This window comes from Panicum virgatum, chromosome 9N, assembly GCF_016808335.1.
Source record: "Panicum virgatum strain AP13 chromosome 9N, P.virgatum_v5, whole genome shotgun sequence".
Taxonomy (NCBI): Eukaryota; Viridiplantae; Streptophyta; class Magnoliopsida; order Poales; family Poaceae; genus Panicum; species Panicum virgatum.
In genome coordinates this window covers 10,881,680-10,950,972 of record NC_053153.1, presented here as the reverse complement: position 1 = coordinate 10,950,972, position 69,293 = coordinate 10,881,680, and the positions used below count along the sequence as shown (strand labels likewise).

Below are 69,293 nucleotides of genomic sequence, written 5' to 3'. Positions count from 1 at the left end.
AGAATCGGTGGTTGTATCGGGACGTTACCCGACAGACCAAAAATTGTTCCGTTTGAAGTGCGTTAAAGCTAATGTTGCCTTTATGGTGATGGTTTACGCACTTGAGCCGGGATAATTTAGGCGGTTCTGCCACAGCTGGTATCAGAGCTACAAGCGTATACCAGAGGTGTTGGAACCTTAAAAATCGCTTTCCGTATAAAAATTGGAACAATAGGGTATTTCGAAAAGCTATGTTGGATTCGTTAAGGGTTGTGCTTAGAACGTAAAGTCCTAGGGAAATTATGGGAATTACTAGGTGGTTATTTTTGTATGGTTTATGTTATCTGACTTCCAGCACTTTACATATTGTCAAACCATACTCACAAGCAACTCTTAATTCCTGTAACGACGCACCTACGTTGAGGTAAGATGGTAAGGATCCTCAGTCAGCTGAGGGAGTCTGACCTTCCCGTCGGTGATGCAAGCCGAACGCTGCCCTCAAGCAGTGGCTTACTTGAGGTGCTTCCAATATACCGACTATTAGTTGACTATATTGGAAGTAAAGTGTGCTCAGTCAGCTGAGGGAGTCTGACCTTCCCGTCGGCGATGCGAACCGAACGCTGCGCTCAAGCAGTGGCCTACTTGAGCTGCTGCCAATATATCGATTTCGGTCGACTATATTGGGAGTAAAGGAACTCGTGAATACGCTGCTGAGTAGCGTATGTTAACGTTGGCCATACGGCGGAAATTGTATGGCTGCCGCTTCTATAGTGAGCGGTAATGTTTGGGAACGCTTTCATGAGTGCTGGCATGAAAGGTTCATTGGATATATATATATATATGTTCTGTCAATCTTATGCAGGTACACTAACCACGATTCGATAAGCTAAGAACGGTTAGAATGTATCGACTAGCTATACAGGGAGAGCCGTATTTATGTATACCACCGTGCTAACCACGTAAGCCCAACTTTAGTTGGCAATTGTTTATTTTGGGAGGACGGTCAGGACGTGCATGCATATTTGGTTGATGTTTGATTAGTTTATAATAGTTGAAGTTGCTACGTGAGCTTGTTAAGGAATTTCTAGTATGAATCATTATAAGATAAGTGTTAGTGTGCTTAAACCATGAGTGAGTGAAACTCTGATTTTAGAAGCATACTTGTAAAATGCATAGGTTTCCTTGGATGAAAAATATGGTTTCGAGTCATGCCTTCCTCCTAAGCCCCATCTTGTTGTTATAAGGATCTTTTCATTCCTTAGAATCTCAAATGATGAACCAGTACCAATTGTGGTTTATTATTCTTTGAGTTGGAATCATATCATTTTGTGAATTAGAGTCACCTTTGTTTTACCGCAGTCTTCTTAAAGCTTTATTTGAGAAGTCTTGAGATAATTATATTACTCACATTTGAATCCTTTTTGATTCAGATGGCGACTTGTTCCCAGATCTTTTGGGATGAGGAGGGAAATGCTCATACCGACTGTCTGTACTGGGAGGGTTTTCCGAGGATTCTTTGGGATTCACTTCGTATCTTCCACTACCCAGATCCACCCCAGTACACGGGACGCCAGTTTTCGGAGCACGGAATTAAGAAGAACAGAGTTAAAATGACCATTCCTCAGCACCCCACCTTGGAGTGGCCACCGATTGAGATTGAGGTGATTGGTTATCGTCTTGTGGATGCGTTTGAGAAAGCAGCTCTCAACGCTATCACCACTTTTTGTGAGCACCACCCTGAGGAGGTAGCAGCATATCCTATTGGTTTGTTTCCAGCAGTCAGTGCTGGAAATGCAGAGTGGCTGTTCAGGGTCACACACTTTGGACACCTGATTGGAGATGTAGCGGATGAGACTATTGAGGCAGTAGTCAGATATATGAATGCTCAGTCTCACTACCAGATACTTCAGCAGCGACACATGGACCAGGTGATAGATCTGGCCCAGAGTTTTCAGCGAGGCCTTCGTCTGAAGGATATTCAGATTGAGGGACTTCAGGATGCCGTTGCTGGGAGGGACACTGCTATTGCACAGTTTGAGCATCAGGCTATGGAGTATGGTGCTGAGATAGAGCAGCGCAACACAGTTATCGGTTTTCTTCAGGCGCAGGTGAATGAGCTGCAAGCAGATTGGGCTGATGCTTTAGCACATGTTGGTATGCTTCAGGAGCAACTAGATGCCCCAGCTGAGCCTGCAGCAGCGGAGGAGGACCCAGAGGAGATTGAGGGAGTATCTGACTTAGATTCCGAGCACGCACTTGCTGAGCTTAACCCTCAGCCGGATGACTTTTCTTCCGGCAGTGTCTCTTCTGTGGGCAACCTCGACGACTTCTAGGCGTCTTAGACTTGTCCTAGATAGTTGTGTTCTCTTGTTGTAGCATATGTATATAGGAAAGATGTTATTGTAAAATAGCCTTAGGAAGGAGTACCACTTGTTGTATTATATGTGGTAAGGATAAGCGATGTTAGGTTGTAAGAACAAGGCTGCTTTGGATGTAATATAAGTAGCGACTACCAAGTTGGAAATCATAATCTTTCTACTTAGCAAATCTCTTTATTTGTGCATCTTCACGCCGTTTGATGAATACAAGAGGTTACAAATTTTTGTGGCATATGTGCTCATCAAATGTTAACATGTTGAATCTGTGAGACTAAATTTTAGTCCAACCCTTTCTATGATCTTTGTTTAGCAACATAGTACATAGCGATGAAGAGCGAATTGATAGATTATTTTCTTTACTCTTTGCTCTCAGCATTGAGTCTCTATACGATGAAGCATGAAGCTATCTAGCCGCTGACCAGTTTTGAATTTTTGTGGGTTGCACATTTATGTGTTGTGCACATTGTGCTACACTGCATCTAGTTACATTTTTGCTGATTTTGTTTTATCCAAATGTATGATCATTGCATGTACCATTGATATTGGGAGCGAGAAATATGTATCTAATGGATGTCTTCCATAATTACAGATGGTTGGTCATACACGCGGAACGCCTGATGGTTTTGGTTGTGAAACTGGCAGTGGATCTCAGCAACCACCGCCACCCCCGTCGAATCTGGCCGAGTTAATGGCCATGCAAACAGAGTTGCTCCGCCAGCTAGTCCAAGGGCAACAAAATCAGCCACGCCAACAGTATGGAGGAAGGGAGGCACAACCAGCGGGTTACCAGGAATTCTTTGGTACCCAACCTCCGTTGTTCAGCAAAGCTGATGACCCATTGGATGCCGATGCTTGGCTTCGGACAATCAATTCCAAGTTTGCTTTGTTAGCAGTACCATGCATTGATGCAAACAAGGCCCCCTTTGCCGCCCAACAGCTGCGTGGTCCTGCACGTATATGGTGGGATAATTATTGTGAAATGCAGCCTGCTGAACATATCATATCTTGGGAAGAATTCAGAACTGCATTCAGATCACATCATATTCCGGATGGACTAATGGAAAGAAAGTTGAATGAATTCTTGGCTCTAGATCAGGGAACCCGCACTGTTCTTCAATATGCACAGACCTTCAATCATCTGTGCCAATATGCGGGCCATCATGCTGATACGGATGCCAAGAAACGTGATCGTTTCCGTCGTGGCCTCAATACTAAGCTCAAGGAACGTTTAAACTTGGTTCAACCCAATACCTATAATGAGCTAGTTAATATGGCCATTACCCAGGAAGATTGTATTGCTGCACATCGTGCTGAGAAAAAGCGGAAGGCACCAACGGGACCCTCGAGTGCCCAGCCACCGAGGTATCGCCTGGTGCAAAATACTCCACCTAGGCCTCCACAAAGAAATGCCCCAGTGGGTAGGTTTGTCTTTAGGCCACCTCAGCAACAAGGAGGATTCAGACCTCCAGTGCCTCAGCAACAGCAACCGCAGCAATTTAGCCCAAGGCCGAATGCCCCACAATTCAATAGTGGGAATAGTAATAATCGATGTTTCAACTGCGGCAGTGCTTCTCATTTTGCCAAGAATTGTCCACAACCCAGAAGGAATAATCCAGGGCAAAACTCTAATCAGAACAACAACAACAACAAGGGCAAGGGCAAGAGGCAAATGGTGCAAGTCCGGCAAGGGCGAGTTAATTTCACTACTCTTGCAGACCTTCCAGCAGGAGCACCAGTTATGACGGGTACTTTCTCTATCCACAATAAACCCGCAGTCATATTATTTGATTCTGGTGCAACACATAGTTTTATAAGTGCCAAATTTGGAGCAAGATTAGGATTGGACTTTTGTCATACTAAGGGATCTTTTATGATAACAACTCCTGGTGGGAAGATAGCTTCCAATCAAATCACTAGATGTGTGCCAATTAAGCTGGGTAGCAAATTGATAAAGACAGACTTGATCTTACTCAATTTAGAAGGCATGGATGTTATTCTAGGTATGAATTGGATGACTACACATAAAGTACTACTAGATATCTCTTCCCGAGCTATCGAGATAGATTCACCACATCAAGGAGCCACCATACTCTATCTACCACAACGAGAATACATTAACTCTTGTGCTTATGCCGCAAAAGAAATTAAACTTGAAGATATCCCTATTGTGTGGGAGTATGCGGATGTATTTCCAGATGATCTACCTGGAATGCCTCCTGACAGAGACATCGAGTTTGTTATCGAACTTCAACCCGGTACCGCCCCTATTTCTAAGAGGTCGTACCGAATGCCTCCAAATGAATTAGCAGAATTGAAAGTCCAACTCCAAGACCTTCTTGACAAAGGTTTTATACGTCCAAGTTCTTCACCCTGGGGATGTCCAGCCCTGTTTGTGAAGAAGAAAGACAATAGTTTGAGGCTATGTGTTGATTATCGACCACTCAATGCGGTCACTATTAAAAACAAGTATCCTCTTCCCCGCATTGATATTCTGTTTGATCAGTTAGCTGGAGCTAAGGTTTTCTCTAAGATTGATCTTCGTTCTGGCTACCATCAAATAAAGATCAAGCCGTGTGATATTCCAAAGACTGCTTTCTCTACCAGATATGGACTATATGAATATCTGGTTATGTCTTTTGGTCTTACCAACGCCCCAGCATATTTTATGTACTTGATGAATTCAGTCTTCATGCCGGAGCTGGATAAATTCGTCGTGGTTTTCATTGACGATATTTTGATCTACTCCAAGAATGAAGAAGATCATGCTGAACATTTGCGTATCGTTCTTCAACGATTACGAGATCATCATCTTTATGCCAAATTCTCCAAGTGTGAATTTTGGTTGGACAGTGTGAAATTCTTAGGTCACACTATCTCCAGTGATGGTATATCTGTTGATCCAACTAAAGTACAAGAAGTGATGGATTGGGAATCTCCTATTTCAGTTCATCAAATTCGCAGTTTTCTTGGTTTAGCTGGATATTATCGTCGATTCATTATTGATTTCTCCAGAATAGCCAAGCCTATGACGGAGTTATTGAAGAAGGGAGTGAAGTTTGTTGGGAATGATAAGTGTGAAGAAGCGTTCCAAACTCTCAAAGCAAAATTAACTACCGCTCCAGTATTGTCTACACCGGACAGTACTAAACCTTTTGATGTCTATTGTGATGCGTCGGGTACGGGACTTGGTTGTGTGCTTATGCAGGACAACCGGGTTATCTCTTATGCATCAAGAGCTCTCCGGGATCATGAGAAGAATTATCCAACCCATGATCTGGAATTAGCAGCTGTCATTCACGCTCTTAAGATTTGGAGACATCATCTTATGGGAACTCACTGTAATATTTACACTGACCATAAGAGCCTCAAATATATCTTCACTCAAGCTGATCTCAACATGAGGCAGAGACGCTGGCTGGAGTTGATAAAGGATTATGATCTAGAAGTGCATTATCATCCAGGAAAGGCTAATGTGGTTGCGGATGCACTCAGTCGCAAGTCGCAATGCCATTGTCTATATGTAGAACCATTCAATGAAACTCTATGCCAGGAAATGATGAAGTTAAACCTAGAAATAGTACCTCAAGGAAGTTTGAACCATATATCCCTTGAGCCTACACTTCATGATAGCATCATCATGGGGCAATTACATGATGAGTGTATCAAGGTCATCAAGGAAAAGTTATCACAAGGTGAAGCAAAGTATAAATGTTTCAGAGTGGATCATAGAGGAGTTTTATGGTTTGAATCTCGACTAGTTGTACCCAAGAATCTTGAGCTTAGAAAACAAATCCTTGATGAAGCACATCTATCGAAGTTTTCGATTCATCCCGGTGGTACCAAGATGTACCATGATCTCAAACAAAATTTCTGGTGGACTCGAATGAAAAGAGAGATCGCCAGATATGTTTCTGAGTGTGATGTCTGTCAAAGAGTTAAAGCTAGTCACTTGAAAGTAGCTGGTACTCTCCAACCTTTATCTATTCCATCCTGGAAATGGGAGGACATCAGTATGGATTTTATCGTTGGTTTACCCACTACTTCTCATAAGCATGATTCTGTTTGGGTAATCGTTGATAGACTCACCAAGACCGCTCATTTTATTCCAGTACACACCACTTATTCTGCCAAGAAGTACGCAGAGATTTATCTCGATCAGATTGTTCGTTTACATGGCATTCCAAAAACGATTATTTCTGATCGTGGGCCTCAGTTTATAGCACGTTTCTGGGAGCAAATGCAGGAATCTCTGGGAACAAAATTGATTCGTAGTTCAGCTTATCATCCACAAACAGATGGGCAAACTGAACGAATCAATCAAATCCTTGAAGACATGTTGAGGGCATGTGTTATTCAATATGGCAAGAATTGGGTTAAGTGCCTAGCACTAGCGGAGTTTTCATACAATAACAGCTATCAATCCAGCTTGCAAATGGCACCATTTGAAGCATTATACGGTCGAAGGTGTCGAACTCCTTTGAATTGGTCCCAAGCAGGGGAACGCAAAATTTTTGGGCCAGATTTAGTCGCTGAGGCAGAGGAGCAAGTCAGAATTATTCAGGTTAATCTTAAAGCAGCTCAATCAAGACAGAAAAGTTATGCAGACAAAAGAAGAGATCCTTTGCAATTCGAGGTAGGAAACTTTGTATATTTGCGAGTATCTCCTACTAAAGGTGTTCAACGCTTTGGCTTAAAAGGGAAATTAGCACCCCGATACATCGGACCATTTGAAATTATCGAAACTTGTGGACCCGTTGCCTACCGACTTCGTCTTTCATCTCAGTTGGCCGCCGTTCATGATGTCTTCCATGTATCACAACTTCGGAAGTGCACCAGAGTACCTACTGAAATCCTTGAACCACAGGATATCGAGATTGAATCCGATCTATCTTATACGGAGTATCCGATCAAGATTCTTGACACCAAAGAAAGAAGTACTAGAAGGGAGAAAGTTAAAATGTACAAGATCCAGTGGAATCAGCATACTGTAGAAGAAGCTACTTGGGAAACTGAAAATTTTCTCCAAAGAAACTTTCCCGACTTTCTTAGAACCAATCCAGGTACCAAATCTTTGCACCCTTTTCTTTCTGTAATCTCGGGACGAGATTCCTTTTAGGGGGAAAGGCTGTAACACCCCGGGTGTTTGCACAGTAATTAAATAAATGTCTGCACAGTAATGGTGTAGGTTTGTTTTGCATCATGTGCTTGAATTACTTAAAATGGATCTTTTTGTAATTATGAAAGGGTATATGTGTAATTATGATTTTATGCAAGGTCCTTTATATAGTTAATTGTGTTTATAGCTTTTATGGAGGGTGTTTGTGCAAAATTTCAGTGCATTTATTGCATGACAACCAATTTTGCTTGTAAGTCTATGTTTGAAGTGAATTTACGTTGAAAAAGACAAATTTCCTAGAATTCAAAGTCCCTTCAACGATTTTAATTTTAACTCTTGAATCTTTGGTCAAATAAATTTTTTTCACAACATCAAAGTTGTAGATCTTGAAAAGTTGAACAACTTTCATGTTGGGCACTTTTCCATTTGAGCTTTGGTTTAAAAGTTATCACTGGTTTACAGAAAGGTCCCTGGAACTTTTGGAAATTGCAAAGCTGCCCTTATGACCATCTCCCCCTCCCTGCTCTGCTTCTCGCCGCCGGCCACCGACAGCGCCGCCCGCCGACGCCTTCCCGGCTTTCCCGGCCATCAATTCGCCGTGCGCTGGCTCCCACGCGTCGCCGGCGAGCTCCTCCCCCTCCTGTTGCCTCGCGCTGGAGCCCCCACCCCTCGCCACGCGCCCCCGCCGAGCCCAGAACCTCCCCGGCGGCCGCCACCGCGACGTCGCCGTGGAGAGCCCAAACCAGAGGCCGAGCTCTCGCTCTTTCGCGCGCCTGAGCACTACAAGAGTCCCAGGATTCGATTTCGCTCGCCCCTTAGCTCTCTCCCCGCGTCCAGACCCCAGAACACGCCGCCGCTCCACCGTGAACGCCGACGAGCTTCGCCCCGCCGCGGAGCCGCCAACCCAGACCCGCTCTACCCCTACATCCCCCACCATTAGCACCGCCTCGACCTCGCGCAGCTCCCAGGCTTTTTCCCCTCGCCCAAACCTCACCAGAGCCGTCCCGCCGCCGAGCTCCGAGCCCGCAAGCCGCCGCTCGCCGTCGACACCCCCTCTCCGACCGCCCTAGCTTCGATTCCAAGCACCCAGAGGTGCGCCTTGAACCCGTGAGGCTCACGCACCCCTCCACCCTCGCCGCCGGTGAGCCCCTCGCCGGGAAACCGCCGGTCAAACCTCGCCTCCCCCTCTGACCCGACCCGAGGACCTCGGTTTTGAATTTGAGAAAGCTCAGGGGGTTGTCTGCGATGTCAGTGACTCAGAGGAATAGTGCTCTGAGGACTTGTTTGAAATAGTTTGCTGTGATCTTTGAAATTCAATATCAATTTGTAGAAAATTCGTAAAATAGCAAATCTTGATGTTTTGGAATCCTCTTGAAGAGCTCTATGCAGTAGAACCATAATATGTTAGGCTTTAGTTGCAAACTTTTGCTGTATAAATGGTTTTGTGTTAATAGGTATATAAATACTTGTTCTTTAATCTTTTTCTTATCTGATGCTTAAAAGCTTGTATTGCTCTGAAATTTTTGTGGTAGTTGAATCATGTTACACTAGCTTTGCTATAAAAATTTCATGATCAGTTCTCTTGTGTAGCTATTTATTTGATTTAATCTTTGTTTAGTAGACTTTAATCATGATAAATAGTTTCTGTTCTTGTTAAATCCTGAAAATATTCCTGAGTGTTCTTCTGGAGTATATTAGCTTGTCCAGGAAGTTTGAGCATTAGTTCTTGTCTAGAACAGGAGCAAAAATTAAATATTGCTAAACTGATGTCTGTTTAGTTTAATTTATCTGAATTAATTCCGTGCAGATAAAATCATGAAAAATTCACAGTGGCTAGATCATCCCTGTGTAGATCTCATGTTAAATTTTGAGCTTCTAATCTGCTCTAGTTTGACCTGTATAATTCTTGCTTGTTCTAGATGTTATCTGAATAAATGATTTATTGTGTTTAAATGGTTAAATGTCTTGGCATGATTTTTACAGGGTAGATTACTTTGTTCATGTTCTGTTTAGTGTAATTTTGGTAGATTTTATTACTATTTGTACTCTGATTTGTTGATTTATTTACAAACCATGACTTAGTTGTATAGGAAATCGCCACCACTAATTTTATGAAGTTAGTTAACTTCTTTTGTGCTGTTGATCATGATGCTTTGTGTAGTTAAATTTGTTATTTAACTACTCTATAAACGATTGCCCATGTTTGTTTATAATGTTGTTCTTGCATTACATATAGATACGACTACTTTGTCAGACGGGACTTACGAGCTGATTCCGGAGTCTGACGGAGGTGATCTCGAAGCTCAAGTAAACACTGCGGAACTAACTGAAGCCCCGAACCAAAGTTCGGAAGAGCCTAGCGCTGAAATAGTTAGCAACTACCGAGAAGGCAAGCCCCGGACATAACCTATACTTCAAATTAATATCATTTACTGTAATATTTTACTTGTGCATTTACAGTTCATAGGAGTTGAATTGAAACCCTAGATGCATGATCCTAGGAACCTATGTACTGAACACTAGAATTGAGTTCGACTACTTGCTAAGCTTATAGGACCGGTAAAAGTCGAGTGATTGCCTGTCACTCGCGAGCTTTATAGGAATTGCCTGTTTACTTTCTGTTATCAATATAAGGACGACGGACGGGGTTGTGTTCAATATCATGACCTCATGTGAGACCCCGTCTGTGTTAAAGAACTTGCTAAGGTCGCGGTGTGTGGTAGTGCTGGTTAAGTTTTTGAAAGTACTAGTCACATGCCGTAAATATGGTACGCGGCAAGCCTAGTAGCCGATTGGACCGGGGAGTGGATATACCTCCCACTCTCTCAGTAGGGATAGGTTTTATTATATGTTGCACAACACTACGACTTCTAGGGACAAGGTTCGGCCTTGGAGCCCTGTAGTCGGGGAGAGTGGCACTATCCACAAGCCGGAAAGAAAGGTTAACGGTTGTTTGGGAATGACCCGACGGTATTCCAGACGTGTGTGCTAGGTTACCCTTGCAAGGTTGAATTTCGATTCAGAATCGTCCGCCTCTCACGATGAAATGAGACTGCTTAATCTCTTTGCCACACAGAGTAATAAGAGCAACAATATTCTTATTAATCTTGATGTTTGCTTAGAAGTTCCACCATGTTTGGTTAGTAGATGCTTACATAGAATGGTTAATCAACTAGAACCTTGAAAGCTAAAACTTGAAAGTAAGGACATACTCTTTATTGCTTTTCAGCAAAAGAAAACCAGAGCCTCACAAAGCCTTGCATAGTCTAGCTAAGGTGGGCCACTTATACCCGTTGTCGGTTAAGTCTTGCTGAGTATTAGAATACTCAGCCTTGTTGTTGAAACCCTTTTTCAGGTTTGACTTTTGAGGATCAGGTCGCTAGCTTGACCTATCCTTGCTCGTTGCCTCCTGGCTGGTCCGTAGAATGGGATACGTCTTCGGCCGGCAATAACTATGACGATTGATACCAGGCTTGGGCTAGCTTGGTATACTTTTGGCGACGTGTTGTAGTGATCGTGTTTTATCTTCCGCTGTTTAAACTCTGATTCTACACTTATGTTTGTATAACTGTTTTACTTAAGTTGGTTTTGTAATAATCCTTTGAACTGGTTTGTAATCTTTAATATGCCTGTGTTGTAAAATGGTGGTTGTAATATCTCTGAACTCGCCTTCGTGCGGGATATGCTTGTTCGATCCGAGAATCGGTGGTTGTATCGGGACGTTACCCGACAGACCAAAAATTGTTCCGTTTGAAGTGCGTTAAAGCTAATGTTGCCTTTATGGTGATGGTTTACGCACTTGAGCCGGGATAATTTAGGCGGTTCTGCCACAGTATGTGAACTAGCGAATCATCCTAATATCATTGGATTCTTACAAAGTTCTTGTAAGATATGGATGCAGTCATAGGTGTATGAGATGTACTTAAATGGTTCTACTATAACACTAATTAAATTAAATTACTCACCCCTACTTAAATTACTCATACTTAAATGCGTAGTACTTAAATAGAAAATATATAAACTAAATGTACTAATCTGCAGATCACAAGTGCTGAATCCGGCAGGGCTTCGCCGCTTCCCTTCTCCTCACCTCTCTCTTTTTTTTCTGGATTTTTGGTGGAATTACCCCGGTCGCCCGAGGGGGGGGGGGGCGACAGGCCCCCCTGCCGCGCCCGTGGGCTGGGCCCAGTGGTCGCCCGAGGGGGGGGGGGCGACAGGCCCCCCTATCGCCCGTGGGAGGGGGGCGACGGACCCCTTTTTTTCCAGGGACCTCGTTGCAAATTTGAAGAAAAAAATTACATTTAGGACCTGCCCCCCTATGGGGGGCGACCGGGGGTATTTTTGAAATATTTCAAAACGGACATATATTTTTGAAATTTTTATTTTTTAAAAATATTAAAAATAAAAAATCCCGGCTGACTCGTCACATCCTGGGCCGTCAGACGAAGATTGTATTTTGGCAAGATCTGACCCGTGCAACACCTCACTCACTCAGCCAGCAGGATCTCCAGTGGAGCATGCAGAGAGTGGGCAGTTACCCTACCTGAAGAAAATTGAGAGGCCAATCCTGGCTACACCTGTGCCAAAGAAGAGAGCTGCGCCTACTAACACCAACACGACTGCGAAAGAAGGATAGAAGGAGCACTCGTCTGGCCAACAAGCCGAAATCTGCACTCAACATGGAGCAGCAGGCAACAACGCTACTTATGAGGAAATGTGGATTAGTGGATGAAACAGAGGTGCCAGACCAGGAAAAGGAGGAGGTGTTCAGAACTCAGTTCACTGAGCCAATCCAAGACAGCACAGTTGCAAGCTACAGGGAGACTTTTGGGCTACAGTCTGTGGAGGGCACCGACTGTCTCGGTGTGTGTTTTGGGTGCGTGCGTGTGTTTGTGCCTGTGCCTTTGCCTTTGCCCTCGTCTCTTGGGGTGTGTGTATTTGTGTTTGTGGAGTCTACTGTACTTTGGGAGAGTCTCCCTTGTGTTCTTTGTGCTTGCTGCTACTGCCGGGGGGATGGCAGCTGTTATGTGTTCTCTGGTTTCTCCAATGAGTGAACAGAAATGCCCGCTTTTGAACTGGAATGTTAGGGGCTTGAACAGTCGAGCTAGAAGGAAAGTGGTGAAGGATTTGGCTCAAGACTACATGTGCACGATCGCAACCTTGCAAGAGACAAAGCTGGAGCAGATCAACGAGGAAGTTATCACAGAAACTCTAGGGGTCAAGTTCAGTAAATAGTTTGCTTATCTGCCAGTCCAGGGAACAAGGGAGGTGCAGTTGTGGCAGTTGATGAGGATTTCTACAGAATCATTCATTCAGAATTTCGTCAGCATTCTGTTACTGTGTGTGTTGCATCAACCCAGTGTTTGTCCGAGTAGTGGCTGACAGTGGTTTATGGGCCGCAAGGGTATAGAGAGAAGATTGAGTTTCTAAGTGAGTTAAGGGATATCAAGACAGTGGTTGGAGACAAGTGGCTTCTAATTGGGGACTTTAATCTTATCCTGGAAGCTGATGACAAGAGCAACAGTAATCTGAACCGACGACTCATGGGGGAATTTAGGAACACGCTCAACTTCTTGGAGCTGAAGGAGTTTACTTTGAAAGGAAGGAAGTTCACTTGGTCCAATGACACAACGCAAACAAGAATCGACCGTGCTTTCTGCTCAGTTGAATGTGATTTAATGTTGCCAACCTCGATGTTACATGCTCTCTATTCCATGGTGTTTGACCACAGACCCCTACTATTGGTTGGGGCTTCTGCAGTACAAACTTATAGGGGGTTCAGGTTTTGAATCCTTTTGGCCAAAACTGGCAGGGTATCATGATGTCGTCCAGCAAACTTGGGAACAACCTGTGAATGTTTTCAATCCCTTTCTCCGGCTACACATCAAGCTGTCCAGAAACAGCAAAAGCACTGAGAAAGTGGGCTAAGCAGAAAATTGGAAATAACAAGCTGCTTCATTGCGCGGCTAGGCAGTTGATCGCTATCTTGGATGTTGTTCAAGAACATAGACAGCTAAGTGCGTCTGAAATGCTGCTGAGATGAGATCTGAAGGCACGTTTTCTTGGTTTGACAGCGATAGAAAAGCTCAGGGCAAGGCAGCAATCTAGATTGATCAGCATTCATGCCAGTGAGGCAAACACCAAGCTTTTTTACCTGCATGCAAATGGCAGACGACGAAAAAATTTCATAAGGCATCTACAGACTGATGACAGGATCATGAACACTCATGATGAAAAAGCCAGTTGTGTGTTTCAACACTTTACAAGCAGAATTGGCATGCAGCAAGGCAGGGGCGTTACAGTGGATTGGGACCTAATTAAGCTTCGCAGATCTGACCTACAACACTTGGAGGAAGAGTTCACTGAGGAAGAGGTCAAGGCTGTAGTGCAAGTAATTGCCCCTGACAAGGCACCTGGCCCGGATGGCTTCATTGGAGTTTTTTACAAAACAAGCTGGGATGTGATCAAAGAGGATATCCTAGCAGCAGTCATTTTCTTCTATAACATGGATGATCAACACTTCAATCTGCTCAACAATGCGCACATCGTCCTCTTGCCAAAAAAGGAAGATGCCACTTCCGTGGGAGATTACAGGCCGATTAGTTTGGCGCACAGCATCACCAAATTAATTTCTACGTTAATGGCAGCAAGGCTTTCGTCCGAACTGGACAGCATGGTTTCACGTGCACAGAGCACTTTTATAAAAAAAGAGAAGTTTTCATGACAATTTCTTGTACACTCAGAATCTTATCAGAGAGTTACATAGGGCCGGGAAACCAACCTTGTTCCTAAAATTAGACATAGCCCAAGGCTTTTGACACGGTGAGGTGGGATTTTTTGCAAGAGGTCCTTCAATAGTTGGGGTTTGGAGCAAGATGGCGAGCTTGGGTGTCAACTCTGTTAGGCAAGTCATCGTCGTCTGTGTTACTGAATTGGGTGAGAAGGCAGTGGTTCAAGCACAAAACGGGGCTGCGTCAAGGGGGTCCGCTTTCCCCAATGCTTTTCATCCTAGCAATGGAACCTCTGCAACTTATGTTCAACAAAGCAACCGAGCAAGGGCTGCTGTCACCTATCTGCAATAGAAATGCAAAACTCAGAATAAGTTTGTTCGCAGATGATGCTGCCATCTTTCTGAACCCGGTGGGTGAGGAGGTGCAGGTGGTAAAGCACATCTTGGAAGCTTTTGGAAGGGTGTCTGGTCTGATCACTAATACTGAAAAGAGTGAGGTGTACCCAATTCGCTGCGAGGGACTTGACTTACAACACATAATGGATGCTTTCAAATGCCCAGTTAAATCCTTCCCTTGCAAATATTTGGGTTTGCCACTACACGTCAGGGCTATTAGACATATTGACATTCAACCTCTGATTGATAAGATGGGTGGCAAATTGGCAGCGTGGAAAGGAAGATTACTGAATAGGGCTGGAAGGTTGAGGTTAGTCAACTCGGTGCTATCCTCCTTGCCAACTTACTTCTTGACGGTGTTCAAAATGCCAAAGTGGGCGATCAAAAGGATAGATAAGTTAAGGAGGAGTTTTCTTTGGAAATGAGAAGCGGAGGCCAAGGGAGGGCACTGCCTTGTGAAATGGACCAAAACTATGAGGCCAAAGAAGTTTGGTGGACTTGGAATTCTTGACCTTGATCTGTTCAGCAGGGCTCTTCGGTTACGGTGGCTGTGGTATCAATGGACAACTCCTAATCGGCCTTGGGTTGGTACTGAGCCGCCTGTGAATGATGTTGATTGGCAGCTATTCAGAGCAAGTACGTAGTGACACTTGGCAATGGAGAAAAGGCAAGTTTTTGGCAGTCAACCTGGCTGCATGGGCAAGCACCGATGGATCGTTTTCCTGATCTTTTCAAGTGGGCATGGAGGAAAAACAAAACGGTTAAGGAGGAACTGCACAAACAGAATTGGACACGAGGGCTATGTGAGGAACGAGAGTACTCTATCCTGCCTGTGATGAGTGAATTGTCAACCGTGTGGTGTGATCGTGCGCTTGGTCTTTGGATTGCAGGTACACGGGCGTCGAGTGTCGACGGGGAGCTGCCGTGGAGGTGTTGTGGCCGATGGACCGTGCGGTGGACGGCGGTGAAGGGCAGCCGGGATCGGAGCTCGGACCGGGCGGCAGCTGTGGCGTCCACTCCTGGATCGAGGGCGCAAGCGGCGACGGAAGGCGGGTTTCTTGGTTTGCGCCACAAAACCAAGGAGGCGGACGGCGGTTGAAGACGCCAAGTCGTGGAGGCATGGGCGTCGGTCTCGGGACTGAGGGAGGTGATGGGCGTCGACGGCGTCTAGGGCCTCGCTGCGGGCGAGGAGGTGACGGGCGTCGGGCGGCGTCTAGGGCCGTTAGAAGGCCGAGGCGGGAACGGCGTGGAGGCGGGAATCTTCCCGCGCGTGAGGTTTTGGCGGTTTTCTCAAAACCGGCCACCTACCGGGGTTTCGCAGACCCTTCAAAACCGCGGACCTGATCTTCATCAAGATGGCGACATCGCGGAGAATACTTCGTTTCGAAGAAAGAACCTCGGCCGTCGGATGAGATCGTGTACAGGGGGTGCTGCAGGCCAACCGGTCTGACCGGTCTAACCAACCGGTCTGACTGGTCCAGCGTACCGGTCTGACCAGTACCGCGGGTATAAATACCCCTTCACTTGTGTTAGGTTAATTGTGGCTTTTGTAATCTGTTCGCGGACTCTGTTCTCCAGGCCGCCCCCCCTGCGTCTCCCTCCCTCTGTTCTTCTCTTTAGAGTAGATTTGTTATGGAATTGTGAGACTTTGTATTGGATTTGATTGGGAAAGGAGGCCCCATCCTCCTTGTGCCCTCTGGGCTTTTGAATCAATCCAATCCCGTCCTTCTTGTGCTCTTTTGTGATGGATTTTCGTTTTGATTTTGATGCACATGATCGAGACGGTTCTTTGAGCTCTTTGTAGTGATTCCCATGTTTCTAGCCTCATGCTAAACCCTCTGGAATCACCAGTGCTTCAGAATTGAAGTTCTTGAGCTTTCGAGAAAACCCCAACCCTTCTTGATCTCCCCTCGAATTCTCGAGTTTCTTTGATCTTTAGGACGAGATCTCTTGGAGATATGTTCACGGAGTAGGGGCGAAGCTATCCCCCAAGTTTATCGATTTTCGTGGTCATTTGGTTGAGATTTATCGTTTGAATCCAAGTTTTCGGGGGTTTTCTTGGTGCCACCGGTCAGACCGGTCTGCTAGTTTTTTGAACAGCCGCGACCGGTCAGACCGGTCCAGTGAACCGGTCAGACCGGTCCAGACAGATCAGTTCTGCAGCTTTCCCGATTCGCTTCCGATTTGCTTCGTGGTTTCGCTCGCTCGTTCGAGGCCTTTTGTGTTGGTTTAGCTTTTCCATAGCTATTCCAAACTCTGGTCAGAACGCTTGAGGGCTTGGGTGATTTTCGGGATATAGGCCGACGGTTCGAATTTCGAAGAAATTTTGATCGGCTCCCATTCATCCCCCCTCTGGTCGCCGGCTTCGGTCCCTCACTATGGAGAATGCAAATATTCGAGGAGATGGCAAGTTTTGTTCAGCTTTGGGACCTTGTTCAGAGTGTGCAGTTATCTGACCAGCAAGAACAAACCACTTGGAGATGGACGTCAGATGGGATTTACACGGCAAAATCTGCTTACAATGCACAGTTTCTTGGGTCATTTAGCACTTTCAGAGCGGAGAACGTTTGGCGAGCAGATGTTGAAGGCAAGCACAAGTTCTTTGCTTGGCTTCTCATCCAATGTAAGCTTCTGACAGCAGACAAGCTACTGGCTCGGCAATGGCCATGTAACCCAACCTGTCCTTTATGCAATCTGGTACCCGAGACAGCATCGCACCTCATCCTTCATTGCCCATTTTCACAACAAGTTTGGGCACTGTTGGAAACCTGGACACAGTCTACCATCAAGAAATCGGTTCAGGGAATTGAAGTCATGGCCTGGTGGGAGAAGGAACTAGCTTATCTACCAAAGAAGGCAGCGGTGATGATCTATTGTGCCTGGAACATCTGGAAGGCAAGAAACAAGAAGGTTTTCGAGAAAAAAACTCTGACCCAGGGGAGGTGTTGCAGGAAATCAAGTCTGAGATGCAGTGTAGGAGTTTGGCCTGCGGAAGACCTGAGTTATCTTCGTTTAATGTTTAGTTTCGTTTTTTTAGTTTGAGAACTACTTTTTTATGTAATATCACCACTGTAAGCTCTCTGAACTTCTGCTTTCTTCTCCTTAAATGACAAAGCGGAGCTCCCGCAAACTTTTCAAAAAAAAAGATCCAGTAAAAAAAATTGCGTACCGTTTTTCCTTTTTCTTTTTGGAAGAACAAACAAAAGTCAAGTTCCAGAAATGAGTTCGTCGTGCTCGGCTCGACAAGTGAGGACATCGGTAGGCTTTTTTGTTGGGCCAGCCCTAGGGTAATTTTTTCTAGTGCGCTTCACAGCCTAAAATTTCGGCCAGACCGGAGTCAGTTGTTGCCTCTCATCCCCTGGCTGTGTGTGTTATGTAGGCTGCACACATTTCATGGCCCAACATCGTAATCTTCGGCTCATAACACATCTGAAAGTAATTGTTTATGATTGTGAATTTGTGCTACAAATATTACAGTATTATCAAATATTAGAGTATAGTATAAAAGAGAGACTATTAGATTTGATTAAATAGCAACCCATATTACCTTACATACTGTACTTAAATTCTTACTCATGGTGATATTGAGATCCTAATCACTCCATGGTAAACCACACTTATCTTATTCCTATATAAGAATATTTGCCATTTTGTGGTGATCTGGCACAATAAAATATAACTTAGTAAAACATTAAGTTAGATTTGCATCGGTGAAAAAAATCAATCTTCACTTAGAAAAACAAAATAAACAAGCGAAAGAGCCTACGAAAAACTGGCAGTTGAATCAAACCAAAGCCCAGTGGCACCACCCCTCCCCTCCCGTCGCGGCGTCGCCATCTCCACCGCTCCACGAGACGCAGTCCGGTGCTGCGACAACCACACGAAACCCACTTCTGAAGAAGCAGATCGCACATATATCGACTCCACTCCGCGCGTCGCCGCCGTCCGACCTGCCAGATCCAGGCGTCCAGATCCCCGAACACTCGAGCGTCCCCCCATGGAGCCCTCGCCGGCGCAGGCGGGCGCGTGGGACCGCGACCGCTCGCCGCCGCCGCCTCCGCCTCCCCCGCCCCAGTCGTCGGCCGCCGCGGCGATCTCGTCGCCGCTCGCCGTCGTCTGCAGCTTCTGGAAAGGTGCGCCTCGATCCTACCTGACGGTTTGGTGCCACTCGCCCAGTGGGCGGTGTAGCTTCGTAGTGGTGAGCTCCGGGGAGCGCAGTTGGACTGGATCATGCCGCGTTAGCTGTGCAGAGCCGCGATTCCTGCTTCGCGCCCGCTCGTACTGGCCCCTAGTGGTTGTAGGTGTTATTAGAATTTGTTGCTAATTTCGACTGAATTGATCTTAATTGCCCTGAAATGTTGACATACATTTGGTATTGCCATAGCCATCCATCCGCATTTGCTCTGCGCACCTTGTCAAATTGATTGCTCCAACTCCAAGTCTTTATGTGAATGGGTCTCTAGATGTGTAGAGCTTGTGGCTCATTACTGTGCACTGGCACCAAGTATGGAAATCAGTTTCAGTGCAGAAGGCTTCAGTATCCATCTCAAACATAACTTCCCATATCTGAGAAGCTTGGAAAATTTTGCTGTCCTAAATTTAGCTTTTCCTATAGAGTTTGCAACATCGCAAAGGATGAGTTAAGAGATTGAGAACAAGTGTTGTGAGCTTCGAACACCGAGTAATTGTGGTTTCTTCTTGTGATATAGTTTAGCAACACTGAGGTAACATTGAATGTGAATTGTCTTGCTCTGTGGAATGCTATCAGTGGTGGTAATTCTGACTCTGGCTTCTTGTGCACAATAGACTTTGATTTGGAGAAGGAAAGAAGCGGTTTGGATGAGCAGGGTTTAAAGATTGCGGAGAATCAAGAGACTAGCCAAAAGAACAGACGTAAGCTGGCTGAGAACACTCGGGATTTCAAAAAGGCATCTTCAGATGATAAGCTGAGTTTGTTCAACTCTTTGCTGAAGAGTTATCAAGAAGAAGTTGATAACCTCACAAAGAGAGCAAAGTTCGGAGAAAATGCATTTCTCAACATCTACCAGAAGCTCTATGAAGCCCCTGATCCATATCCAGCTCTTGCTTCAATGGCTGTATGTTCTTTCAAATATTTTCTTTTTTTAATCTTCGAATTCAATTATCTATTGTACTTGTAAATATACTGTCGAAAACTGGGAAAATCTGTCCTTGCATTTCCAAGGTCGTAAAATTTCATGTTATCATCAAGACAAACAACATTTGTTATCTCGTCGTAATTTCTGAAACGCATATGATAATTTTATATGATTAAATTCTTATATTATATTTCTTTTGTAGCAAATTACCTTCACCTAGCTGTATTCTACAACCCATCAACAAAAGCTAGTTTATTACAACATGGAAACATATAGGCGATAGGTTTTCAAATGGTAAAATGCAGTACCAGTTTTGGGAAAAAAAATGGTGTTTTATGATTTCCTCCGATAAATCACATGTTTTTAACTTTATTTTACATTTGATCTTGAATCAGTTTTCCTAACAAGAAGCTCATCTGCAATCATTAATTCTAGTGCTAAGGATTTCAATGCATGCAGGATCAAGACCAGAAACTATCTGAACTTGAGACTGAAAACCGTAAGATGAAACTGGAGCTTGAAGAATATCGTGCTGAAGCTGCGCACTTGAAGAACCAGCAGGCAACAATTAGGCGACTTGAAGAACGAAATCGCCAACTAGAACAGCAGGTATGCTCTGTTTCCATTCAAATATCTGCTCTATTTTCTTATCTTTGAAACTTTCTTTCATGTCTAGGAGATCAGTGCTAAAAAATGAGTTTCTTCTGTCCTGTTCGTAAATAGTGAAACATGGCAATTCATGCATAGAATGATGACAAACAAAATGCTAAATTTCTCCTAATTTCAATGTGTAAGTACTTTTGTTTGAGCACCATATTATTCAGTGTTTTAAAGGTGCCAAGGCGACCCAAGGCGAGCTGGGTATGCCTGGACGCCTAGGCGGCGACTAGGCGACAATCGTGGCTGTTACCCAAGGCGAGCTGGGTCCGCTTGGACGCTAGGCGACGCCTTTAAAACATTGATACTATTAACTAAGTTCTATTTCATATAAGTATGCTTCTATGCGAGTTACTAATTGGTGTACTGAGTGGTGGAAATTTCTTTTGTCTACCAGTAGGTAGCCTTTAGACTTAAGTCTGGTAACTTTTTATAAAAATAATTTAGAGTTTTAGACTAGTTCAGATAAGTTTAAATGCGAACTTTATTTCTCATGGTTTTTACTTTCAATATTTTCATGTTCAATTAACCTGCTAATGATTTTAGATGGAGGAGAAAGTGAGGGAGATGGTTGAAATGAAGCAGCGAAGCATGGCTGAAGATAGTCAGAAAACTTTGGAAGCCCTTAAAGATAGGTATGCCTAATTAACAGTAAATATGAAAATGAATTGATATGTTATCACCCCAATTGCAATGTCCTGACACTCAAGGCTCACTCGTATACCTTGACTCATACCACATATTTTGACCTTTATGTTCCTGTAATCGTAGGGAGCGGTCATTGCAGGACCAACTAAGGCAAGCTACAGAAAGTGTAAAGAATATGCAGAAGCTACATGAATCGGCGCAAAGCCAGTTGTTTGAGCTTCGCACTCAGTCAGGTCTATTTCTAAGCTGTGTTACCATGATCATATTCTGAAATAGTTGGGATGGCACAATATATTCTAAATGTTCTAGTGAATTGAAGCATCTCATTTCATTCAGAGGAGGATCGAGCTGCAAAGGAGGCTGAAGTCAGCCTTCTGATGGATGAAGTTGAACGCGCTCAAGCACGATTAGTCAGTCTTGAGAGGGAAAAGGTAGCCCTGCAATTTGCAATTCTACTTTCATGTTTCTGCTTGCATAACTTTTCTATGTGGATGGTTCTAACATGTGGCACTGTGTCAGTTTGTTATGATTTATCGGCGGCCACTTCTGTTTTTCATGTTTTCCCAAATACGTGCTGTTTATATGTGGTAGAGCTACTTTTAGAAATCGTATGGGGTTTTATCCCACCCACCTACTCGACAAACCAACCAAAATTTTCCTGGTGATTTGCATCCAGTGTAGTGGGGGTCAAATTAACCAAACTAGAATTCATGGACCAAATAGCCCCTTCATTATATATAAGTTAAGAAACTAGCCATATAAATTTTCAAGAAGTAATGCTCTTCAGTGTGATCTATATCAAGGCATGGACCTTGACCTAAACTGTGTGACGTCAGTAATCACCATCAATCTGAAATGCCCTAACTTCATGGACAGAGTGAATAATATATAGATGCGCTGATCAGAAATCTGTAAAGCTATTGCTCATTGCATGACCCCCCAAATACCATTTTGTAAAACCCTTTTCCCTTTTTCCTGCAGGGGGATTTACGTTCTCAGTTGCAGACAACAAATGAAGATGCAAGCAAGAGTAGGTCAGTTATTTTTACCTTATTTTGCCTGTGTATTTCGTGTAAACTTTCAGTAGTGCTGCTTTTTAGCAGTGTTTTTTTTTTGAAGTTGATCTTGTTATCTGAACTACATAATTTTGTAGTGATTATTTGGAATCAAGTGATATACTTGAGAGTTCCTTGAACGCGAAGGAGAAGATTATCTCAGAGTTAAATGCAGAACTTCGCAATATTGAAAGTACTTTATCAAGTGAGAGAGAAATGCATGTGAATGAGCTAAAGAAGTTGACTGCTTCACTCACCGAAAAGGTACTAACTTCTTAAAGACTGCTATCATGTGTAAACTCAGTAACTGGTGTTCTTGGATCAGCAGAGTATTCTTGTATAATTTTGTTTATTGTGTGGATTTCTTGAAGTTGTAAGGGGCTTATTTAGAAAACCTTCATTTTATGGGTCTCAAGTTCTTTTTTTTTTCCTGAAAACGCGGTAGAACTTCGTTCATTTTATTAAGAAAGAGAGAATAAAATACAAAGCAGGGATCACAGGGGTCCCCAGAAAACAACCCACACCCACTTACACAAATAAAGCTGTTACTTATGTGCCACTCACGGGAGAAAAACAACTTAAGCGACCTTGACAGAAATTCATGAAGTGTGTGGGCTCCAGCTGAGCACCAAAGGGTCTTAAGTTCTTAACCTGTCTAGTTAGTCAACCCCTGTGATCCATTTTCCAAAAAGTAGTTCAGTAAATTCTAATTTATTTGCTGTTGTCATTGTTCACCTGCTATGTTGTTGTTGTTGTATTAGTTATCTTATTTGATTCCATGCAACTAAACTGTACTTTTTCTTGAAAATTTTTGTTGATTCATTTTCCATCTGTAGGAAAGTGCTCTTATGGAGTTGAAGAAAGAACTTCAAGAACGACCTACACAAAAAACGGTAGATGATCTCAAGAAAAAGGTTCAGATTTTGCAGGTATTGCAACAGAAATACATCTGCGTACCACAATCATCACAATAAACCCTCTTTCTTTTGAGACCACCATCAGTGTGCCAATTCCTAAGTTCTTAACCACATCTATATTCCATTTATAAAAGTGGTGATTCTAGAATGATATATTTGTGATACAGTTATATGGAATTTACCACTTTGTCATTGCTACACGTTACTCCACTATCTTTTGACTCTTTGGTTTTTATTTATGCTAATACCAATATTTTTTTTCAATAGGCCGTTGGTTACAACTCCATAGAAGCTGAAGACTGGGAACTAGCTACCAATGGTGAAGAAATGAGCAAGCTGGAAGCATTGCTTCTTGACAAGAACCGGAAAATGGAGCATGAACTAACACAACTGAAGGTTGGTATCTGGTTCAGATGCTGGAAGCTGTGTTTTTTCTGTTTAAGCTATTCTTTCTCTAAGGGCATCTTTATCTTCTGGAACTGGCTGATAAGTTCTATTTTAAAAGGTTAAAATATCAGAGAAGACAAGTCTTCTTGAGGAAGCTGAGAAAAGGATAGCTGAACTAACTTCAAAGGTCGAGGAGCAGCAAAAGTTGATTTTGAAACTCGAAGATGACATATTAAAGGTTGTTTCACATGGTCCTTTGATAACTTTCCTAGAACCAATTAATCCTTGATTTCTTGAATATTCATAAAATCTGTAAGGTGTCATTTCTTTTGCATTCAGGAACACTGTAGTTTGAATACTGTTATAATTCTGTAACGCAAAACTTAGAAACCAGAAGGTTGCTATATTATTGTTCTACTTTCATCTTTGAAAGCACCTACAACTAATGTTTCTTATCTTTTGTGCAGGGTTACAGTTCAACCGATAGAAGGGCTTCACTGTTGAATGATTGGGATCTCCAAGAAATCGGCTCTAGTGAAGCATCGGAGGTAATTACTACTTAGGTTCACTTATCATGTCTAATCATAATTCTGCGTGCCTCTTGTTATCTGAAGATATGGTTGCTGAAGTTTTTTTAAAGAATATTTGTATTACAATTGGTCCCTGTAGTAGTGTATATCAAGTGCATAAGTGTATATTGGTACACAATACACAAACTTTATCAAATGGATTTGGTCCAATCTGAATGGCCCTAGTGAGAGGTGTGAATTCTGAATTCCCTCATCGCGTTTTTAATTGGACTAAACCCAATCGGGCCTAACTTCTGGTCCGAGGGATGTGATCGTGAATGAGATTGTGGATATGTCCATCTGTACTGTTCTGCACAGGATATTTCCTCATCTTGTTGCCTGTAACTGTTTACACATCATGATACTTCTTTGATCCAATAAATACCATTGATTCTGTACTAACAGTTTGTTAATAAAAAGATCCACTGCATCCAAATTTAAAAGATCCAGAGTTAATGCTCTAGCAAAAGTAATATGTAGCATCTCCCTTAAAAAGATAGTTGCTGATTAGCAACATATGCAGATTTTTATTACCTGAGTCCATTCTACAAAATATATAAATGTGCCAGATTTTGCTTATGTTGAACCTTTAGATTTGTACCAAACATGTACTATTAGCAGTATAGTTGGCTATATATGTATGTACTGCAGCTAAAATTTTAACTGCATAAATATTTTATTTTGAGGAAACATCTCTTAGGCCTCTTTCTAAGGTTGCAGTTTGTTAAGAGGAAAAATGAAGGCCTGTCAAAATAGATGATTATAACTCTGGTTGTTTAGCTGCCCTTGACATGCATAATGGGATGGGTGCTTTTTCTCAAATTCGTGCATATGTTTTTTATTTTACAGGGTACTGATCCAAGGCATGCATCACCAGATCAAGATCAAAATTCTATGCTCAAAGTCATCTGCAACCAGAGGGATCGCTTCCGTGCACGACTACGTGAAACTGAGGAGGTATATTTGATGAATTTTTAGAAAATGGCTGCATCATTTTAGTTTGAAGTGAAATTGGTTGTCTAGTCCTCAGATAAGTACATGCAGCATGTTTCACAATTTACAATGCCATTGGACGACGGTTGAGATGACTGGTTTTGCTCAACCGGTGATTACACTAACCCTTAGAATAATATTTATAGGAGTGAATACCAGATGACATGGCCATTTGCCTCGATCATCTTCCAAGCTTTGGCTTTGTTATGTTTTTTGCGGAATTTTTCTCATACCCAATGATGAGTCGTCTTTGCTATGTGAAACATGACGGTGCATCAGCATGGCTAATCATCATTCTTTGGTATCATAGGAACTGAGGAAATTAAAGGAGAAGTATGCGATGCTGACTGTAGAGCTGGAAAAAACTAAAGCTGATAATGTCCAACTTTATGGAAAGATTCGATATGTCCAGGACTACAGCCACGACAAGATTGTTTCCAGAGGACCAAAGAAGGTTTATCATAAATCTTTACAATATAAATTGTGTTATTCATGTTTTCTAGCATTTGACCGTTGCTGTGTTGTTTCAGTATGCCGAAGATATTGAAAGTGGTTCTTCAGATGTTGAAGCAAAGTACAAGAAAATGTATGAGGACGACATAAATCCTTTTGCTGCTTTTTCGAAGAAGGTATATATGTGTTAACATATCATTAGTAACACCTGTATGTATGGTATTGCACATAGTTTATTTATACTTTCCTTTTCATACACAGGAAAAGGATCAACGATACAAGGAACTTGGTTTAAGAGATAAAATCACTCTTAGCAGTGGTCGGTTTCTCCTTGGTAACAAGTATGATACTCTCTTCTTTTCTTTGCGTAACTCAGACTCTCTCCCTCCCTCCGTTCTCCCTCTCCTTTAGTTTTTTCATCCAGTATGCTGAAATTTGGTAATAACCATTAGGTGGTTGTAGAGACAGACAGAGATGTCTATATTTGACCACTTACAATTATGTGATTTTGTTGTCAAAATATTGTGTTGCCCGAACATTTGGAAGTTGGAACCTGAACCGAATAATAGCAACCCCTGTGACTTAGGTGTGGGTTCCTTAGTAATGATACAATGGTAGTTATTGTGGCCCTAGCTTGAAATTACGCACTGTCATAGCAGTTATGCTCAAACTTCATATGTTGGGTCATCACACAATGTCTAGAGCTGTGACTTTTTTTCAGTTTATTTCAGCTTCGTAGTGTTGAGAAGCTTGTTTTAAATAGATCTTTCATGATATACATGATTGATCAGATATGTTTGTTCTGCATGAGGCCAGAGTTTCTTTACTTCCGTCACCAAGTGGACTGGAATGAGAAATTTATATTACAGCTATTTATGTCTACTCGCAGATACGCCCGGACATTTATATTTTTCTACAGCATTGGATTGCATCTCCTTGTATTTACATTGCTGTACAGAATGTCAGCTTTGAGCTATCTCCAGTAAGTTCCCAGTCCTATAACAATTTAAGTTGAGCTGTTACAAACCAGATTTGACCAAAGTTCCTGAGCATTTCTAATATGAATTATTTACACAGCACGACTCCTGGACATGATGAAATCATTCTGGATGCTGGCAATCAGACACTATCGCACATGCTCTAATTCAAGCTGAACTTCCATGGACAGTATCATAGAAGCAGATACATTCTGGGTTTTGATCTGTAGAATCTTTGCATAGGATCATGACTGAAATTGCAATTTTTATCTGTTCCCGTAGGAGTCTGGATATGTTTCTGTAGATAAAAGTTTTTCCAGTTTTGGGGGCAGGGGTGGGCAGGGCATGGACTTTGAAGTCTCTGTATACTGTTGTATTATTAATTGCCATTTTCTTGGTAAATGAAAGCACAAATTTGGCCACAAAAGGTAAATCATACCGTCACATACATTGTTCTTATATATATATATATATATATATATATATATATATATATATATATATATATTACATACGCTCGAAAGACAGTATCTTCACTAGTAGATAGATTTGTATTCATGAGTGATAAGTTATACTCCGTTGCACGCTTGATTTCAGATCCACAAGGCAGAGATTTGATTGCGAATCCCATCAACATTAAATGAACTTCTTTTCAGTTAGCGGTATTTTAGACGCGTGTGCAATCAAAGTAAAAACTATGTAAGCACATGTCAAGAAATAATTACTGCAATCTTCGTTTCAACTACCGGTATTTTTTTCTGAAAAAGAAATGGGGTACTTTAGATGCGTGAAATTAAAGTAAAAACTATGAAAGCACTTATAAAGAAACAAGTACTGCATTCTTTTCTGTAAAACATGGAACAGTGACCGAGCAACACATCCAGTTCTTTTGAACTGAAAGACATACAGTTCCGTTACGTGGTTCTTCACTTGTCACTGCCATCAACCTCTGCCGCTTGACCCTATGGCCCTCACAAGCGGCAGCGACAGCGACCGAATAGCCCTGGCTTGCGGCGAGCCAAGGATTACTCGGAGTTGAGTACCAGCAGACCTCCATCCAGAAAGAGACGAGGTCGTGGTCTCGACGTCTCCCCTGTGGCTGTGACCGCGGCCGAAGCCCCAATTGATGGTGTGGGCCGTGGGGAAGGCACCAAACGGGCAGCCATCAGCTCACTGGCCGCCGAATAGCCGCAGCCGAGCCGAGCCCGAGAGAGCCTCTCGCCAGTCGCCGGCACGGTAGGCGGGGGCCCGGGAGGTACACGGAGGTGGGGGCCCACTCGGGGGGAACCACCGGTCGTGGCGTGATCGCTGCGTACGGGCCATACGCGACTCATGGGGTCGATGCGGCCACGTCGCCGCGGATCGGAGGAGAGGAGCGCGCGGCGTCGCCGTGGGGGTGGGGCCCCGGGGTCGCCGTCGGCGTGATCTGGCGTGCCTATCTCGCTATCCGTCAAGTTGGGGTGGGGTGCCGGGGTGGAGCGGAAGCCGGGAGCCATTAGCCTTGACACGTGGCCAGCAAGTGCCTAATGAGACCAATGGAGAGGATCAGGAGGTGATACCGTTATTTCTTCACCCTAATGGACCCCCAGCTTCAGCTTGGGTGGACATGATCTTACATTCTTACTTCTGGACATCAAGACATGCTACGCCCGGACCACTTACATTGACTTTTTTTCTCTCCTAAACTCAAGTTAGCGTTCCACTCTGCTTTAGCACCTTATGAGCATAGCTAATAATACAGCCTTCTGCTGCCTGTAAGCAGCGGTGGAGCTAGGGGGTGCTGGGATGCTCCAGCCCCCCTATCCCTATACAGCCCATGCAGCCCCCCAAAGCTCTCCTACAAATTTCAACAATGAATTAAGAGGATGATGTGGAAAATGAGGAAGAAGAGAAGAAAAAGAGAGAAGGGAAGGAAGAAGAAGAGGAAGATAAGCCCCCCCTAAGTTCAAATTCTAGATTCGCCATTGGCTGTAAGAATTTTTGCAGCTCATCTCTCAGCCTAGCTACTTGTATAGTGGTTTAGCTTTTCACCATTAATATATGACCAACTTGTCTCTCCACAAAATTTCTTGGGTTTTTGTGTTGAAACTGGCTGCAAGTTTACAACCTGTTTTTTCTCTCTCTTTTCTCATCTCTCCTCCACCTCAGCATTCAATTTTCTTACGGTCCATCATAATACTTGCTCTAACATTTTTTTTGGTGGTACATGGTCTTCAGAAGATCCGACGACATTGCTAAGGCTAAAACAAAAGCGAGCCACACTTTTACGAATACACTTGCAACTCGCACTCCCATGTCATGTGTTCCATATCCATATATAGCTGCACTTATACATGTGGGAGAACAAAATTCCTTTTGCCAGAGTTGTTCGACCATTCAAAAATAAATGGCCGAGCGTATGTAGGAGCGGGGGGGGGGGGGGGGGGGGGAGCCAATCATTGTCGGTTTCGCGTGTATTTGTGTGCGCGAGAAAAGTTAGTGACCTTGCTTGATGGGGACTACTTACATGGGTCGACATGCTATCAACGTCCACGAGAAATTCTTCATAGCTAAGAGGGATTTATCATATATTTCTCGCAAGTAGGGGAATATATATGTGTGTGTGATATCTAAATTCATTTGTAAGACAATACGAACAATAGTAACATCCATTTTGCCTTTCCGAGAAGAAAAATGATGTTTCCTTTTGCCTTTCGCTAAACTCATCCATTTTGCCTTTGGCCACTACCGAGGCTCTTGTAACTAACAAACTGTGGTATCTTAGGTTCTAGCTTTGACTACCTGTGGGAGCGAATATTCTAGAATTTAGCGGCGTTGTACATTCAGTAGTAGCGAGACGTCTGTGGTGATTTCGTCAATCTTGATTATTTTCCGGCTGTCTTTGAAGATACTTATAGAGGTAGGATTTGCGTACGTGTGTTCATAGGGGTGAGTGTGCGTGTATTGTGAGTATCTGAATTGAACTATGTAATAGAAAAAAAAGAACAAAGAGTTTTATGCTTATGTACCTTCCTTAGGGCGCAAGAACATGTGTTTAAAAGACATTTTTGTGTACCCTCCTAGGCATATATTGACCAAATTTCCATCCATCTCCCTCAAAATTCGGCACTCCAAAACAGCTCCAATTAATATTTTTTGCTTGAAACGGTAGTACATTCGCTACAGTTATAGTATTGCACCAAGGTTATTTTTGTTCTAGAATTGCCCATGCTTATAAAAATTAAAAGGTGGAATCTTAACATAACTGCTTTCCCGACAGAAATATGCAAGTACTATATAATTTTCCCGAATCCCGATACAAGCATGTACCACGCTTGCTTGCCACCAGACTGCTGGTGGCGGGCGAGACCACCTTCCTCTCAATATTGGTAAAATTTACACACATTTATTTATGGGATAATTAAACATGTAGTCGCAACAAAAAATGACGTGGTTACTTTAGTATTGTGCAACTGACATTAGGTATCAACTTTTATTTATCTTTTTTAAAAAACGCAATCTGCGGATTGATTTGAAAGTCAAACAACCAAGGAAATCGGTTGTTTTAAATGCTATTTATGGTTCTAATCTTTTCCTCCAAATTTTGAGGTATTCGCACATGATTCACATCTAATATGTTGACAGATAATTTCAAGAGGTACTGATGGGCATGGTATGACCGTATGGGAGCAAACGGCGAAGACAAGTCAGCAGCCTGTGCACATACATGATGGATTGATGGTACACACTAGCTGCTGAGTCACCCAATAGGCCAACATCATAGGCAAGAGATAGGAAGGAGAGAGAGAGAGAGTTTAGCTGGAGAGGAGTCCGCGTCATCGTCCACACCTCATGGGCCCCGCCGGAAATCCAACTGCGTGACAGGCAGCCCAATAGCATTCCAGCCCAGCGGATTCCGCGCGCTCCCCAGCCAATGAGCTTCGAGATAAGCATTTTTCCTTGGGCCCACCGCACGCAGCCCTCGCTCCTCCTCGCTCCACGTAGCCCAAAAGCTCATTCGCGGGCCCCACATGCCGCCCGCTACGCGATCACGACTATTGGCACTAACCGTCACTGGTTGGTGGGTCCGGATTCCCCGGGCCAGGTCACAATTTTATAAAGGAAAGGGCTTTGGAGCTCGCCCCCCACTGTTCCCGTTTTCGTCGAGCTCGCGCTTAACCCCACCGCCGGGAGAAGACGAAGTGTTCGACGAAATGACGAGCGCTGGATCGGCGGCGGGCGCCGCGCTGGGCGCGCGCACGGCGCGCTCCTGCGACGGCTGCATGCGTCGGCGGGCGCGGTGGCACTGCCCCGCCGACGACGCCTACCTGTGCCAGGCCTGCGACGCCTCCGTCCACTCGGCCAACCCGCTCGCGCGCCGCCACCACCGCGTCCGCCTCCCCTCGGCGTCTTGCTCCTCCCCTCCGCGCGACCCCGACGCGCCCGCGTGGCTCCACGGCCTCAAGCGCCGGCCTCGGACGGCGCGGTCCAAGCCAGGAGGAAGCGGCAAGCATGAGGCCACGCCCGCCTCGATCGCCGCGGCCGTGTCGGCAGCGGTGCCCGACCTCGAGGCGGAGGAGTCTGGCGCAGGCATCGTGGGCGACGACGACGACTTCCACGGGGTGGAGGATGAGTACGAGGATCTTCTGTACCGCGTCCCTGTGTTCGACCCCATGCTCGCCGAGCTCTACAACCCCGTGACCGACGAGGGGGAGCAGAAGCCGGCCTGCCTGATCTCGTCTCTCGCCGAGACGTCGCCGGAGTTTGCCTCCGGCTCGGCGGAGGCGGACGGGCTCTCCGGGTTTGACGTCCCGGACATGGAGCTCGCTAGCTTCGCCGCGGACATGGAGAGCCTCTTCATGGGAGTCGAGGACGGGTTTGATGATCTGGGTTTCTTGGACGAGGAGAAGCCTCAGGTGAACGTGGACCTGGGTCGCATGAACCTCGAGGCCACGGCGACGCCGGCGCCTCCGCCGGAACTAGATGAGAAGAAAAGGAAGCGGCCAGAGATGATACTCAAGCTCAACTATGAGGGAGTCATCGCCTCTTGGGTCCGTGACGGCGGATCGCCGTGGTTCCACGGCGAGCGTCGTCCTCACCTCGATCCTTACGACGAGTCCTGGTCGGGCTTCCCGGTAATTAAGCACTACGGCTCAAGCATGGCATCTACAGTTCTTCCATTTCCACACACACTGCGTCTTGGGATCCGATCATCCAAATAACCGATCGGTTGCCTTCTGCCGCGGATCGTGTGCAGGCGGGGTGCAGGGGAATCCTCGGCGGCGCCGTGACCGCGGTGACCGGCGGCGAGCGGGAGGCGCGGGTGTCGCGGTACCGGGAGAAGCGGCGGACGCGGCTGTTCGCCAAGAAGATCCGGTACGAGGTGCGCAAGCTCAACGCCGAGAAGCGGCCGCGCATGAAGGGCCGGTTCGTGAAGCGCAGCTCGCTGCCGTCGCTGCCGAGGCCCCCGCCGCCGCCGCAGCAGCAGAAGCAGCCGCCGCGGGCGATGATGCCGCACGTGGGCGCGCACGGGCGCTTCCGTTTTTGAGACTACTCGTCGTGCATTGCAAAGCATAGTATATATAGTATGTGCATGATGCATGGTGCATGCATCTTCACGTACAGTACACGTACATGTGATCTACAAGTAAACACTACAGATAGTATCACGTAGCATGTTCTTTCTACTCTACTTTTAAATGGGGATGAACGTACCTAGTGTTAGTTTTGAGCAGAATCCGTACGTGCTAGTTATTAGTTCTCCCAAAGATGCCTTACAAGTTACATTAGTCACGACTGAAATATTCGTATCCACCACCTGTGCAGAATCTAATTAATGTGCAAAGTAGCTAAGGATCGTTAAGTATGTTAATGGGCGCATAGCTAGGTTGGGTGTTTCTCTTCTGTTTGTAAAGAAGGATATACTAATTACAAGGGCGTGTGAGATCAAAGTGATGATCTGATATACTATGTGCGTGGTTTGCTTCTTGTTTCCGATTCTGTTTCGGATCTTGTGTGGCCATGATCGTGGCAGAATGTGCTGTTAATAAGTCTATGCTGCTCCGAGAAAACGTTTGCAGTTTGATCAATCTCCTCGATCGACGATCATTGTACGTACTGTGATTTCCTACTGGGATAAGGAGTTTTTTATGTGTACACCTTTGATCTGCGTGTTGTGTAATTCTTTGATGCTTAATTTATTTGATGCGGCTATATGTCCTCTCGTATTCAACCTTACTTAATTGGGACATTTTGGCCATTGAGGATGCCAATTATTCGACTTATCCTATACCTAAGCCAAGGTTACCTTAGCTTACTATGGTTAGCTTCAGATCCATATACCAACATACTTCCTCTGTCCCAAAGTAAGTGTAATATTAGAATTCAAATTTTATTCCACAAATAGTGTTTTAGACTGTAATGAGATCTATGTAATTAAAGCAATACAAGTACCAAGAAAGCATTGTATAGGAAAACGCATAGAGTCAATCAAATATTTATTAGTGGATACTACTTTCTAGTTTCAATGCATATACATTCATTGAGGATCCAAAAAACCAAATAAATAACACGGTTTTCAATCACAATTGCTAGAAGTAATTAGGTGTTACAAAGTTATTTCTTTGAATGTGTAATGTGTCTGAATTTTTTTAAGGGTTTTTTGGATTGACACCATTACAATTCTTGTGCTTTGGAGAAGTACCATTACTATTCGCCTATTCGGAAAGATACCATTACTATTCTTGTTTTGTCACAGCAACACCATGTTCTACATATGGGACGGCCTCGGGCCCACCTGCAGGCGTACCCGGCGGCTCCGTAGTTCCGTATGGGCGATTTTGCCCTCGGCTCAAGTGGATAACGTCCCCCACGGGGACTCTGTCTTCCTCCTTGCCCTCCCTCTCTCATCTCGTCTACTCCCCGTGTGATAGGGATTCGTCGCCGGCGACTGGACGCCGCGGCGGCCGTTGACGCCACCTCTGCCGTCGACGCCACCTCCGCCGTCGACGCCGCCTACGACCCCCTCCCCGACCCTGCCGTGGACGCCGCATCCGCATCCGTCGTCGACCACCCGGCCGTCTACGCCAACTCCGCCTCCGCGCGTGTACCTCCGACATGGCCGCCACAGGTTCAAGCTCTTCGCAACGGGGAAGGGCTCTCCCTCTTATCAACTGCCCCAAATGCCAGGCGCCGGTTGCTAAGCACAGGAGCAAGAACGACAACATCTACTACCGGTGCTCCAACAAGTGCGGTCAGTTCTGGTTTGAGGCAGCATATGAGCTGTATTTGCGCGATAATCAAGCACGTCTATTGGACAACTCAATTGGTTCTGGGCACATACAAGTAGTTGGGCAGGCTCCTGATCATGTTGTTCAAGGAATGCAGCAGGTTAGTGGGGAGTTGAAGATTGTGGCACTTGATCTGAAGATGCAGCTTGCTGACATCAAATTGAAGATTGGCAATGTGAGGAATGAAATCAAAGAACTGAGGGATGAGTTCAGGAAGGGTAATAGGCCAATTGTGGTGGGCAATGCTGCTATCATTTTTGTAGCACTGTTAGTTGTTGTCATGATCTCTATGTACTGGAAGAAATGAAGCTACATGTAATGTAGCTTTGGATCCATGTAGCTGTGTTAGCTTAGAGTGCAGCTTCATGTTGTATTTGGTTGTAATTGGAGCTAAGTTTAAGGGGTGCCCTATATTTTGTTGTAATTGAATCTATGTTTCTGATCAATTCTAACCAGTATGGTTGGACCCTTGTCTAATCGGAGCTATGTTTGATTCTGTTGTTGGGTGTTTAATTTTGACAGCATCTTTGTCCTTTCTGTGCAAATGGAAAGCACCAATTGACATCACTTGTGTCTCAGATATCCAAATCACAGACTTAACAGAATTCTAGTACACAGACATTACAAGTTTTGTGGCCAGAAGCATAAGGAGACACATTACAAGTTTTTGTGTCCAAAAGCACAACATAACCTTACAATTTTTGTCCCAAAAGCCAAAGCATGGAGGCATATAACACAACACTCTCATGCAAACTGTCCTTCAAACACTAATTTTCGGATGCTGGTGACAACAGTGGGAGGTGTGTTTGCCTCTGCCCTCTTTTGCTTCTTCTTTGCAGGGGTCTTCTTCTTTTTGGGGGTACCTTTCTTTTTCTGTTGAGTCTTCTGTTTCTTCACGTTGGAGGGGCCAGCATCATCTTCTGTGCACTTCTTCCTACAAGTTACAGATGCAACAATTACAGTACCTGGACATGAAGTAATTGATTGTTCAAGTTCATGCATTTTGTGCCAGAAATCTCACCTTTTATTCCTGCTCAACCCTTTTGCGCCATCTTCACCAACCTCTGGCTCTTTGCAAGTTTTTGCAAAATGGCCTAGTGCACGGCATCTGCTGCATTTAACCTTTTTCTTTGTGGTTCTTTTTTCCATGCACCCTCTAATCCTTTGCACCTTTGGCCTCCCTGGTCCTCTGCCCAACAATGGTGGATGCACTTTGAAACCAAGATCCACTTGAGGCCACTGGGACCTATCTAGTATTCCCTCAACTCTGGCTTCATAAGCTTTCTTGAACCTAGCCACTGAGTAGTACTCATGGACATAGTCTTCAATTTTGATCCCCCTATTAGACAATATCCAGGCCAAAGCATGTCTACATGGCTTCCCAGTAACTTGCCACTCCCTGCAAGAGCATTTGTGATTCTGCAGGTCCACTGTGTGCCGTTTTTTATTGTTCCAATGGTCCAAAAGGGTGACTTCAGCTATGTAATCATCACTTACTATAACTTTTATGACCTTAAGCTGGTTGCTAATCAGATTCAATTCTTTCATGACATTAGGCAGAATTCCTTCTGGCCACTGCCTAGCCAGTTTCTTTCTCAAGTATCTCTTTCCATTATGAGCTCCCTTAGCTTGTCTACTAGTTCATGCAACAGCAACCCTTTGAACTTCTTCACTTGAGCATTGAAACTCTCTGACACATTATTGGTCAAGTAATCACACTTGCTGTTTTCAGAGAACCCACATCTATACCATATTCTACTGTGGTGTGTCTCCAGATACTCAATTGTGTCAGGTGCAAACTCAAATATTTTCTTCATGTGCCACTGGAACATTCCAGTTGTGTAGTTCCTAGCAGCTGGATACAGGTGATCAGTGAAGACATCACCTATGTACTGCTTCATAAAATTCTGGTACAGGTGCCTCATGCATTCCCTATTTTCAGCATTAGGGAATACAGTTCCAACTGCTGTCTCTAGACCTTTACAAGCATCTGTACAAATAACTAGGTTTGGAACATTGCCAATGGCTCTGTGCAACTGTTCCATGAACCAAACCCAGTTGTCCTCATTCTCTTTATCAAAAATTACATATGCAATGTGATACAGCCAATTGTGGCCATCTACACCAGTTGCGGATGCCAACTGTCCTCTGTACTTGCCATACAAATTGGATGCATCAACACCTATAAATGGTCTGCACCCCTCTAGAAATCCATCAATACAAGGTCTAAGAGCTACAAACATTCTCCTGAACCTTTGCTTCTTCTGAACCCTCTCACACTCTATCTGCACTATGCTGCCAGGTGATGACTGCTCAATCTGAGCTTTCCAGTTGAAAAGAAGCTGAAAACTCTCCTCATACTTTCCATGGATCTGCTCTAGTGCTACCTTCATGCCTGACCATGCTTTGGAGTACTTGAGCTTGATACCATAATCCCCCTCTAATTTTTCCTTACAATCCTTTGGACCTTTAGTTGGATTTCTCTTCAGCCAATCCCCCAACCTATCTGCACACCAGCCTTGTGTTGCCATCCTCCCTTCTCTCAGTTTAGTAGTTGGACAATTGTGCTTTGCAGGCAATACTTTGATCTGCAAATAAGAAAAAATATTATAAGTAATTTATGGTAGGACAGTGCAAAACAGGAATACAAAATACAAGGACAATTCACCTCTATTGTCTTGCCATGAGAGATTCTTGAAGCATGTATGCGCCAAGGACATCCTTCAGCTTTACACTTGGCAATGAACCTAGTCTGGTCTGTGATGACCTTGTCAAACTCAAACCCTGTCAGAACTGCATAATGCCTAACTGCCTTCCTAAATGCAACAATATCAGGAAACCTTTCTCCCACTTCTATCTTGGGGTTTTCTGGATCATGGATAACCTGAACCTCCTCTGGATCTGCATCATTTACCTCTGCCTCAGGAGGAGTTTCTCCTTCAGCATTGGGAACCCCATCAAATTCATCAGCATCATGAAAAGAAGGATATTCATCATTGTTAGATGATTCTGGGGCTGAATTGTTAGCTGCCCGAGGAGATGGTACAGGCATGAACTGAACATCATCATCAACTCCAACATACTCCTCACTATTGTCAAAGATATCAGGCTCCCTGTCAGCCTCAAGCTCAGGATCTGGATCTATTGGTAAAAATTCTGCCTCCCCAGAATTATGGTCAATTGGATCGGCAACATCATTACCAAGTCCAGCTGGCATGTCTTTGCTATTGGGTGGGATCTGATCAGGGTTATCATCACCAAAATAAACAGGTGGGATCACACAAAGTGGCTCTAAAGCATCAAACTCATAAGCCTGTCTATGACAACTGTCAAAAACCCCAACAATAAAGTCGCATTGCATCTGATCCTTATACATTTCGAAAATGTCATGCATCTGCAAATCATTCTCTAGCTTGACATCTTCCCCCATCCTTTTGTCATAGAACCATACACTAGCAGACTGACTACTGGACCACTGGAACTCATTGCGCAGGCTATTCATCAGCAAATCGAAAGAAAAAGAACCTACTTCAACATCCCACTTAATCACGCGTCCTTTTGTGTATGCTTTTCTACCACTACTGTCTGTGGAACTGAATCCTTCAACTTTAAGAGCTAGTGAGAACAATGAAACCCTAGCGACAAGAGAAAAATCCCGAAATCGAATCAATCACTATCGATAGACTAAATCCAAAGCAAATCTCCTGATACCGTTCTCACAATCATTCACTAAGCAACTAAGGAGGAGGAAGATCCATACCCGCTGTCGTCGTTCGCCATCTCCACCGGAGAGCGCAACGGAAGGCGCGGCTGCGGATCACCCATTGCGGTCTACAGGGTCCATCGCAACGGCCTTCGGATTGGTTCTTCTCGCCGCCGGCGCCAGAGTTGGATTCGCCGCCGTCAGCTAGGGTTTGGGGAGCACAACGGCGAGGGAAAGGGGAAGGACAGAGGAGGACGACGATAGGGGTCGGCCGCGGAAGACAGAGGAGGCCCGACGCCCTTTACCTCTAGAGCCGGGGGCAAAATGGGCCATACGGGAAAACGGACGGGGGGTATACGCCTGCGGTTGGGCCCGAGTCCATCGGATACGTACTCCATGGTGTTGCTGTGACAAAACAAGAATTGTAATGGTATCTTTCCGAATAGGCGAATAGTAATGGTACTTCTCCAAAGCACAAGAATTGTAATGGTGTCAATCCAAAAAACCCTTTTTTTAAAACTACACTTATATTGGTACGGAGGGAGTATCTGTTAAATCGTGCCTCTGTTTCCTCGCAAAATGAAAGTACTTGTGTACTATTCCATCCGATCATACTCCCTCCTTTTCTTGTTGTAAAGTGCTCACACAGCACAGTATTCAAAAGTTTTGAATCCTTGACCAGCAATTAGCTTTTAAATCTATATATTGTACCATACAACTTGTTACCTTTGGATTCATATAGGAAATGTACTTTTATTTGATGTCAACTTTATGATTAGTGTGCAACTCTATTTCTACACATTGTCGTTCTTATTGTATCATGTGTCAACTTTATGATTAGTGTGCAACTTTATGTAATAGTGTCATGTTGCGGCGGATAATTTCTATCATAGAATCGGACGATAGAGCTATTGATATATATTTTTTATAATGTAAGTAGTGATTTTGACTATTGCAGCAGTTAATTTTCAATGTTGCAACGGGGCATTCAATAGCAAACTTCTTATCGGACGTCCTAATAGCTTCAATAACCATATATCCTGTCATTTTGCCTTGCCTTGGGTATGCCAGTCAACTCAACATATTGATCGTAGGGAAGTAGTCAGCCGTGCGTCAGTTCAAACCGGCGTTGCTTTTCATTCGTTAAGCATAAACACATCGATCTCTGTAGCACGGCGCACATTGTTTGAATTTCATCCAGCTGTATTTTCAATGAAATCTGCAGCACCTGAGCAAGTATTTTCAGTTTTAGCCAACACTGCCCGCTACACACGCCCAACAAAGGCAACAAAGTTTTAGCACTGAACATTCATCCTGTAATAGAATGATAAACATTCATCCACAGAAAAACTACAAATCATACATGTAGTAAACTTGGGAGTATATCAGGTGCAAATGCACAAGTTCTGGATTCTGAGACCCTAATACAAAAACTCGATGAGCTACTGCTCTAGGCAGTCTTACAGTGCGAAGAAAAGAATTGCCTCTGTGCAACAAACATCCTCTGCTAATCACGTGAATTCCCACATCCTTACCATACAATGATACACCAAAAAATCAATTCTACATAAGAAAAAATTAGCGGCTACATACAATTGATGTACACGAACATACCATTTACAAAACTAGAAACAAACTATTTCTCAATACCCTGCTGCAAGTACTGAATTAAGTCATATCCTGCGGTAGTCCACTTGTTGTAAGCATCAGCACATGTCCGTACCATGAAGTTTGCGGCCTCACGCTCATTCATCTCTGGATGAAACCGCTTCCGAAGATTATTGATAGGATCTCCCCTGCTAAAGCAAGGAAGCCCACTGTCCACCATCAGGTTCACTGTAGTTAAAATCCCATTCATGTGCCTCCTTGCTGCTAGGTACCCTTTGACACACAATCTGAAGGGGCAATACTCGAATCAGAATATCATAATGTTCATATCACAAAAAATCGCGAACTGCTAGAGAGAATTTTTCACAGCAGAGAATCAACTTATAAATAGTCTGAACCATATTTCAGAAACTACTGATCAGTTGGTTCCTATCATGAATGTTTGTTCTTCAGTATGACATCCACCCTCAATCAAGTTTAATCTGATACTACAACTCGATGGTAGCAAAAGTGTATACAAGTGCATGGATAAACTCTAATTTTTTGGAACTGTGCAATATATGCCTACCTGAGAAACTGGTTCCATGTATCACTCTTCATAGTTCCAGATGGATCCAGCAGTTGTGTCATCTCGTGGCTTAGCTTGAAATGTGCACTCTCAAACCCCATGTTACCTCCAGGTGAAATCTCCAAAATAAAACCAAAATCAATATGAACTAATCTCCCCTGGCTGCATAAACAAAGTGATGGTTAAGCTGCAAATTCTAGATTCAACCATTCATTTTGAAGAGCTGAGTATGCCATACCTATCAAAGAGAAGATTGCCATTATGCCGATCCTTCGGTTGAAGAAGTAAGCTAGCAACAGCATATCCAGCACTACTTATCATAAACATTTCTCTAGCAGCTTCGAAAGAAGGCGAACCTACAGGACCATAGTCTTGCTGAAATATCTCTAGTAAACCACCATCAGTTGTTTCACCCATTTGATTTCTACTACGAGTATTTGGGACCACCTGCAGTAGCCTTGGATTAATAGTGGAAACCAAGAACTCTAATAACCATTGGGCATAAAGGAATATTCTAACATATCAACAAAAGCAAAGGACACTAGCACATCATGAATTATTAGCAATGCAAATAGGAACTCTGTTGACTTATCTCATAGCTAAAGCAATTCGCCTCACATTTGAGTAGAAACAAAAGGCAATAAAACACATAATTTTCGCTTAGTGATTCCGTAGTCAATATAGTTTTTTTTTTAAAATAAAAGTCGCAAACACATGTTCACCTCAATTATGCCTCGCCCTGGTCCAGTAGGCAAAACACCGTATGGAAAAAGATACAGGTTTAATCCGACAGCTTGAAATACATCCCTCAATAGAGCAATAACTTGCAGCGCCAGCACATCTTGTCTACAGTCATCACCAACCTGTCATATCATTGAATCCAGATTGTGTTAAGAACAGTGGATGATATCTAGCTAAATGAAGCAATAGGACTGCCACACTACAGTTCAGATAGGGTAAAGTCACAGTTTAAAATGAAAGTACAATACTTTTTCTTTACAGAATTAACTTTTGGTGCCTTTATCTATATCTATTTCTAAAGCACGTAATGTTTCCACCTAAGTTTTTGGTTTGGTCCTCCTTGTGTCATTGACAGGTGGGCCTTAGTCCATCCTGTATGCGAGACGAACCAGCCCTCGGTCCACGACTCGATCATGTAGATCCCCACAAATTAACGCACGAACAACTATACGTACCTGATACTTATACCAACTTTGTTTGTAGCAAGGCACGGGCATAATTGTCTAGTATACTCGAATATGACTAACTTTTCTGGTCAATCATAAAGTAGGTAATCTTATAATCCTAATATTAATTAAAAACAATTATATTTAAAACATGCTCTTGAAGATAGGAAGAAGAAATGAGGTGTTGTGGATGCTTTTGTGGGTGACACCTATCAGTGCTGCATGGTACCCACAATAGCAAGAGGAGATTAGCTCTTATTGACAGTTTGTTAGGATCTTAGTTTGTGGGATAAGTTAGTTCAATTTGTTGGTTAATTTGTTACATCAGATTTCTAAGTGCCATCTCTATGTCAAGGCTTTGGCAATCAGGCTAATCTAGCAGAATAGAACCCCAATTCCATCTAGCTGTTCAGAGCCTCTCATGAGAGCAAACACGCTCCAACTTTCTGCTAATCCCAAACCAATCCACTAGCCATATCATAAGGATTACAGATCCATATATGATCAAAAGATATCAAGAAGTAAAGTTTTTTTAATTTCTTGAATAGGCAAGAGAGCTGCACATCATTCTATTACAGAAAATTAAGAAGCAAAGGATGTTTGTGCATATTAACTGTAAAGGAAAATTATATTTACCTTAAAAATGCAAGCCTGTGGTTTTACATCATTTGGGTCCCCATCACGGTCAACAACGTTAAAAGTAATCATTATTGGAACTTTTGCAGCAGACTGGAGAGGAATACCACTGTCTAGCTGTATACCCCGTACAAACTTGTTTGTTGCAGTAGGTAGGTAGAGGTCATCACCTGGAATCGTAATCTTCTCCAGTTCCCTGCATGAAAGTTCAAAATTATATAAAAGTAAGTTCTCAATTTTTATTTTTAGAACGTTACAATAACTCTCTAGAATTACCTTCTTATACCCGCTCTGCGCTCTTCCTTGGGTAGAGGGAAAAGAACACCAGAAATAGAGGTGACCTTATCAAAAAAATCAAACTCTCTTTCAAACATGTCACGAGCCTCTGGAGTGAAACTTTCAATAATTTTGTCCTTAACAGCAGGAAGCAAGGATTGGAATGCACTGCCCTGAAAAGAAAAAAAATGCACATCACACTTGTGACCTTGAAAGCATAGAAACAATATTGTATGATAAATGTAATCAAATAAATTGCTGCAAACTTCATTATATCCGCAAACATTAACTATTACAAATTACAAAATGCTCACTCAGCATCAAATATTGGAAATTCGGAGGCAGGCAACCTTTTGAAACTTTGACTACCGATAAATTTTAAACTATATTTTGGAAACATGAAAAATTATGTGTAGATTTTCCTTGAATATTGCATTAATAACATCATAACAGCATATCTTGTGCAATCACCTCTTTGTGGTGCGCATTCAACTTGTCCTTGCACAAAATTATCATAAAAAGAAATCCCAAAAGAGTTTATGCAGTGGCATATGAAGTGTTGTATCACCCTTCAAAATTTCAACTTCACACTAAAAATTATTGGAAGAAGCAAAATAAATTTGCTGGTGACAGTAATTAGTAACACTTATCATTTCTTATCCCTGTTTATTTTCATCTATCACTAGCCAGAATTTTCACATTTAGTCCCTCTTCACATAGAATGAATCTGAAATAAAATTGTACACAAACAAAGATAAGTTTTGAATTCTTATTTCAAAATACCATAGTTCCCTTTGAATCCACTTCGCCTACCACAAACCTGAAGAGAAAAGAAAATATAAAAATAGTACATACTCCCTCTGTCCTAATATAAGTGCATTTTAAGGACCGGGAGAGCAAATTAATGTAGATAGCAAATGACAATTTTACCCCTATTCAAAGGTTACAGATGAACTGAGAATAGCAAAAATGATTGCAGGCGAGGGGAACTCGAGGTGGGATGCTGGCCATGCGGGAGCTAGAACAAAAGAGTTGAAGAAACCAGAGTGTTCTGGGTGCTTCACTTTTTTAATTAACAAATGGGCCCATAAATTATTTTACTCCCTATACTCCGTACACAGGCTGGCATATTGGACGTTTAATTTGGGAAAGTTTTGAATCTTATAAGTGCAGTCAATATGGGACGGAGGGAGTACACATGATTAGTCAATAGTACCAGTATGTTTATTTTCACCTACTAAGCTACATTCTTCACTCCATGTTTAAATCTCTTTCTCCGTATGCACAATAAGCCCATAACATTGCATTAATTGTTCCAGTCCGTCATTTATGGAACATTACAGGCAGTGATAACTTCAAGAATGATGGAATTAATTCAATTTCTTTAGGGTTAAATAATCTCTGACTGGTTAGGTATTGGTAACTATCACCAACAAGGCAATGACACTTGACCATAATTATGGGGCATCAAACATTATTAATGAAGCTTCAGAAAAGGACCACAATGGAGAAAAACAGCATATGCTTTGTTAATGCATATTTTGATACAAAAAAGAAAAAAGAAAATGGAGAATCCAGCTAAAGAAAAAACAAAAATCAAACCTTTAGAGCGGCTGCATCTTTTTCAGATTCATCAACATATTCTCCCTGCATTTCAAGTTGTCCAAGACCAGAAGAAATCAATGAAAGAGTTTCACATAAGGAATAAGTTACAGAATAGAAAATAATTTTAAAGAAATGAGGGAAAAAGGAAAGGACAGGGTAGTCTAGATATAACACTATAACAGAGTAGAATCTAAATAAATTTCACCTGCAGATGCCATATTAAGATATGAGCAAATATATTACTTCTTCGAGTAGCTCCAAGCAAGTACCCTTCAACCAGTTTCTGATGAGTCAAAAGGCAGGAAAAATGAGATGCATATGTCAAAATATTTTCAAGAAAATAATATGGCTTCTATAAGCAATGATAAAGAAAAAGATGTAGACTGAAATTTCCCTAATCATCATTGATAACAGAAACATGCATATCACTCAAAGAATTCTCACTTGTTCATCATATCGGAGCGATTGCACCAACTGTGGCATAAAAAAGGTAACAGTCTCAGGTGGGTAAGTCTCCAAGACACGAAGTACATATGCCATAACACGCGGATGTCCTTTATAAGGAGGAGTAAGAAACTCCAATGCCTGTGTAACAGAACATGGAGCCCAGTGTGGTAGTTGCTGTAACAGCACTGAATTTTCATCTATTGCCTTTGGAGTAATGAAAAAAGGCAATGCTTCAGGAATTGTACGAAGCTCCAGTAACCGCGTCTATACAGAAGAAGAGAGAATATGATAAATTATATCGACATTATCCAGCTTATCAATGAAAGAAATAAGCAATTAGAAAGATTTCAAATATGCATAATAAGTCGCTCAAAATCAGTAACCAATCATATAACCCAATTGAAATTGATGTTGCCTAAACTCACTAGTATATTAGTTTTTTTTAAAAAAAAACTCACTAGTATATTCCTACAGGATTATATCGAATCTCTACACACATGGATGGAACATGATGCAAAGAAAAGATATTATGAAAGATAACTTGTGAAAAAAAAGAAACCTAGTAGCAATATAATATTTGAAAAGGTAGCTATAGGAAAGAACCATACTTGTACCAACTGAGTGATCTCGGATTGCATTGTTGCATTTGTGGGAAACCTCAAAGGCATAGAGAGAGCAATTCGAGGATCAACGGCAAAAGCGGTTCTAACATGATCGATCCATTTATCTGAGCTGATTTTACCACGAAACATCGTAGTATCTCTGGCCACACATAACATGAGACACATGTGAATTCAAACTCAATAGGACCCATATATAGAAACAAAAGGAATAATAGAACTCAAGGTAGCATAGTTACTTAGTATTTATTGGTTGTGCCCAGACTTCAAGCCTGTCCGCCTCATTCTGAGAAAGTGTGAGAAGTAATTGCTTACGCTTTTCCCTTGCAGTTGCATAGTTGTCAACACAGCCCCAGACAGGATGGATCTGATCTGCCTGCAACCAAAGAAAAATGACAGGGAGATAAAAGTTCAAATTTCCAAAAAAATTATAGGGGATGCGTGGGAGAAGAGAGGCATTTTTTATTCTCTGAATTGGGGAAGATATCAGCGAAGATAATGGGGAACAAAATTGTCGTTCAGTCATACCGTATTATGTTCACCTTCTCGTCCCTGTGACTTTGAAGCAGAGTCGACAGGATTGCTGCTGCGCTCATTTTGTAGAAAATGGACAAATACTGACACTGACTGAGCCTCTCTCTGAGCATATGATTTGTTTTGAGATTCATACCATTCAGGTGCATAAGAAAACCATCCCAAAGCAGCACTGAAAAGACAGGCAAAGAAAAGTACATCAGGAAAGCACAAAACAACAAACTGCAGCTGAAACAAGCATGAAAAAAGAAAATAATGAAACGTTATAGCATGCATATAATGGAGAATTGAAACCTAATGGATAGAATTATACAAGTATGCAGAAACAATGCAACGAAGAAAATTTTACCGGTATACCCTGTCCTCTAACAACTGAAGCCCCATATTACACTTCTGTAAGTTAGACTGAGACTGGCACGAGCAGAACTTCAATCCAAGGAGCATCGCAGTAAAGAAAGTGCCAGTAGCAGCAGGATGGTGAGAAAAATGAGTTGGAGACTTCATTGTTCCTTGTAGCATCCGACCTAGAAGTAAAAGTTGTTCAATGCTATCATGCCGAACCACCTGCCAGAATAGCACCATGTATAAGGATGCAAAGGTCCAGATTTGAAGGATAGATGCAAGACACTTAGACACTGCAACAAGAGAATGTAACTTAGGTACAACTAAAACATCCATCTATTGCTTCTGCAGAATATTGTGGATCATTGCAGTTTAATTCTTACTTGAAGAAACAATGCAAGTTAGTTTCTTTCATCCCACAGGTGCAAAAGACTTATTAGGGATCATGTGAGTTTCTTATCAATCCAAAAATACATCTCTGACATGAAGTATGAAACAAATATTTACCAATACATAAACATATTCTAAATTTAGTCAATTTATTATGAATCTACTTATAAAATATCAGAGTGATGTTGAATCTATATGCACACCGACAGGAGAATTCAGAAAGACAGGCATACAAAAGTTCTAGACAACAAAACAACTCTTGAATAAGTGATGGATAACAAAGGAGATAAAATGCGGACAATTTAGGGGGGGAAATTATTGTATTATTCGCTTTTCTTTTCATGTATGTCATCTTAATCCCAGTCCAAAAGATCATATGCAACAGCCAACAAGCTTAACGGAAGTTGTCTTGTACAGATCACAATGCCATATTGATTTTCTTCGGTGCAAAAAACTTCCATGCTCCACGCTAGTATGCAACCACAAATGGAATACACTCCGATAACACAGAAAAAAAAGGAGATATTAAGACAAGGTGCAACAACTGCTATGTCAGAACAAATGAAGATGTGCTGCATGCACACTGGTACCATTATTAGCCATAGAAAGAAATAGTAGAAACTCATCATAACATAAATGAAGAAAAGGTGAGCTTATACCTCAAACCGATCGATAAAGAAGCCAAGCCAGAGTCTATGAGCTATTATTGCTTCGACTGGATCCTTTTCTGGTGGTGCCTCAGGCTCACCAGGGATAAGATGCGGCCTCAATTTTGCATCTGGGCCACAGTAATTCATATCTGATGCAAACAATCCACGCTTTGTATCTATGGTCCACAACCATGCATCAACAAGTTCCGCAAGCACAAGAGGCCCTAAAGAAGGTGCTGCTGATACTAGCCATGTCCAGATATAGATCCCAGTCTCCATTGAATCAGGGGTAGAAATATAAGCAGGACACCAACATAGAAGCCGTATAAGCTGAGAAAATCCTTCCAGATTTGCTCTAGAATCAGACATCTGCATGTTACAATATAGGAAAGTACAATCAAATCCATAATTAAGGAAACAACAGGCCACCTAGTTGCAAAAGCGACTTACCATATGATCAAGAAGTAATGCTGTAGCCTGAGAACATGTTTCACGAAATTGTGAATTATCTATTGGTTGTTTCTCCGCCGCAACAACGAAGTTCTGAAGAAGACTAACAAACTTGGATACAAAAACTTCATCAAATGACTGATGAGGCTGTACAGACAGCGTACCAGGAGGAGCCATGCCCATGTTTATGCCTCCCATAGTACTGAATAACCTTCTCATACCAGCAATCTCACCAGCATGGTTGCATTTCACAGTTGCACTCACTACTGCAGTAGAGAGTACTTCCAGAGTGAAGTCAGGTGCTTCTTTCTTGGCTCCTGATGCTGCAGCAGCAGAATCCATTACTGCAGGAACATTGGCCGTCCTAATGCCGTTCCAATCATTCTTTCCACTACAAATACGTATCTCAGATAAAAGTGAGACAACATCGGCTGTATGCTGTGTTCTTTGTACTCCGCTTGGCTTGCAAAAATTTTCCTAGACAATGCAATCAAAACCCTCATCAATAGCTATATAAAGCATTGGGTGAAAAAAGAGAGAAATCCATATGCAATAACCAAGCACAAACTTCAGATATTATTAACAAAAAATGGACAAATGCTAAAAATTGTGGCAGGTTATTTTGATTCAGAAAAAAATAAGTTCATAGATTTCTAGTGATATAAAAGCTAATCCAAAGGTGTTTCCCTTGACATGCCATATCTAACAAATATAATCTATGTGAGGTAATGGCCTCCAAAACAATAGAAAAATACTTACCAAATAGCAAGAACTTCCACTTGTTTATTACTGAAAGTAGTATGAACTCTTTTAGATTAAACAGAAAGAAAAAGAAAAAAAAAAGGCAGGAGTATGCTATGCATGCGTGCACAAACAAAGAGTTAATCAAAGTAGCAGCAGAACCTGATTAATGAGCACAACTAAAGAAGAAAAGAAATTGTTCCTAATGAAGTTCAAAAACATACTACATAGGAAATCTAGGAAAAAAGATCTACATGATCCGCAAGCTTAACCTCAACCAGACAAGAAATTGGCAACCGTAACATTGACAGGACATTGACCATCTACTAACAAGAAATAAAGCACCAGCCTCACACAAACTCAGAACAATGTTGCTGGGAACAAAAGTCAGACTGAAGAATATTATGTTCACTAAACCTGTATAAGGCCTTGAGTGGTACACGGAGCATATGAAAGAGCACTTGTTAACCATTCCCTAGCTATCTTTTGATATAGTGATCGTATAGTTGCAACCCAAGCAGGATCGCTGACTGGGCCAGAGGTCAACTCATTGTGAACAGAAATAAGAAGTAAATCCAAACATGAAGAGTTCCAGTGGACCTGAAATTCAGAATATTAGAGTACATCAATGTGTCTCAAATCAATAATATTAAAGCATGATGAGCCAAATAAAAGGTACCTGTGGGAACTTTTCCTTCAGCTGTGTTAATAGCTTAACACTCACATCACGGACATGTTCATCCCTCTGAGACATGCTCTTTATGAGGAAGCAAGCATGATCAGAAAGAACTGATTCTCTAACATCAGCTCCTTCACCTATATCAGATATGCGATCCTCCTGGTCACCAAAACAAAAAACATAAGCAACTTGCACACTAGAAGTACCAGTTTATTGTTAGCTCTAAGATGTATCTCAATAAATAAATACAATGCATCATCAATGAATGGATGATGGAATATCTCCAGGTTAAACGGAGCAGAACACAAAGAAATTCAATGGTGCGAACAAGATCCAAAATAGATTGCAACACAGTATACATCTTATAGTTAGTGCCCCATTATATTGCTTGAGGGAGAAGTAAAACACCTCTTCAACAATGGATGATTGAGGCATGATTTCTTTATTTCAGATCAACAGAAGTAACAATTGAACGTGTTTAATGTATCCTTTTGCTACAGCACATTTCCTAACAACTTGCTAGCCCGATAATAATCCTCGATGTTAACATGTGCTCAGTGCAAAAGAAAATGTGAGAACCAACTAAAAGCTACCCAGACAGAGAAATGACCTCGATTGTAGCGTTTTTACATACAAATTCAACAGAAAATAACAGAGTAAATCACAATGGCAAGCAAAATTTCTAGTTTGCCACGTATTTCAAAGTAAACAATGGGATACAGGATAGTTTATCACATGCAAAAGATGTTCCAAAAGATTGCTCAAGTGAGTGTACCAGCCATGACAACATCGTTTCGAAAGCTCTATGCACAACTGCTGTCAAACACTGAGTTACTTGCGGTGTCAAGTTTGGAGTAAGTAGATATTCAAATACACAGCTGAATGCACTATTTGATTTATTCAATGTAGATGTAGCTGAGAGTATGCCACCATTGCAACTAAAACGCAGTATCTCTAGGAAAGCAACTGCAAGGAGGTACGTAGCTTTTACTCCTGAAATTAAAGTAGACAAGGATTAATGGGATACATTAACAAAAGTTCATCTGCCTACTATACCACTTAAAGAATGCCAGAATATGTTAATAACAACAATCCAGTTTAGTTCTAACAAGGGAAATGAATGGACAAAGGAGTATCCTCTGCTTCTCATTTTGTTTCCAAAAATAGCAGGTTTTACATGTATAAATTGTTCCCCCAAAGGAATCCATTTGTACAGAACATGCAACATATAAAACACATCAGGCACATGGTTCTAAAGGTGTCGCCTGGGCAATGCCTAGGCGTCCAGGCAGACCCAACTCGCCTTGGGAAACAGCTACACCTTGTCGCCAAGGCGTCGCCTAGGCGCTGCCTAGGGGTCCAGGCGTACCCAGCTCGCCTTGGCTCGCCTTGTCGCCTTTAAAGCATTGATCAGGCATATTGAAAAACTGAAGCTGAGGGAGCATAGCTTATTTATTTGCATTACTGTTTATGCATACCAGAAAGACTAAAGTTTACAGACCTTATACAGAACATTATAATTAAGGATCTCCACTGCGATTTACTTTGGACACATCAATGTATTTGATTGGAGTGCAATATTGTTTTTCCCCAGAATAATAACCAAATAAGCTGTGAAGCATTCATCAGAGGATAAACACTGACCTGAAATAGTACTCATAGCCGCTACCTCAACTCGACCTCCCAAAGCAGCAGAAAGTGCAGTTCTCTGCCCAACAGCAGAATTTTCATTACCATTACCACGACGACTACCTGGGTTGTGTAGAGCATTTAACTCTAGCTCATCTTCAAGCCATTTCACAGAACTCACAACCTGAAATCAGGAAAGCATACAGGATGTTAACACCATATTAATCACAGTAAGAGTACCATTTTTGTTCACCAGTTCCAGGAAAGGAATTTCAAATTTCTAATAACATAGAAAACAAAATGTTCCTAGATCTATGCCCCCAATTAACTTACCAGAGGAGGTGTTCCTTGCGCAATACGTTGCACTGCTACAGACCATTGGCTATTCCACATGTATGGTCCAGCTACAGCTTGAAGGGCTATAGCACTGGTGCTTTCCATATTTAATGAAGTGGAAACTGATTTTGAAGGTGCCTCATTTTTCTGTATGGGTGGAGCTAGGCCAAACAATACAATGTAGAACCAAAGGTTTCGGAATAATTTCAATAATGATGGCTCAACAGTGGACACGGGATCAAAATCAGAGCATATTTCAGCAACTGCGGGAAGTAATGGACCCATCAAATCAGCACCACTCCTGCTTTAATGAAAATTAACATCAATGCAAACTATGCTTCAGCTGACTTTATTATGACAAATAGACAAACACAAGACATAGTAAAATCATGTAAAAAAAAGAAATGAACCAAAATAATACAACATACAGAACCATGTGATAACAGATAGCACCACGAGTTAGTTGCTCTCTTTGCATACTAGTCACTACTCTTCACTTGGAAACCAACAAGACAGCCATTTCTATCTTTTGGTTGTTAAAGCATAAGGTGGATGTCCCTACAGCTTGTCTTGGATTAGAATCGAGACAGCATGTAAAACTTCCTTTCAAACACAATACTTACCTAAGAACAGCCAAACTAGCATTTATTTATTACTTTGATGTTTTGGTACCCTCAATATATGAATTCAAGCAAAGACCATCATAATACCTTCGCCAGAAAACAGAACATATTTGTTGAAAAGTATTCATATAAAAGCAGAGATCAACAAAGACAGGTATGCATGTGCATGACTGTTCATTTATACAGAGGTTACAAGTCTTATCAATATATAGCCTGCAAGGGTGGCCCCAAGGGAAGGCAGGAGCACCGACGGTGGCAACAGATGAGGGCAGTGATTAGTTTGCATGCTTATCTACTTACGCTGCTATAAGAAAGTTGCATTAGCTGCCATATGCCTGTTTAAAGGGTTATGTCTTTGTATTCGTTAAGCAAGAGTTGATCAAAGAATTTGTAGTTCTCTCCAACTCGCCTTAAAGCCTAGATTAGATGCCACCGGAGAAGATCCCCCGCTAGCCCCCTTAGACCCACACGCAACCATGCACATAACAAATTTAAGGAATGTTTTAGTCCAGAGGTAGCACTTCAAGATGATTTTTTTTCCATTCTGACTGGGCATCTAGCAGTAACCGGAATTAAGATAAACCACCATCCATAGATTGTTGCTTTCCATACAAATAACTCCAGCATGCAAATCAATATGCAGATGTAACAAAGAGTTTGTTTACATCCAGCAAAATAGTATATGTAGGAGAGAATAATGGCTTGTATTCCTCTAAACCCTAGAAGGGTGGGATATATAGATCCTATGCATGGGCCTCTAGATGGGCTTCTATACATGGACTCACATATACACCAACACCCCCCCCAGTCTGAACTACCGGCGCAGCGGTGTTCAAAACTGAACAACAAGAAAGCCAACACCCCCCACAGTCTGAACTACCGGCGCAGCGGTGTTCAAGACTGGACAAGAAGAGAGTACAAAGGGCAAATACCCTCCCGCAGCCACAACTAGCCACCGGCTACGTTGAGGCTGGAGCGAAACTCCGAGAAGGTCGAGGAGGGCAGTACCTTGGTGAAAATGTCAGCAAACTGGGAGGTAGTCGGAACATGGAGTATCCGAACACCCAAGAAGTGGTGGAGCTGACCAAGATCCTTCATAGCAAACTCCTGCTGCAGATAGGAGATGACGCGCTCAAGCAACTGCTGACTGGAGGCTGTGAGCACAATATCATCAACATAGAGCAGTAGGTAGGCAGTCTCATCTCCACGGTGGTAGATGAACAGAGAAGCGTCAGCCTTGGCCTCGGTGAATTCCAAAGTCAGCAAGAACGTGGCGAACCAAGAGTACCAAGCCCGAGGAGCCTGCTTCAGACCATAGAGGGACTTGTTGAGCCGGCAAACCACATCCGGATGACTCGAGTCCACAAATCCCGCTGGCTGAGAGCAGTACACTGTCTCTGACAGAGTGCCGTGAAAAAAGACATTCTTCACATCCAGCTAGTGCACATGCCAAGAGCGAGAGAGCGCAAGCGAGAGGACCGTGCGCACCGTAGCGGGCTTCACCGCTGGACTGAAGGTCTCATCATAGTCTACACCAGGCCGCTGAGTGAAACCCTGGAGAACCCAGCGAGCCTTGTAGCGCTCCAGTGTGCCATCAGCCCGACGCTTATGCGTCCAGATCCACTTGCCGGTGACCACATTGCAACCAGACGGACGCGGCACGAGATCCCACGTCTGGTTGGCAAGGAGAGCCGCATACTCCTCTTCCATCGCGCGACGCCAGTGAGGATCCGCCAGGGCATCGCGGACAGAGGAGGGTACCGAAGAGACCCGCGGCTCACCCTCGGTGGCGCAGAGGGTCGCGGCCTGAGACGCCATCCGCCGAGTCACCATGGGATGGATATGCCGAGGATCCCGATGGATGAGTGGCGGGTGGTACACCTCCGGCTCGACTCGAGAGCGAGTCGGCGGAGGCGGCGGTGGCGACTCCGGTGTAGGTGGCGGCGGCGACGACTCCGGTGTAGGCGTCGTTGGAGCCGCCGGTGCCGGCGTTGAATGACGCCGGTACACCTGCACCGGCTGAGCGTACCGCGGCGGCGCCGGAGTCGGCGCCGGTACAACTGCACCGGCTGAGCGTACCGCGCAGGTGCAAGGGGAGTAACCGGGGCCGCGCGTAGCGCAGCAGGTGGCACCGGGGCCGCGCGTAGCGCAGCAAGGATCACCGGAAGCGGTGCCGGTGTGCCGGGAAAATCTGCAGGGAAAGGAAAGACATGTAAAGGTGGCTGAACCACCGGGTCAGTCGGAAACAGGGACTCCAGCTCGGGGTCAGGAGAAGGTGTGGAGGTGGAGTAGGGGAAATCCGACGTGTCGGGAGATCAGGACGCGACGAGAGGTGATGTCAAAGCATCGGTACCCCTTGTAGTCAGGGGAGTAACCAAGGAACACACACCGAGTCGAGCGGGGCGCCAGCTTGTGAGGAGCAGTGGCGGAGGTGTTAGAGTAACACGCACACCCGAAGACCCGAAGGTGGTCATAGCGAGGAGGGGTACCGAAAAGAGCGTGGTGTGGAGTGGGAGCAGAAGAAGCAGTGGACGGAAAACAGTTGAGCAAGTAGGTGGCGGTGTGGAGGTTCTCAGCCCAGAAGCGCGGGGGCGGAGAGGCCTAGATCAAAAGGGTGCGCACGACGTCATTCGTCGTGCGAATCATCCGCTCAGCCTTGCCGTTCTGAGGAGAGGTATACGGACAAGACATACGCAGCTGAACACCCCGAGAGAGGAAGAAGGAACAGGAGGTGGAGTTGTCGAACTCACGCCCGTTGTCACACTGGACGGCCTTAATGGTGAGGCCGAACTGAGTGGACACCCAGGCAAAGAAGTGGAGGAGGGTGGGGAAGGTCTCAGACTTGGCGCGCAAAGGAAAAGTCCAAGAGTAGTGTGAGAAATCATCGACCACCACCAGATAGTATTTGTAGCCAGAAAGGCTGAGAACAGGAGAGGTCCACAGGTCACAGTGAACAAGATCAAAGACATGCGCAGCATGCGAAGAAAAAGAAGAAAAGGGAAGTAGAACATGACGACCAAGCTGGCACGCATGGCAGAGGTGCTCAGCAGGAGCCGTAGTACAAGGAACATCTGTACTACGCCTGAACTGAGCCAGAATGTCGCGGTCGAGGTGACCAAGACGACGGTGCCAGGTGGTGCAAGACGGCGTCGCGGCAAAAGCGGCAGACGAAGAAGAAGACGAAAGTGCTGCAGCGGAAGAAGGAAGACAAATGGTGTAAAGGGGCCCCGTGCTGTCATACCGGAGTAGCGGACACTGGGAGGCCGAATCCTTTACAGTGGGTGACCAAGACGACGGTGCCAGGTGGTGGAAGACGGCGTCGCGGCAAAAGCGGCAGACGAAGAAGGCGAAAGTGGTGCAGCGAAAGAAGGAAGGCGAAGGGTGTAAAGGGCCCCCTTGCTGTCACACCGGAGTAGCGGACGCCGGGAGGCCGAATCCTTTACAGTGAGGCCAGAAGAATCAAACTCGATGGAACAAGAATTGTCAGCTGTAAACTGACGAATGGAAAGAACGTTATGAACCATCTGAGGAGCAACAAGGATATTGGGAAGAAGAAAAGAACCAGAAGCAGAACCCATGACGATGATAGGAAGGCAAGACCCGTCACCAACCATGATGGAAGAAGGATGGGAGGAGTGGGGGGGTCGGACAGAAGAGAAGATACCGGCATCTAGGGTGGTGTGGAAGGAGGCGCCCGAGTCGGCGATCCACTCCGTGCTGACCGGTGGCGTCAGCCCCAAGGCGCTGAAGGACTGCGCCAGTGCGGCCTGGTCCCACCCCCCAGGCCAGATCGGCTGCTGGCTGGGCTGAGCGGGCGGGGTCCAGATCAGCGCGAACAGGGCCGCCGGCTGGGGCTGAGGACGATGGCCCCCTTCCTGACCCTGAACCGGCCCCATTGGGAGGCGCCCTGGCCACGGGGTGCTGAAGGATGGGCAGGGCGTACCTCCAGGGCCATGAGCAAGGGTTGGAGTCGGAGTGTCCCGACAGCCTCCAGCAGTACCACCATGGGCAGTGCCGCCAGCACCACCACCACCGTGTCCGCCCCGCCGATGACGCCGGCGTCCTCCGCCACCCCCAGTCGGGCCGGTGAGAGGAGCACCAAGGAGGGGGTCGATCCGGGGTCCAGATCCAGAGGGCGGAATCTGGTGGGAGGACGAAGCGCCGTGCTCGGTGAAGGGGACGACGGGCGGGACAAGGAAGTGATGCTTCTCCGCTGCGACCCGACGAGCAAGAGCGTCGGCCGTAGCAGCGTCGACGGCGGCCTGCTGCTTGCGGAAGGCGGCGACGGAGAACGGCGCGTCCGTGGGGGGCATACCGAACGCCATGGCCAGTGCGGCCGTCGCGGGCGCAGGCAGGGGCGCGGCCGTCGCGGGAAGAGGGGCCGCGGGCGCGGCCACGGGTGCAAGGGGCATCGTCAGTCCGTGCCAAGGAGGAGGTGGGCCACGCAGCTGCTGCTGGAGTGCGCGCACGACAGCCAGCGCGCGCTGCAGCTCGGCGGCGACCGCACCCGCGGGGGTAGCAACAGCTGCGGCAACGGCAACAAGGGCCGCGGGGGCAGCAGGGCAGGCCGCAGCGAGGGCCGCGGGGGCCGCGGCGTCGGGCGCCAGGGCCGGGGCCAGAGGAGGGAGGGCCGCGCCAGCCGCGCCCGCGTGGGCAGTAGCGACAGCGGCAGCGGTAGCGGCGGCTGGCACGCCCGCGCCCGCAGCCGCTGCGCCGTAGGCGGCGGCGGCGCTGGGCGCGCCCACGGCCGCGGCGCCCGCGCCCAGGGCGGCGGCGGCAGCTGCAGGCCGAGGAGGCCCAGGCGCGGGCTGCACGGCCCCGGCGAAGGCGAGTGCCCCACGACCAGGGGCGACGGGCGCAGCAGCAGGGCCCGCGCCGGCCGCGGCAGCAGGGCCCTTGGGGGCTGTAGCAGCCCAGGACGCCCGGAACAGGGGGGAGGCGCAGGAGCAGAGGCGGCGCCGAGTGCCCCCGCGGCGTCGGACACGGCCAGGGCGGCGGCGGATCGGGGCGGCCAGCACTGACGGAGCTTGAACTCGAATTTCGAACAAATGAGGGGGGCCACTCTTTTGCTACAGTAATGAACAGTATCCATTTTACTATTCACGTAGTGGGAATTTTCATTGGCCAGGGGGGCCAAAGCCCCCCTTGGCCCCAATGAAGCTCCGCCCTTGGCGGCCAGCCCTGGGGCCACGCGCCAGGGGCAGGGACCACGGCCAGCGCGGTGTTGGCGTCGCCCCCTGCCCAGGAAACGGATCCAGGGGTAGGGGCGCCCGAGGCAGAGCCGCCAGGTGCAGGGGCGGTGTGGGCCGGGGCGGGGGGGGGACCGCCCGCGGCGGCTACCAGCGCGGCGGCGGCGGTGGGGGGCGGTTGCGCAGCGGCGGCCTGGTGCCACGCGCGCTGCGCCCCCGGAGCAGAGGCGACGGCCCACACGCGCGGCTCCCCTGGAATAGAGGCGGCGGCCAGAGCAGAGGACCCGGCGCCAGCAGAGGAAAGGGGAGGAAGGGAGGAGAGGGATGGGGGGGCGCCGGCGGCGGCTGGAGAGTAGGAGAGAGAGAGAGAGGCTAGGCTAATGATAGCATGTAGGAGAGAATAATGGCTTGTATTCCTCCAAACCCTAGAAGGGTGGGATATATAGATCCTATACATGGGCCTCTATACATGGGCTCACATATACACCATCAGTATATATGACATTTTTTTGACTCGGTAAAATTGAGCTTCCTAGAAAATTAATATGATTGATAGAAACTAACTGCAAAGTACCTTACCTCCCACTTTTAGATTCAGCGACTAGCCCCACATCTGAGCAGAGAGACAGTAACCTATGACGATAATCAGACCTAAGTTTTGTGCTTGTGAGCTTGGAGGCAACAAGCAGAAAGCCTGCAGGAAGAGTCTAGAATATTGTTTGACACAGTTAGCATGGAACATAGAAAAGTAAAAATCACACTTTGTAAAAAAAGGTATGCAATCAATTTCTTACAGAACTCATCAGTCATCACATACCTCTGTACGCTCAATAGTTGCTTCTGATGGCACTGTGTTGTTTTCTGAAGCCCCTAGAGCTTTAACTTTGTCAAGATAGCTTCTTGTCATCAAGACAATACTCTCGCGATATGACTTTTCAAAACCCAAGCATGCAACACGAGATATTGCATCTAATAACTGCAATACTTTAACCAAGTGAGTTCCAAAAGAATGCCTTCGATTGAAATGAGAAGCTGCAAGAAACATAAACTAAAAATGCAAGCCAGAAATATGTTGATGAGTAAAAGACAAAGTTCCATACTCGTAAGCGCAGTGAACTTGGAGATGAAGCGTCACCCTCTTCTAAATGTTCAATAAAAAGGGGCAAAATCATGTCTACAACTTCCCATTTTTTCAAGCAAACACATAACTCGGCCAGAAGGCTTATGACATTAAGTCGAATAACTGGAACTGCCTCTTTTCCTTTGCCATCCTGGAACAGATTCACAGTCAAGTAAACAAGGACTGGAATGTTATTCAATGCTACTGCAATGCATATGTTTTGTCATTTCAAGTAGTCAGGTGAAGTCATATAAAATCTGCCAGCAGTAGGTAAGCTTAATTTTGTGACAGAACAAATGTTCAGTCCCAACTATAGATATAACTTTCAGAATGATCTCAACCTGGCCCTATATTTACCAACCACAAATGAGGGGCTTGCAATCGGCTATCATGCTAAACTGTCAAAATCAAAATAAAGACCAACTAAAATGATAGCTGCTGACTCTGCTTGCAGCTTAAAGTATAAGAAACTTAAAGACATTATTGTAAAATGAATCCCACAAACGCACCAGGTCACATCACTGAAATATCAACAACTGTTACAGATGTCGTTCTAAAGCTGCATGGTAGCTTCGAATAGTTAATGAATGCTGGTTTTTTAGCAAATTTACAGAATTATACATGACTTGATCCATCTATCTATTCACACAAAACTTAACACTATCAAAACACCCCTGCTTAAAAACAGGTTAGATATATACATATAATCACTCAAGGCTCATGAATCATGATATAACCAAGTGCTGTTGTTAAACACTCAACTAGCCTGACTGCCATATCCAAATAGATCTAGGACACACATATTGCCATATCGAAATATCCAAAAGATCTAGGACACACTATGTCATGCCTGACTATAACTGAGATTGCACTGAGAAAAATAGTTGACAAAACGCACAGGAGCAACATCTAGTTATGTTGATTTGTGGATATATTGTCATAATATATAGCACCAAAAAGATCCTGGGTTCCAGCAACTCTTCCAGTCTGCCTAGATCACAGAACTTTCATGAACTAGTTAAGAGAAAAGCAAAGGGGAATACCTCCTCCTCATAATCGTTCCGCTCGCGAACATATGCAGCTAGACGCATAATGAATGTGTCAACAAGGGCCCTATCCTTCGTCCAGCCAAACTCTATTATCTCACAGCTCAACTTCACCACTGCCTCGAATAAAGCCCCAGGGCTACTGCCTGTCATGTCAGCCTGCATCAAATAACGACTTCAGATTAGATCATGTATCATGAACACAAAAATTTCTTAGTCCAAGCAACACAAGTGAGAAAGAAACATGCCTGTGAACACGTGCTCACAACAAGCGGTTTTAAAGGAATCAGCAGCACCGGCAGGAGCTGGCCCCCACGTGAGACAGTTATCTGGCTGACCCCATTGAGCAGGGTGCCAAACAGCTCCTCACAGATCTTCAGTTTTCGCCAGGATGACAGAATGCATGACTTGGTGGCGTCGATGAACCAAGCTAGAGTCTGCTGGAGCATATCCTTGGAAGACTTGCTATCAGTATCCATGGTGGAAACGCTTCGCACCAGCACCACCACTGCAGCTTGGCAGCACATCAATTTGGTGTTTATCCTTGCCCTCAGCTGTGCTCCCTGCTCCCTCCAATCCCGCTTTCTAATCTGCAAACCATTCACCACGACAATGAGCAAACAGCAATCGACACACACACACACATAGGCATGAAATGGAGGGAAGAACCTCACCTTGAGGAAATCCGTGAGTGATCGGACTTGCCGTGCGGCAGCATTCCTGACCTTTCCGACCTGCTCAGCCTCTAGCCCACCCTCGCCCCCAAGCATATGCACAATGAGCCTGAATGCGACCTCCTTTCGCTCCAGCTCCTCGACCTGCTCCTCCTCGAACCTCCGCACCACGTCCCTGATCCCTCCGTTTTCCTCGCCCACCGCTTCCTCCCCTTTCCCCTTCGTCCTTGCTGGCGCATCCTCGGAGGCGGGAAATTCGAGGAGCAGCCGGGCAGCGACGGGTGCGGCATCCACGGGGAGGAGCGGCAAGGGCGCCGCTGCCGCGGCGGCGGAGAGGAACGCGCGGGCGAGCGGCGCGGAGGCCGGGTCGGCGACGTCGATTGCGGCGAGGAGCGCGGCGGAGAGCGCGGACGAGAGGGCCGGGGAGCCCGGGGCCGCGGCGAGGAGCGGGAGCAGCCTGGATAGGAACGGCGCCGGGGCGAAGGACTGGGGCCAGAAGGCCGGCGAGAGGAAGGCGTGGGACTTGAGGAAGGACAGGAGAGGGGCCGGGGGCGCCGCATCGGCGCCGGCGCTGGCGCCGCCCGCCGGGAGGAGGCGCGCGAGCGCGAGGAGCGAGTGGAGGTGCGCCCTGGACGCGCGCTGCGGGGCCGCGGCCGCCGGGGCGGCGGCGCAGCGGGAGGAGAGCCACGCGAGCTTGTCGGCGAGGAGGAGATCCGGGTGCGCGGCCACCAGGTCGCAGAGCTCGTTGAGCGCCTCCATGCCGGGGAGGCGGGAGGGGGGGCGTCACCGCGGCGGCAATGCGGTGTCAGATCATGGAGGCAGATCGGGGACGGCGACGCGGGCGGGGCGGAGATGCGCTCCCTCCCTCCCCTTGGTTTTTCCCTTCCACTGACGCGAGAGCGATTGGTGGAGCCGAGGACCGGGGGGAAGCCGGGAAGGGACAGACAGAAACACGGAGACGGAGAGCTCAAACACGGAAGGTGGGTGGACGGCTCGTGTTAATTTTCTCGGTTGACTGGGCCGCCGAATGTTTGGGGCCGGGTGGGCGGCAGCCCCGGAGCCAGTCAGGCAAGGGAAACGAGGAAGAAAGGCACGCGACGTCGATGCGATTCCCGGGCGCGGGAGTTCGCAACGCGAAGAGGTAGACGGGGGGTGAGGTTGCGGGAGCCTGTCGCGAACTCGCGATTTCGACGCGGGGCCTGTGGTGTTTCATGTGATGCATTGATGCCGCTGGTGTCCACGGCATGCGGTCCGGGCGTGTACGAATCTGGGTTATCACTGCGAATCTTTAGCATCTATCCTTCTATATGCTCTCGTTTACGTTGGATACACTTGTCTCCTACTTGGAGATGCACTAGTTCTGCAACTGCAATTGTCCAACTGCTATCTGTAAGGTCATTCCGACACTCTGACAAGAATTGCCGGGATGTGCGTAGAGCTTAAGAGACAACAACCAGGCAGGGGCAGGTTTAAATTAAACATGAATTTGAACAAATCCACGATGGTACAACTTTTAAGACAGATTTTGCATCAATCAGACGAATTTCAGAACCCAACTCTTCCCGATCAAAACAGCCGCCACCAACCCATCACATCACATCATTTCAATTGCATTTATAACCATTGATTCATCAACCACATAACACGGCAGAGGCTGCTGTTGCAATAAGTTCGCATCACATTTCCCTGCTGGCAGTCACCATTCACTCATGAAATGAAAATAATGAGCACAGCGTTCAGGAAACTCTTTGAAACTATATCATTTTCAATTTCAGTGACAGACCACGAATCTTGCTTGTGACAATGTGTCTATCCTATAGCTACAGTGAAAAAACCTTTGACCACAGGTGGCGATTTTACTCGTGCTGGGTTGCACACTCTACCATGTACCATAAAATAAAGATATTCAGCCGAGCGCATGAGACCTCAGTCGGAAGAAGGAAGCACACGATAAACAGAGAAACGCATCGTCAGTCATATCACTAGTTTTACTTTGCCACACTTCATCAGTTATCTACACTAGACCATCTGGCGATGCCTTGTTATTGTAGTTATTCCCCAAAATCATTCCTCTCTCTGCGGCCAAAGCCACACCTGCAGATGTATTCAGGAATTGGGCCCTTGTCCCCAACAACCCAAGGATGCTCCGCCGCAGACTGCAAGGTGATACGATCCCCGGGATCTGTATAGTAACCATGCAACAAAACAAAAAAGAGTATCCGTTAACAGAGCACATCTGGTACCAAAACTCCAACATATTAAAATCATATGGGTCTTAAAGAAAAAAAATAAACCTTTGCAGAGAAGCCTTTGGATCAAATCAGCAAGTTGGGGATTCATGTCGCCAGGTATTTGCACAGGATCATTGGCAATCTATTTGGTAGCAATGACTCAGTGAGTTTCGTGTATTCACATTCATATTAAAAACAAGGAAAGGAAGGAAACGTCTTTCAACCTTATCATAAGTTTCCTGCAATGTATCTCCAAGAAAAGGATAGTGCCTAGAAATCATGCAATATAAAGTTACACCGACTGCCCACGTATCGGATGCCCTGCCATGGTAGGCTGAACCTGCACTAAGGTAAAGAGAAACACTTCACCATATTTAGCAAGTCTATACCCAGTACACAAACTGCCCAACAATGTTTCAGTACTTCTAACTCAATGAAGAAGAATCTGGGCTGTTGTACTTAAGCTTATTTGCAATTCTGCAAACATTTAGTTATAAAAATGGAACAGTATCTTGCTACCCCAAAATCACTGTTGTATTATTAGAAAACTTGGTGATCAACAATTTTAAAGTGTGGCATTTACAACTTAAATATTAAACCTAGGTAGTTGTACCTTGACAGCACTCCGGAGCGGTGAAAACAGGTGTACCGGGAGATCTCCAAAGCATATCATCATCATCCTACATTGTAAACCCATGAGCATCACCGTATCAATTTATCAGTAAAACAACAAGATACAAAATTTGATAATCCAGAGGAATTCGCCACAAAAGTATGCACATACTCTGAAAAGATCAAGGAGGTTTACTTGTGTTTAAGGAGTGAAACAAGTTTAACAAAATAAAACTGTGAGCCTACTGCGCAATGAACATAATTCCAAAAGAAGAAGAAGGAAGCATCTTGTCAACTCAATTTATCCTAAAAACCTCAGGAAGACAGAAAGAAGGTTATTGTTTGAAAGTGTTAGATGAGAAACTCTGAATCTACAAAGACAACTGTTTATAAGAGTATGTGCAATTTAGTGATACAAAAAAAAAAGTAGAACACTTAAGTATTTCAAGGCTGAATTCATTCAACTAAAAGTATCATTGTTTCCTAACAAGAATAATAAAATCTCACTTAGATACACAAAGTTGCATGATTGTCGAACTACCTCAAAAACCTGGCTAACACTGAAATCTCCTATCTTCACATTGCCAGAACTTGTAACCAAGAGATTGTCTGGTTTGATATCACCATGAATAACGTTCTGTGTATGAAAATGACAAGATTCAATGTCTTATTCAAGCATTCAAGCTGGGAAACGCACAGCATAGACTAAAGTGCATAGCCAAGAAAAACGCAGCACATGTATATTGGCACAATACGTTGAAAATGGAAAAGAGAAACATTTGATTGGAGTCTAGAAACTGTGGGGTTGACATTCGCAGGCAAGCAAGATCTATCATGCACCACAGTGCACAAATAAACTAAATAAGAATTTTAGTGCTGTTGTGAATCGTGATTCATACCGGGATTGTACCGTGCAGGGGACAACCAGATGGCGTTACTTCAATTAGGGTATTACATAGTTGAGATGAGAGAACAGAAGGGTTGATTGATATAGCAAACAGTTTAGATACCAGAGAAAATATTTTCTTGATAGAATAAAACTCAAGTACACAGCTTACTATTAATGAAGATTGGGTTTCTATCATCCTCCATTTCTAACTCTAGTTCCCTTTGATTTCCTAGCCCAATCTTTAAGAACTTACATGGACTCAATTTAACTAGACTTCGCCTTCCTAATCATCTTCCTGAGTCCTAAGCAAAACCCTCCTCAACTCTTGCAGCCATCCAGGCATCCACGCCTGACACAAATATGACATTCCCTCAACTCTATGCTTAAACTGATCTGTTAAATGAACCTCATTGAACAATGTAATATCTAGAAGCATTGTTGCTCCTGCCTGTTGCTTGCATTGCACACTGTTGCTAGGGCTCAAGCACATTACAGGAAATTAAATAATCTGTGTGACAGATAGTAAGATAAAGCTTTACAACAATAACATCAAAGTTTTGATGCATGCAGCATGCCACCATCCTAAATGTTGCGCTTTGCCTAGTACTTGAGAAATGACATTGTCAGATTTTTAGCTAAATCCAATCATTCCATAAAAATAACAAATAGCTAATATTTTCCAATGCATGGTAATGAAATAGAAAATAGGAAGCTAAAACAAGATCGGCACTTGCAATTTGCAAAGAAATACAGCTTCAGTACCAAGCATAGGCTAAGTTCACAGCCTTCAGAAAAAAGAAGAAACAAAGAAAGCGGGTGGATGGTGGTGGTTTGTAAAAGAGAAAATTAGCACCCTAGAAAATTGTTTTTAACATGATATACCTCAACTTATTATCATCGGTGTCTCTAACTAGTAAAGTTTGACATGGCACAGTATTCAACTATGAATACCAGATAACAGAAACCAAAAAAACTGAAACCTTACATGAGAGTGAAGATACATAAGACCATATATTATGTCTCGCAAATAATTTCTTGCAGTAGCTTCTTCTAAACCATTATCACAAACCATTTTTCCTTCAACATACTCAAGAACTGGCAATTCATATGGAAAAATGTAAATACCAAATATATAAAATACATATTAGTAAAAAATAAGAAAATAATGATAAGAATATATTTGCATACCCATGTAGAATTTATCTATGTTTGGATCATTGATCACTTCGACAAGATTTACAATATTGGGATGATTCAACATTTTCATTATGGATACCTGCAAGCAATTAGATAGCATACACAATAAACAATGTAGTTAATTTACATGTGCCAACATAGTGCCAGTGACCTTCTGCATTTTGAAAGGAAAATTTCCATTCACAGAAATTGCTGAACCTCTAATCCACTTGCATATTAAAAATGTATATCGATTTAACCTCTTGCAACAGCTCAAGACTAAGAGTGAATTTCATGAATTAGGAACACAAATTAGCTACAATTCAGCCTCTTCATGGTAGTTACCATGCTAGCATTCATCAGGCGAATTTAGCGGAAGGATAATTTTCAGCTAGACAAAAATACATGAACTTTGTATCATGGTGAATCCATTCCTCCTTAACGGATAAAGTTTCTATTGTACAATGAGTGCACACTTAATTGGTAATCAATAGTCAGATAAATGCATTCCCAATATGTTAGGTGGTCATTCTCATATGTTAATTGCTAAGGAGCTGGGTAACAACTAGTTTATTTCTCTTCAAGTAACCATAAACAGTGGGTGCCCCAGAAACAAGAATTTCCGGTGCAAAATGAAACTTTTGTTCCGGTCAGTCTAACCAAATAATCATAAACATTAATTCTTTTATCATATTCAAGCATTGGAAAGAACAGCATCAATTAGCATTTCAAATGCTTAGCGTACATATTGAGTGTGTAATAGGTCCTAGACAGATAGCATCTTCAAAGAAGCCACAACAACTTTAAAAGAGAACTATGTTACACATGCATGAGGAAAAAGAATACACGTATTACATGTAGTACTAAGATAACCAAGTTACTCACCTCCCGAAGAACATCTGTCATTGCAGTTTCTGATCGTACAACACGTACTTTCATCATGTAAGGCTTATTCAAAACCTGAAAGAGAAGGGAAAATGCTACAATTCCATCAGTTAGACATCAGCACATGCACGCAGCACACATGCAGGTGTTAACAGCAACAGTGCTGAGCAAAGAAAAGGGGATGACTAGAAGATAGATTTAACAGCTGGTTAACGATTCACTCCTGAAGCAAGCAAATCAACTTGCAGCAAAAGTATTACTGATAGCTACCAGAATGATAATAATGTTATGCAACAAGAATACGCAATAGTGAAAGCCTGTTCTCATGAAAGGGTTTCATTAAAAAAAACACACATTTAAGTTACATACACAAGAGAGTAGCATAAAGCAATACCTTCACTGCATATAGTTTCCCATCTTCCACGTTTCTGTATAGAACCTTTTGAAGCACCAAAATAAAAGGAATTTAGACATCTACTCATAAAAAAATAATAATAATAAGCACATCTAAGGTACCTTACCACTTTGCCATAGCTTCCGGAACTAATCTTTCCCAAGTGAACATATTGATTAACCATCTTATTACCATTTTCATCCTAAGCAAGGCAAAAGGGACAAGGTTATTGCAGTGATCAATGCAAAAGGGAATGCTCTCACAGAACTTGCTAACCTTCATTTGTCATGCAAAATCCAATTATTAGAACTAAACGGACAATAAACATAGTCGGCCTCTTGGGTAGATAGTCAGAACAGTGAAACCAATGCCTCAGAAAAGTGAAACCAATGCCACATTTAGTTCTTAGATCACTTTCATATGTCTCATGTGTATTTTTAACAGACCACATATGTAATGAACATAGGTTTCTCCTATCATGCCATAATAAGTACGGATCGATTATTTACCATTCTGAAGGGAAAAAAGATAGATTAATTGTTTATCAATCCAAAAAAAATGATTGCTTATTCACCACCCAAAAATGGAAAGAAGATGCACAGGTCAAAGTCTATCATGGTTTCAGCAGGAATCCCCACATCAAAATTAACATCGCTACAGAAGGAGAGAAGCTGCACGATGCAATATCTGGTGCTAGCATTAGGCGTTTTGGGCGTGTTTGGATGCCTGTTTGACCCCCTGGGCAGGCTGACGGCATGCAGCTACGGGGTGTTTGCTTGCCTGCGCGGATGTGTGAGCCAGGCTGAGCTCATGCGACCATACCACTCGAGCCAGGCTCACTGGAAACATAGGATTCGGGCGTACCCACCGGGCCTGGTTCGTGCAGTGCATGAAATGAGCTGCGTGCATAGGAGAATAGGCTGTTAGCTGCCAGCTGTGCAGGCAACCAAACAATTTCTGTGCTGAGCCTGCCTATATGGAGACGGGAACCAATCAAGAGGCTGCTGCACCTGGCCAGCCTGGCCAAGGGGAGCCTGCATCACTGCAGCGAGCCAGGGTGCGGTGGGAAGTAAACCAAACACACCCTTGTTTTCTTCCAGGAAGTTGTCATGTTGGAACCTTAGAAAAGGGGTGAAAATGTTTAATTCATTCATGGTGGAGTTAAGTTTAATCCAGTTCAAGAGAGGCAAAATAGTAGGAACGGCACAATGTACATCTCTAAGTTTTGGCACCACAAATGTTTGGCCAGCCTACTTTTGATAACTACTAATGAGCGTGAATAATATTCAAGGGTGCCAAAAGGCAACTTGTTTCCAGAAGGGTATTGTGCAGTTCCTCAGTACAAAGAAGTTCCCAATAAACCAAAAGCTCACTTCTTTTCCCAAAAGATAACCTAAAGCATCGCCAGATGGTAAGAACATGAACATCAAAATTAATGTGTGGTGTTGGTTGCCTGAGATGAATGGAAACCAACTTCTTCTAAGCATCCGGACTAGCTCAAGCACATATATGTGCATGGTGTAAGCTAGCTTGCAAGAAACCAGTGGGTAATGCTAGGCAGGACCTAAATAGGCATATCCTCTTACATAGAACAATAGCTGGACAAAATATTGAAGCCTACAAAGATGGTACCTCTGAACGAAATACTTTATTTGTCTCTTTAACTGGGATCTCTCTACATGCAAAGCCAGTTTGAGCTCTTGACTGTATGATATCTTCAGAACTCTTCCTTGGAGGTCCATCATCACTTCCATCAGGATAGTCATTACCGCCTTCATCGTACAAGCATCTATCTGGATCATCTCCATGGAAGAAGCTTCCATCAAGATTATCCCCGTTGTATAAGGTTAGATCAGGATCATCTCCAGTATAGAAGCTTTCATATGGATCTTCAGCGGATTGACGTTTCAGCAATTCTTCAGAAAATGTGCCATCAGCATCCCGAGGTTGAGGAACAGACGCGCTGGGCTTCCTTAAAAAGCTAAAGCAACTACAGCAGCCTATGTCGGTTAGGTCCGCCATTCAGAAAGGGTAGGCACAAGAAACCCTGGAACAACAAAACAAGTAACAAGGTTAATAACAGACCGTCAGGATAGGAAAGCAATCGGCAGGGGCGGACCCAGCATAGAATATGGGTGTACACAAGTACACCCGATAATTCTTGCAAACGAAATCGAAGTTAGTAGGTAACAGATTGTAACTGGATTCAGATCAGAATACAAATAGTTTTGTTAGGGTTAGGGGTGCTCCGTCTCGCACAGCAGAAAGGAAAGAGAAGGGGCGGGTATACCTGGAGGATGCGCTCATCGCCGGCAAAGGGCTGGGCGAAGACACGACAAATGGCGCCGCCGCTCGCCCAGTCGTCGCCGCCGGGGAAGGAAGAGCAAGGAGGAGAGAGTCGGAGAGAAGGGAAAGCTTTAAGAAACAGAAGGGAGGAGATGAACCTGAGCGGGAGCCGGGAGGGCTGTCCACGAGCCGAGCTGGAGGCCTGGAGCAGCCCGAGCTGAGGTTGCTCTAAGCATGTTCGAGCGTTTGGAATGTAGTTAGTATTTTAATTCTTAGGGAAACATTTTTTAGAAAAGTTTTTCTGGTTTAGGTTTTGAAACGGAGGAAAATTGTTTTTCATCCCTAAGGAAAGGCTTATGTTCCTTCACAAAACATAGGGAAAAAACATCCAACAAAATTCAAAGAAAAAATTTCTACGGCATTTCATTACTGAAGAGTAGATCTAACTATATTATTATGCTTCATGATTTATTGCCGATGGGTCTAAAATCTCGTCAATTTAAATAGTAACACGTGGGAGTTTTGAAAATAAGAATAAGAAGAATTAGAAGAGGATGAAAAGGGATATGACTATTATTGGGGGAAAAGAAGAAACATGAGAAGGGATATGACTATTATGGGGGGAAAGAAGAAACAAGGAGGAGATTGAAGAAAGGAATATATGAGAATTTATTCTTATTCCTTAACATGTAAATCTAGTTTAAATAGAGTGAACTGTTGGAACCTTGTTTCATTAGTATTTGTGAAGATTTCGTATTTTCCTACGATCCAAACGACCTAAACTTTTCATTCTTGTGTTTTGAAATTCTATAGTTTTCCATATTTTACTCCACATGATTCCTACATTTTTTTCCATTCTTATATTTTGTATTTCTACGTTCCAAACAGATCCTTAACTTTTATGAAAACCACAACAGAACGACTTCACAACAGCAATATTGATCATATATAAGGAGACGCACATATAAGGCTAGTTCAGTACAAATTTAATGGCATTAAATGTTATGCTACATCAATAAATTTGCTAACATAGCAGGATCACACGATGAGAGATAAAGGAGAGTTTTCATGGATGTGAGAGAAGTTTCATTCTCATAACACTCATTCGGTTTGGTTACCAAGTTCATAGTTTTCCTAATAGTGCAATGAAACTATGCACTAAAATTGGCCTAAAAGACCAATTTAATTCGATAAATAAAGGGAAAGAGAAGCATATTTGAATATTTATCTTTATTCCCTCTATTTTCTTTTAATAGTTCTATCTCCAAAATTTATTGTGTTTTGATAGTCGCATAGAAGTTGAAATCTTGGGAATAATATGGATGGTCGTTAACTTCTCTTTAAAAAATATTAGTGTACGTATATAATAACATCGAAAACGAGGAGTCATGATTAATGAGATAATAAGCAAGGTTCTTCTCCTTGATCTTTATACCAAAATAAAATAGAACTATCGGAATAGAATAGAGCAAGTATTATTATGTACATATTTTAGCTTGTGCATAGCTGGCTAGCTAATGCAAGACTCGCCTCCAGCTATGTAATTTTAACTATCGATGGATGGAAATTTAATTAATAGAGGTAGCAGTGTGCACGCATATGCGATGCAAAACTGAAATACTTGAGCTTCATCGAATACCTCAATATCGGATCTTGGAGCTCGCGAGCTCTAGCTTAGGTCAAAACTTGGCTTGATTCTAAGTATAGTGCTTAGCTTTCTATCGGCGACTTCCACCCTCCGCCTTCCATCGGCGCCGCCGCCCCGAGTCCGCCGCCATCCACCCTCCGATGTTGACCCAGATCTAGGGTGCGCCGCCGCGCCACCTCTATTCGTCGTCGTCCTCCGCACTCGCCGCCGGCCCCTCCGAGCACCACCGCACCCTCCAAGCGTCGTCGTCGGCGCCTCCAAGCAGTGCCACCTCTCCAAGCGTTGCCGGCCCCTCCAAGCGCCGCCACGACCTCCAAGCGTCGCGACCCCTTTGAGCACCACCACCACCACCTCCGAGCGCCGTCGCGACCCCTTCGAACGCCACCACGACCTCCGAGCGGTCGCCGCCCCTCCAAGCGCCCCTGCCCCTCCTAGCGCTACCGGCCTCTCCAAGCGCCGCACCAGAGCTGGCCACACTA

General features: G+C 44.2%; 6 protein-coding genes and 1 long non-coding RNA gene across 10 annotated transcripts; 2 read left to right on the top strand and 5 right to left on the bottom strand.

The window, feature by feature from the left end:
* Positions 1-18,408: 18,408 nt before the first annotated feature.
* LOC120690834 (protein CASP-like) lies at positions 18,409-26,805 on the top strand. Of its 2 annotated transcripts, none has more exons than XM_039973673.1 (18): positions 18,409-18,732; positions 19,406-19,695; positions 20,176-20,325; positions 20,920-21,008; positions 21,145-21,254; positions 21,358-21,452; positions 22,003-22,055; positions 22,175-22,340; positions 22,913-23,005; positions 23,261-23,389; positions 23,499-23,618; positions 23,848-23,928; positions 24,799-24,906; positions 25,253-25,396; positions 25,473-25,571; positions 25,657-25,736; positions 26,285-26,377; positions 26,473-26,805. In XM_039973673.1, the coding sequence occupies exons 1-18, from the start codon at positions 18,597-18,599 to the stop codon at positions 26,537-26,539; spliced, it is 2,103 nt and encodes a 700-aa protein (XP_039829607.1). In that variant the 5' UTR covers positions 18,409-18,596; the 3' UTR covers positions 26,540-26,805. The 2 variants fall into 2 exon arrangements, with proteins under 2 accessions (XP_039829607.1, XP_039829608.1); XM_039973674.1 differs by lacking the exon at positions 18,409-18,732 and adding an exon at positions 19,307-19,323.
* Positions 26,806-30,454: 3,649 nt separating this feature from the next.
* Positions 30,455-32,345, top strand: LOC120688502 (zinc finger protein CONSTANS-LIKE 16-like). Its single transcript, XM_039970848.1, has 2 exons — positions 30,455-31,486; positions 31,609-32,345. The coding sequence occupies exons 1-2, from the start codon at positions 30,566-30,568 to the stop codon at positions 31,897-31,899; spliced, it is 1,212 nt and encodes a 403-aa protein (XP_039826782.1). The 5' UTR covers positions 30,455-30,565; the 3' UTR covers positions 31,900-32,345.
* A 2,151-nt stretch (positions 32,346-34,496) lies between these two features.
* On the bottom strand, positions 34,497-34,855 carry LOC120688503. Its single transcript, XR_005681150.1, has 2 exons — positions 34,662-34,855; positions 34,497-34,574 (listed from the first exon to the last, which is right to left on the bottom strand). It is a non-coding gene; the product is annotated as an uncharacterized LOC120688503 (long non-coding RNA).
* A 380-nt stretch (positions 34,856-35,235) lies between these two features.
* Positions 35,236-36,171, bottom strand: LOC120688702. Its single transcript, XM_039971089.1, has one exon. The coding sequence runs from the start codon at positions 36,169-36,171 to the stop codon at positions 35,236-35,238; it is 936 nt and encodes a 311-aa protein (XP_039827023.1).
* Positions 36,172-36,639: 468 nt separating this feature from the next.
* LOC120688701 lies at positions 36,640-37,846 on the bottom strand. Its single transcript, XM_039971088.1, has 3 exons — positions 37,401-37,846; positions 36,697-37,275; positions 36,640-36,655 (listed from the first exon to the last, which is right to left on the bottom strand). Exons 1-3 carry the CDS (start codon positions 37,463-37,465, stop codon positions 36,640-36,642), a joined length of 660 nt encoding a protein of 219 aa, XP_039827022.1. The 5' UTR covers positions 37,466-37,846.
* An 831-nt stretch (positions 37,847-38,677) lies between these two features.
* LOC120688501 (phosphatidylinositol 4-kinase alpha 1-like) lies at positions 38,678-59,619 on the bottom strand. Of its 2 annotated transcripts, XM_039970845.1 has the most exons (26): positions 58,694-59,619; positions 58,268-58,609; positions 58,017-58,178; positions 56,954-57,124; positions 56,671-56,829; positions 56,433-56,560; positions 50,039-50,342; positions 49,721-49,889; positions 48,852-49,069; positions 48,077-48,235; positions 47,815-47,997; positions 46,657-47,133; positions 46,216-46,575; positions 45,174-45,388; positions 44,819-44,996; positions 44,530-44,666; positions 44,279-44,432; positions 43,668-43,934; positions 43,429-43,506; positions 43,221-43,265; positions 41,619-41,791; positions 41,343-41,538; positions 40,242-40,382; positions 39,758-39,966; positions 39,520-39,681; positions 38,678-39,238 (listed from the first exon to the last, which is right to left on the bottom strand). In XM_039970845.1, the coding sequence occupies exons 1-26, from the start codon at positions 59,450-59,452 to the stop codon at positions 38,980-38,982; spliced, it is 5,805 nt and encodes a 1,934-aa protein (XP_039826779.1). In that variant the 5' UTR covers positions 59,453-59,619; the 3' UTR covers positions 38,678-38,979. The 2 variants fall into 2 exon arrangements, with proteins under 2 accessions (XP_039826779.1, XP_039826781.1); XM_039970847.1 differs by lacking the exons at positions 38,678-39,238; positions 39,520-39,681; positions 39,758-39,966; ... (1 more) ...; positions 41,343-41,538; positions 41,619-41,791 and adding an exon at positions 41,841-42,438.
* A 687-nt stretch (positions 59,620-60,306) lies between these two features.
* LOC120689531 (serine/threonine-protein kinase GRIK1-like) lies at positions 60,307-67,382 on the bottom strand. 2 transcript variants are annotated; one of them, XM_039971818.1, is made up of 12 exons: positions 67,171-67,366; positions 66,513-66,927; positions 65,008-65,082; positions 64,881-64,925; positions 64,487-64,561; positions 63,614-63,701; positions 63,411-63,520; positions 62,078-62,173; positions 61,538-61,604; positions 61,149-61,264; positions 60,988-61,066; positions 60,307-60,875 (listed from the first exon to the last, which is right to left on the bottom strand). In XM_039971818.1, the coding sequence occupies exons 2-12, from the start codon at positions 66,900-66,902 to the stop codon at positions 60,745-60,747; spliced, it is 1,272 nt and encodes a 423-aa protein (XP_039827752.1). In that variant the 5' UTR covers positions 66,903-66,927; positions 67,171-67,366; the 3' UTR covers positions 60,307-60,744. The 2 variants fall into 2 exon arrangements, with proteins under 2 accessions (XP_039827752.1, XP_039827753.1); XM_039971819.1 differs by lacking the exon at positions 62,078-62,173 and having other exon boundaries at positions 67,171-67,382.
* Between the last annotated feature and the right edge of the window lie 1,911 nt (positions 67,383-69,293).

What these genes read in the sequence shown, in the direction of transcription:
- LOC120690834 (XM_039973673.1), top strand. Translation starts at nt 18,597, where the DNA reads ATGGAGCCCTCGCCGGCGCAGGCGGGCGCGTGGGACCGCGACCGCTCG. An exon ending in TTTCCAGAGGACCAAAGAAG is followed by an intron (nt 25,397 to 25,472) that starts GTTTATCATAAA and finishes GTGTTGTTTCAG; the next exon opens with TATGCCGAAGATATTGAAAG. An exon ending in TTGCTGCTTTTTCGAAGAAG is followed by an intron (nt 25,572 to 25,656) that starts GTATATATGTGT and finishes TTTCATACACAG; the next exon opens with GAAAAGGATCAACGATACAA.
- LOC120688502 (XM_039970848.1), top strand. Translation starts at nt 30,566, where the DNA reads ATGACGAGCGCTGGATCGGCGGCGGGCGCCGCGCTGGGCGCGCGCACG. An exon ending in AGTCCTGGTCGGGCTTCCCG is followed by an intron (nt 31,487 to 31,608) that starts GTAATTAAGCAC and finishes GATCGTGTGCAG; the next exon opens with GCGGGGTGCAGGGGAATCCT.
- LOC120688702 (XM_039971089.1), bottom strand. Translation starts at nt 36,171, where the DNA reads ATGGCAACACAAGGCTGGTGTGCAGATAGGTTGGGGGATTGGCTGAAG.
- LOC120688701 (XM_039971088.1), bottom strand. Translation starts at nt 37,465, where the DNA reads ATGGGTGATCCGCAGCCGCGCCTTCCGTTGCGCTCTCCGGTGGAGATG. An exon ending in ATGGCGAACGACGACAGCGG is followed by an intron (nt 37,276 to 37,400) that starts GTATGGATCTTC and finishes TCTTGTCGCTAG; the next exon opens with GGTTTCATTGTTCTCACTAG.
- LOC120688501 (XM_039970845.1), bottom strand. Translation starts at nt 59,452, where the DNA reads ATGGAGGCGCTCAACGAGCTCTGCGACCTGGTGGCCGCGCACCCGGAT. An exon ending in GCTGAATCTAAAAGTGGGAG is followed by an intron (nt 50,343 to 56,432) that starts GTAAGGTACTTT and finishes TCATTAAAGCAG; the next exon opens with GAGTGGTGCTGATTTGATGG. An exon ending in GAGAAGGTGAACATAATACG is followed by an intron (nt 44,667 to 44,818) that starts GTATGACTGAAC and finishes CTTTGGTTGCAG; the next exon opens with GCAGATCAGATCCATCCTGT.
- LOC120689531 (XM_039971818.1), bottom strand. Translation starts at nt 66,902, where the DNA reads ATGGCGGACCTAACCGACATAGGCTGCTGTAGTTGCTTTAGCTTTTTA. An exon ending in GGAAACTATATGCAGTGAAG is followed by an intron (nt 64,562 to 64,880) that starts GTATTGCTTTAT and finishes CTTCTCTTTCAG; the next exon opens with GTTTTGAATAAGCCTTACAT. An exon ending in CATAGATAAATTCTACATGG is followed by an intron (nt 63,521 to 63,613) that starts GTATGCAAATAT and finishes ATGAATTGCCAG; the next exon opens with TTCTTGAGTATGTTGAAGGA.